At 44.1% G+C, this 70,210-nt stretch overlaps 3 protein-coding genes and 1 long non-coding RNA gene across 5 annotated transcripts; 3 read left to right on the top strand and 1 right to left on the bottom strand.

Moving 5' to 3' along the window:
* The first annotated feature begins 22,969 nt into the window (after nucleotides 1-22,969).
* FERMT1 (FERM domain containing kindlin 1) lies at nucleotides 22,970-42,265 on the top strand. Of its 2 annotated transcripts, XM_014254598.2 has the most exons (16): nucleotides 23,014-23,078; nucleotides 25,483-25,576; nucleotides 26,107-26,280; nucleotides 27,773-28,006; nucleotides 29,502-29,648; nucleotides 30,166-30,379; nucleotides 30,818-30,920; nucleotides 32,119-32,226; nucleotides 33,091-33,222; nucleotides 33,361-33,410; nucleotides 35,502-35,626; nucleotides 36,687-36,793; nucleotides 37,375-37,596; nucleotides 38,262-38,386; nucleotides 40,135-40,276; nucleotides 41,384-42,265. In XM_014254598.2, the coding sequence occupies exons 3-16, from the start codon at nucleotides 26,130-26,132 to the stop codon at nucleotides 41,555-41,557; spliced, it is 2,034 nt and encodes a 677-aa protein (XP_014110073.2). In that variant the 5' UTR covers nucleotides 23,014-23,078; nucleotides 25,483-25,576; nucleotides 26,107-26,129; the 3' UTR covers nucleotides 41,558-42,265. The 2 variants fall into 2 exon arrangements, with proteins under 2 accessions (XP_005525504.3, XP_014110073.2); XM_005525447.3 differs by lacking the exon at nucleotides 25,483-25,576 and having other exon boundaries at nucleotides 22,970-23,078; nucleotides 41,384-42,264.
* Nucleotides 42,266-47,082: 4,817 nt separating this feature from the next.
* Nucleotides 47,083-55,972, top strand: LRRN4 (leucine rich repeat neuronal 4). The gene is made up of 5 exons (XM_014254729.2): nucleotides 47,083-47,388; nucleotides 48,808-49,524; nucleotides 50,658-50,862; nucleotides 51,857-51,997; nucleotides 53,088-55,972. The coding sequence occupies exons 2-5, from the start codon at nucleotides 48,846-48,848 to the stop codon at nucleotides 54,634-54,636; spliced, it is 2,574 nt and encodes an 857-aa protein (XP_014110204.2). The 5' UTR covers nucleotides 47,083-47,388; nucleotides 48,808-48,845; the 3' UTR covers nucleotides 54,637-55,972.
* LOC148184559 (uncharacterized) lies at nucleotides 55,058-62,651 on the bottom strand. Its single transcript, XR_015772241.1, has 3 exons — nucleotides 62,276-62,651; nucleotides 57,447-58,280; nucleotides 55,058-55,189 (listed from the first exon to the last, which is right to left on the bottom strand). It is a non-coding gene; the product is annotated as an uncharacterized LOC148184559 (long non-coding RNA).
* A 437-nt stretch (nucleotides 62,652-63,088) lies between these two features.
* On the top strand, nucleotides 63,089-69,198 carry CCT4 (chaperonin containing TCP1 subunit 4). The gene is made up of 14 exons (XM_005525449.3): nucleotides 63,089-63,289; nucleotides 63,764-63,816; nucleotides 64,057-64,146; nucleotides 64,709-64,817; nucleotides 65,336-65,478; nucleotides 65,764-65,885; nucleotides 65,974-66,106; nucleotides 66,440-66,579; nucleotides 66,794-66,890; nucleotides 67,206-67,316; nucleotides 67,581-67,711; nucleotides 67,804-68,038; nucleotides 68,569-68,682; nucleotides 68,984-69,198. The coding sequence occupies exons 1-14, from the start codon at nucleotides 63,172-63,174 to the stop codon at nucleotides 68,999-69,001; spliced, it is 1,614 nt and encodes a 537-aa protein (XP_005525506.1). The 5' UTR covers nucleotides 63,089-63,171; the 3' UTR covers nucleotides 69,002-69,198.
* The last annotated feature ends 1,012 nt before the right edge of the window (nucleotides 69,199-70,210 follow it).

Raw genomic sequence — 70,210 nt, 5'->3', positions numbered from 1 at the left:
TAGCCAAATTTTCTACATCCTGTTTGATGCATTTCGAAAACATCTGTTTTGATTAACTTGAAATCAGCGCGGCACGTTAACATCTCAGAGGAAATTAGGTTCATTTAATTTGGATTTTAAGGCTGTGGTCCCCTCGCTCTGGCGATATCGGGAAGGGCTTTATGTGTGGAGGTTGTGCTTCTGCCATGCCCGGCGATGGTGGAAGCCAAGCACTCTGAGCATGGAGTAGGATACCTGGAGCCCAGCTGTGTTTCCACTGACTTCCCTGGGTGGTGGGGATTAATTCAGGGGAGGATTCGGCCAGATGACAATTAAATCTTATGGGATTCTAGATGGAATCCTAAGAGGTGCGTTTCCCCTTGTCTGATTTGCCCTGCAAAGACAGAAAACAGCAAGAGCTGTTTCCACAAGCTCATCTTGGTTTCAAGCACTGAATGCAAGGGGTGACACCAGACAATTCTGAGAGAAATGGAAACCAGTTGAAGCAATGTCCCACCATTCTTGTGGGTAAGAATCATTTCCAGAGTAAAATACCCTTCCACATGCATCTATTGGGGTACAGCAAGCTGAAAGATGGGCTTTCTCCACAGGAAAAGTCATTTTCTTCTGGATAAGGAAAAAAAGCCAAAGTCAGTAGTACACCCATTTGAAAAAGCCACTATCACAGGAGCTGTAATTCAGTTGCCTATTCACGTTCCTATGCTCCTGTATCTGCAGTCACCTCTGGTCTGATGAAAGTTCTCAACTGGAAAAGAAGAAAGGAAAAGAACAACACAGGCATCTTGGGAATCTTTAAGTGTCATTCAGTATGGACATCTGGTCAGGCAAACTTGCCCAGCAGACACACAGGGACACTGAAACAGTAAAATCAAAATAACACAGAAGTACCAGGACTGGAATCCATGGGAAATCTTCAGAAGGTGGTCACTGAAATATTTGAAATTACAGCATTAGGAGTACTGCAGGCATAGCTTGCAAGGGAGGACCCAAAGAAAATGCCTCAGGTCTGTGTGTACATAAAGTCCATTTTAATCCTACATTTTCTCAAGCACCCTCATTTTTAGATATCAAATGTTATCAGCTTTCTACAGCTAAGATTTTCAAAGCAGATTAAAAATACAAACGATTTTCAATAAATTTTGCACAACAAAGCTCTTGAAAAATCTCTTCTGTGCCCATTCAGCCTTCCAAGACAAGGACTGCTCCAATTGTTTATTTCTTCACATAGGATATGGCTCAATACTAGGAGGTTGCACATGTTGCTGTAGGAATAATGGCTGGTCTGAGTTCTCTGATGAGACTTAGCAGTTGGTGGAGTTTGCAGGCTTTGAGCTTCTTTCTGTGGCAATCAAAGAAAGGCAGTTTTGCAGACCTTCGTGTCATATTCCCTGCTCCTTTCAAAAAACCATCTAGTTTTCAACACAGCTCTAATGATAACTTCACAAAATTCTGTGGTTTTACTTTGTAGATCATTTAAGTATTTTCTCTCATGTTGCTCCACAGCTCTACTGTGTCAGCTCCAAATGAATCAAAGAAATCTCAGAGCAAAAGCTGCTTGAAACTGGTAATGTTCTTCTGGATTCTCAGAGGAACCACCAATTTTGCCTGATGAAGTTCACTCAAAAGCCTTCATTGACTTAAGCAAATCTTTCAACATGCATGGCAAGAGTTTAAAGTCTCTAATGAACCATGAAACCAGGCAAGTTTCTAGGGCTTTTTGAGAATGCTTTCCTTAATTCTAGCTCCACATCACAATTTTGCCACCAATCTCACAATGCACAAGACCCACGGGAGCATTGTACAAGCTGCTGAGGAAAGCTGTGACAACCAGATCAGAAGATCCAGCAGGCCCAGAGGACCAGGAGTTATTCCAGGACCAATTTGTAGGCCAGAGCTCCAAGGGCCAGTCAGAAGGCAAGGTAAGGGTTATCCTGAGCAACACAGATCTCCTGTAACAAATAGGGGCTAGTTTGGTTTTCTCTTTTTAAACAGGGGGTTTCATTGTAAAATGCTTCATCAATACTGACAATGATGCACTTGGATCCAGGATAAAACTTCTGGACACAGAGGGACTCTGATGCCAAGTATCCTCTGAAATGCTCCTGAGGCAGCTTTTAAGGTCACTGTCCAAAGAAAGATTAAAAGCTACAGAAAACGCTTGAGCTGCTGAAATCCAGGATCAGTCTTTTGCTCTGTAACAGTGTCCCTACACGAGTTAGAACACAGAGAAACTATCTCCCCATTTTCCAAGCAATTGAGACTTCCTACCTTGGGGAAGTCATAGCAAGACAGAAGCTTTAAAGACTTCCCAGTGCTCAGTTGTAGCAAGGACAGGAAACATGAATACTTTGTGTACCTTACCAAGAAGGGGTAAAATTCACAATGGTTCTCACCAGTGCTGTCCAAATCAGGCACTGGCCAGTGCAGGCACTTGGAGTGAAGGTGGAGGCTTGACCACTCTGAAGCCAGTTTTGGATCACGGCTGTGCTCCATCCTAGAGGGATGTTAAGCATAAGCACAGTTCATTTTGAAATCCAGAAAATGCACCAGCATTTGGCAGCTCTCTCTGAGCAATGAAAACAATCATTTTTATTTCTAATTGCACTGCAGAATTCACATGTAGATTCTCCACAGCAGAGCCTGGAGAGGCCTTTTTAGCAGCAGGCCTCCTAAAGGTCTGATATTCAGAGTGCAAATACAAATTTGCTGCAGCTCCAAACAGTAATTGCATTTATCCTCTTGGTTACAGAAGCAGCAGAACCACCAAATTCCAGTTCCTCTTCACTAGTCAGCACTGGACTGACCTTACACTCCTTTGCTTCAGTTTAAACGTTGTCATTTGCATTTTCTTGATTCTCAAAATCCTTCTGTATCTATATAAGATACACGAAAGGGAGAAGCCTTGTGTACTTTTTAACATGTTAACTTTGAGGACAAAGATCAGAAACCTCTTGGTGACACAGACTGGAGTTAATTAGACAAAATATTCTGTACATACTCTCCTCAAGGCAGCATCTGCAGCTCATGTGTAATGCAAACCATGTTAAGCAGCTCTGTCCAGCCTGATTTCTGTCCAGCTACCAAGGACTCTGACTGAATTTCACCAGACAGAAATGTGCAATTTTTCTGTCATTAGAGAGCACCCAGGGAAGTAGCACAACAAAATGCTTCCTGCTGCTGTAAAAGGCAGGAGGCTGTGATTTCAGCTCAGTCATCTGCTCTCACATTGAGTAATCCACGAATATTTGAGCTTTCTGGCAGCGTAACCCCCCCCAACACCACAGTAGCAGAATCTTTTCCTCTAAATGTTCCAAGACATTTCCATGTTTGCCTTCTCAGGCTACTGATAGTAAACTGCTTAATAGGAGGGGGCATCTGTGATGCTTTTCCTGATTATTGATAACATCTAGAAGGCTTAAACATGGCCTTTCCTGCTTCAGATTTTAAAGGAGGTTAATTGAGATCAGATACTTAAAGCTGAGCTTAATAGCAACACAGTAAGTGCACAGTCCAGACTATGGAAAGAAAACATGTTAAAAAATATTTGGAATAGTTAAATATATCCAGATCAGCCACACATGATAACTTCAGAGCACTTACAAAAAGAATGAAGGACATTGAGCCACTCCTGGCTATCTGCAGAGTGCTCCCTGGAAACACAGATGGAACTCCAAGAGACCAGAAAGTTGATTTTTAAGAGATAGGGAATAGTTTGGGAACATTTAGTTCAGTCTGTAGACCTGAGTATAACCTCTATGATACAAAAAAGAGAGTAAGAAATGGATACACGCAACAGAACAAACAAAAATTTCACCTTTACAAGATAACTGGCTTAAAAAAAAAAAATCTGAAGATTTAGAGAGTGGGAAAAGAAGGACACATGCTGCAGGATAGCAAACTGGGGGTCGGAGAGAAGTCAAATATTTGTTATCTTCCTCCCTCAAGGACAGGACAAGAGTGAAGGACTACATTATAGAAACAAAAGAAATTCAGCTGAGAGGTCAAAAAGTTGTTTAAAAGTTGAGTAATAGTTACTTGTAGAGACTTTGAAATCGCCTCTCACAGATTTCTAGACCCTGTCAGAGTGGTTCTGGCTAATTATGTACTTGATTTCAGTTATGCCTTCCAGCCCCCAGCATCCCCTCTTGCCCCTGATGTCCCATTTCATTCCTCCTTGCTCACAATCTCCTCCTAGCACCACTTCTTCCCCCAGCAATGGGGGAATTCTGCCTCAAGTGAGTGAGCATCACTAATGAGAATATTTTTCAGCCTTTATTAGACCAGTGGCTATGGTGACTTCTTGTGCTACAGGTATAGAGTTGTCTCCATTGCAGCACAGTCATGAACAACTTAAAAGCACAGCTCGAGATTTTCTAGGCATGAGGTAAAATTCCTAAGGACATCAATAGCTCCTGCATAGTGCAGCTTCCAAATTTTTTCCAGTTTGGAAAGCACATTGTGTCAGTGGAGAAATAAGCTGTGGTCCTCTAGTTAAAGCCTGTATGACAATAATGCATGTGCAGAAAGCATCAGAATTACGATGAACCGCTGGACTCCGGCATTTCTTTCCTCTGAGAGCTTCATAACTTCAATGTTGTATTACCATCAGCTCTTTCCCTGGGATCTATTTTACAAGGAACTTACAAATGGCATGTGTAACAAATGCTATCTATTGCATTTTATTATTCATCTTTTTCCACATATTGACATTTGAGATGTAACCAGGGACTCTCTACAGAATATGTCTGGCAGGAGTGGTGCGCACTGATTAATGTCCCCTCGGTGCTGATATGAAACACATGGGTTCTATTAGCAAAGCGATGGATGAAATGATCCATTGGAAATTACTTACCTATTCCATGAACATGACTTCCCAAAGCCAGGAATGTTCTAGAGATTAACTCTTACCAATGCATGGGAATCAACCACTTCTTTCTGGGAAAAGGGGAACATTTGCAACCCATAGGCTGCAAGGGGTCAGCCCTAAAACCTTTGGAAGATCTCTGACAGCATAGGAGCAAAGTTACATATTCAGACAATGAGTAAATTAAAACAAAGGGCTGTTATTACTCCTGTTCACTTTGACAATTTGAAGTTATTTCTCCTTCAAGTTCAGGCTACAATTGAAAAAAAAGAGTCCCAAAAGAAGTTCTTAGATTTGTGCTTAATACTATTAAAATCAACATCCCACTGAAAATGCTGAAGTTAAGCGTGTGCTTAAATATTTTTTCTGAATCTGACGAGTGGGTACTTACTTGCCAGGGTTTTATTTTCTTTATTGATACAACATTAACTCAAAAATGCTGTGGACACATAAATATTAGCCAAAACTATTAACTTTTTCTGGATTTCTTGGCCTTTTAAAAAAATCTGGTCCAGCTAGAAGGCTGCCTTATCATTAAACCAACGTATTAAATTTCTGACAGTAAAATCTATCTATAGACATACAGTAACAACAAATTAACCTCAATCTGACATGAATGAAAACAGTTTCTAAGTGGTTATAGTTCCTAAAACAGAATCTATATGCAATAAATATAATTATTTCACTGAAATTGTTAGCACATGTTTTTCTTTTGCAACAGACATGTTCGCTGTACCATCTTTGCTGTATTGATACGTTCTTTAGTAGCCCCTTCTGTGCCTTCATCCTTGATTTAAATTTATTGTGACACATTTTTAAACAATAGCAGGAAACCTCACTTATGACTTTAATTATAAAATGGTGTTATAAAATTATATCCACATTTTACTTTTGGCAGTTGGCAATCCTCATTTAACATAAATAACCCTTCTTGGCCTCAGCAGTTCTCTTTGGTTGATTTCAATGCTTACTGTATGTAATTGATATAAAAACACAAGATTTAGGAAGCAGTTATTGGAACTTGTTAAAAGAAGTAGTCAAGTTCATAAACGCACTCATTTTGCTATGCTACATGCCAAGAGAATTAATAATGGACTTTTGGGAATTGGGGAGAAACTCAGGCTTTTTAAAGAAAGACTGATGTAACTACAGTATTCCACTCCTATGTTAATTGTTTGGCTCACAGAGACCCACGGCTTTGTTTCTCATCCACCCACAGCTGCTTCCAATAATTTTCTAAAACCTGACACATGCATACACACACATCCACGTTAGACACAGACGTCCAGTTTGAACTCCACACATGCACCGATACCCAAACAATTCTGCTGTTCTACGTTAAAGGACAAGAGCAAATGCGTTAACCTGGTGGCATAAATAAAAGGAATAAACAATCACATCAGAAGAGGCTGCTCCAGAAGACTGGAACTTAGCAATACTAGAAATGAAGCTGCTTTGAGTCACTTCCCAAAGCAGTTCACACGAAGGGGCTGATTTTCATCTGAAGATCCCTGGGTTTGCACAAAGGCACCTTTGTCTGTCTTACCTTTGCACACTGACAGTGCAGGAACACGCTGAGTTTCTTGTCTGCATGAGCAGTTAACTCCAACACTGAATCCTCCAGGGCACAATGGTCACATAAGAGCAGGAAATGTCGCCTGTACTTAATGCAGAGATGGACCATCATCTGAAAAACTGAAGCAACACCTTCTTAACTTCTACCTGACCATCACACAGCATTACTAACAGGATTAAAGTTAAACATGGGCTTAGAAGTGCTGAATGAACTGGAAACTAAACCCAGCTCAATTCTCAGCAGTGCTGCTCCATAGCCTTCTCTGAGCTGATGGTGCTACTAATTGCCCTTCCCTTCTCAGAACAAATGACTTGGGTTAAGGCCCACTCAAAGTTTTTCCTTTTGCTGTTTTAAGGGCCCAACTTTAAAAATTCCCTCTTATTAAAGTTAATTTATGAGAAAGAATTAAAAAAACATTGAGAATGTTATTCTCAAACTTCCATTTGGCTGGCTTATCTCATACCTCAAATAAAAAAAGGAGACTTTGTTCTTCCTGCATCAGGATCCATCACCTCAGATCTTAAGGGAGGTGTCCTACAAGCCAAGTCACACAACTGGACAAAGCCATAGCACAGGTCTGCATTTGTGGATGGCTGGAGAGCTGTGATGCCATAAATTGCCACTAACAAATGCCAGATGTGGATGTTGGGAGCAGGGGCAGCTGGGGAATTAGTAGGAAAGCTGAGATGCATAAAATGTACACACAGTCTGCATGGAGATGGGAGGGCAGGACAGAGGGGCCAAATGTGAGTCTCACACAGACATAGACTAGGCATACCTGCAAAACAAAGCTACATAAAATTATTAAGCAAATGAATGTTTAAATGAGGGGTCAGTAGCTTGGGATAAAGCTTTAAAAACATGGAAGAGGCAAATACATTTCCTGCCTCCTCTGTCATACCCACCCCAGCTGGTTTTATACATCCAAAAGCTGATGTGGTTGGTATGTGCTCAGTCAAGGGCATAAGTGCCCATCAGTCATACATAAGCCAGTCTCTTAAGCACAACCGGGTACCAATGTGTGTCCTGTCCTTTCCCAGTGAACAAGGAGAACACACCAATTCCATCACAAAGGAAGGTCTCTTCTGGAACTTGCCACTTCCAATAGGTGCTGGAAGCAAGAGCCATTCTGTGCCTTTGGCCACTGATTAAACCACTCAGCAAGGAAAACTCAAGGACACTGGGATTTCAAAAACTCCTTGCATTCTCCTCTCTTCACCATGAAATGACCCAGTCTCTGTGACATAAGAAAGTCCATTAAGTAAACCAATCTTAGGGGTTTTAATTCTTCTCAATCACTGAACTATAACATCCACTTCAAACTCTCAAATCCTGTCCCTATCAGCTGAGACCTACAGACCTTAACCACGGCTCTGCCCAAGACAGAGGGGCCAGCCCAGCCCTGCTACCTGTCCCAACGAGGTCCCAAAACCAGTGCTTCCTCCCTAAAAGCAGCATGACAGCTGCCAACTCTTTGGTTTCAGTAGTCCCAACTGCATTTTTCTTCCTTAGCCATCACCAGGTCTGTGCAAGTGTTAAATCAAACCTGAAAAAACAGCGGTGCGGAAGACGTCGCTTTTTCCCTGAGGTTCAGCGGAGGAGGCCTCACAAACCAGCCTGGCTTTCTCTCTCCCACAGATGGTACAGTGTTGCTGAATAAATAGGAAGCTCACTACCCAGAAGTGGAAGAAATTACTTCAGAGGACGCTGAGACTCTTGGGACTTTCACATTTCCTAATATAAATTTGGAGTTTGCTATTTTTATTGAAAAGGGGGTGTTCAGCCAAGAGGGTAGTACTTCCTCCTCACACTTCCTATTACTGTATGCAATATTAATCCTTTAACCTTATAATTAGGGACAGTCATATTTTGTGGAACCTGAGGTTTTACGGCCATCTTGAACTTCTGCAGTAGAAAATGGGAAAAGGAAGATGCAAAGATGAAGTTCACCACATTTTTCCTTGTAAGCCTATCATTTTCTTTTCACCTGTGAAAGGAGATTCATATTTTTTCTTTTTAGCCATCATATTTTTCTGTTTAAAGACCCATCTCCAACACTTGGATTCCATGTAAACAAATGAAAAAAAAAAGCATCGCAGTGGAGAAACTTGGGGTTTTCTGACTCAACCAGCAACTGCAATCAGAACCCAAAGCCACATCCTCAGCGAATATAAATATGGTATAACTGAAGCTGATAGAGCAAGGCCTGTCCAACACACCCCTGTCCTTTCAAATAGAGCTGAGGCAGAATATCTTCCCTAACTCAGGAGGAAAGGAAACAGCATTGCTCTGTTTGCATGTCTAGGATAGGAGACCACAGTGAGGAGTTTGCAGTGGTATCAGGGCATTTTCATTCAAGTGTTCAGCAGAAACAGAGCCATGGCTGAAGGCAGGCATCAGAAGCACTGAAGGAGAAGCAGGACAAAAAGGATGTGCACCAGCTTGATACCAAAGAGGTGAATCCTCCCTGTTGGCTCAACAGACTAAGAAGCAAGAAAACATTTCAGCTGAAGTCAGTTTAAAACCTTCACTCCCACCTTCATTTTAAAACTTAACTGTGAATTAAAGGATTTTCTGCTACAGTGAAGATCAGAAGCATTTATAAAGCAGCAAATATTAGCTTTCACGTTATATGTATTCTGCAAATTATTTTGCAAAACTATGTGAAATTTCAGATGAAATAAGAAGTTGCTAAATATCTATTTTTACCCCCAAAGTGGGGGAGATGGGAGGATTTTGGGGGTTGGTTTTCAAACAAGATATTTGTGCCCTTCAAGAGTCCTCTAAATTTTGGGACTGACCTCCTAGAGAAGACACTTGACCAGATGTAAGCTCCCAGCTCCAAGTACAGCTATGGCACACAAGCAAGGACTCCTTTCCAGGTTCAGCACCACCTCGGAGCTCCTCCTCTCTTCTGCACATGGCTTGAGGCTGCCCTGTGTCTGTGGGAGCTCCCATTTCTCCTGTTGGCCCTTTATACTAACAGCTTGATTCCCCAGCTCCCACCTCCACACCTGATATCAGGAAACGGTTGAACAAACCCAATTTTTTCCACCAAACTTTCTGCAGCAGCATCAGCCTCCTTAATTTCAAATTCTGCACGATATTTTCTTATATTTCATGTGCAGGTAAAACTTTTACTAATAAGAGATACATAATGTACTCCTAGATTTCAATTCCTCCTGCTGATCACTTAACCAAAACACACAATCCTTGCACTGCTGGTGCCAATCAGCAGCACTTCGATGAGCAGTGCATTCTTGGCTGAAAACTGGCATAACAAAAAGCTCTCTCCTTCCAGGACCTGGGGGATAGTAAAGTTGCAATTTGTGTTCTAAAGTCTCAAAAGTTTTCAGTCCTCAACCAAAATAAGCTTTGTAAGTGTAACAAATAGTCCAAGTATATCAAAACCCTATAAAACATCAGGCTAAGGAGCCAAGAGGCTCTTGGAGAAATTTATTGAACAACAATGTCCTCTGCTGGCAGGAACCAGACTCACCTTGTACCGCTGAGCTGCAGCACCTTCCCGGGGATTCTGGTACATCATCCCCAGCAGGCATTGAACAGTCTGAACGGGAAACCAAGAACAGACCAAAATCAAGACTAACACAAAGTGCCATTTGGATGCTCTTGTCTGGTTTACCACCAATGAGGACAGAGGTCAGGGATATTTGATGCAAAAAACCTCTGACGACGAGAAATAAATTTGAATCCGATTCAAGACTGGCTTATGTGACTCCAAACCTGAGCAAACAGTGCAGCAGCTTGGAAAAGGGATCCAGATTGTCCTCCCAGTCTTACAGCTTCTCCTTAGGGTGTCTCCATGCAAATCAGGTCTCTTCCATCTATTTGGATTTTGAAAGCATCAGAACAGGGAAGGCATCATTTTCCCAACTAGGCCTTACCCTAAAAAAGGAGCTGAGATGGTTTAAAGAGCACACAAATGACACAGTAAACTGGGACTTATTTCCAAGTGTTACACATGTACTAAAGAGTAGATTTTCAGAGTATTCCTGTTGCAGGAAACTTGGGTGTCTCAGAAGCTCTGGTAACAACATAACTCCTGCTAATCCTCTTTAAACACCGTGGAGCTGGGTTCCTCCACGTCCCTAAGTGCTGATTCTGAAGAGCTTATGTTTCTGTGACACTTCCCAGAATACCTGCTTTAATTCTTTAAATAAAAATCAGTACTTGAAAGCCAAGTTTAAGTTTGCTGCCTGACCTTGAACACTTCCAGGGATGAGGAATCCAGTGCCTCACCACTCTCACATAAAAGAACCTTGTTAAAATATCGAGCTTAAACCTACTCTCAGTTTGAAGCCATTCCCCCTTGTCCTGTCACTAAATGTCCTTGTAAATGGTCTCTCTCCATGTTTCTTGTTGGCTCCGTTCAGTTATTGGAAGGCCACCACAGTGAGGTCACCCTCAAGCTTCTCTTCTCCAGGCTGAACAATCCCAATTATTCAAGGTGCTTCCATTAGGTAACATCCTTTAAGAACTGCAGCTACATCACCAGTACAACAAGAGTTCTCCCAGCTTTCTTTGGGAGTCGATAGAAGCCATGAGTGGAAGAAACCTCTAACACCTGCAAACCAACTGCATTGTTGCTTATGGAAGCAGGAGCTGGGCTCAGGAAATGAGGATTGGGAATCAGTGCAATGGCAGAGAACTGGCAGAATTTGAATGCCATGATGATGGTATTTTGACAATGGATAGAGAAAAATGCACTGTAAGGTTGAATAAGACAAGGTGACCCAAATAAGTGAGCAAATTTCATGATGGGAAAACAGTGGAACTATTTCTAATGATCCTTTAATTTAGTCACCAATTCTATTTATATGTTTTAAGGGACCGTGACTATTTTTATCAGCACTCAGGACACAAAGAAAGCTTTCCAGTTTCTGTATAAAGAAATCATTTTGGACAGATCAAAACAATAAAGGCACAGGACTCCTGGATGACAGATGCCAGGATGTTAGTAACCATAAATGGTTTTCAAATATGGCCCCATCACCATCCCCCACAGTAGCCCTTTCAAGTGGGAATTACAAATTGCTTACTTGGAGAGGAAATTTCAAACAGGCCACTTATCAAAAAGTGCCAAATAAACCTGTCATTGGGATAGAAGTTACAAACCATTCCTAAACTCTGCAGACATTTCCTGAGCCTGTGAACTCTGATCTTGGCTTCTAATAAACATGACATCAGCTCCCCAGCACTGCAGACACAAGACACATGACCCACCACTATGTTATCGCTTCCTCTGCAGTTTCTTCACGATCTGCTCTCAAGCACAACATCAATAGAAGACTTTCTGCTCATTTCAAAATTGGTTTTGGATCAGGTCCTTGAAGGGAGGGCAGAACAAGCACAGCATGGAATCAGCGTGTGAGCTGCAAATATTATTGCAGGTATCCACTTAAAAGCAATCCTGAATCTGAGACTTTGAGGAGTTTTCCACGTACTGAGTTAGTGAGTGGGTTAAGACAAGACTCCTGTTGCTGTCAAAGACTTATTAACTGCTCACCTCTCCTCTAAGAAATATAACAGAGCCTTTAGAGGCTCTGATTAAGCAGGTATATACTGGATGGCCATTGAATAACATCTGACAACAGGCAACAAGTGATTACAATACACCAGAAGATTCCAAACAGTGGAATGACAGTCACCTTAATTTCCAGAAAAATTCTAGGGGAGGATTAAAATAATTACAGCTCTAACATTTACATTTTCTGTGTAGGCACTTCCTTCTAAGTTTTTGTTTCTGAAATCAACCTTGGAAAAAATATATTTGAAATAATAGTTCCCATTTATCTCTGTACTGGAAACGTAACTGAGACCCTTGTCTGATATACCAAAAAAATAGGCCATCCACTCAATAAGTCAAAATTCCAATAAATACAGAACTGTGGCTCTTGCAAAAGTAACTTTAAAATATTTTATCAAAATACAACCTTTACAAATAAGATATTTGTAAAGATTGTGGGATATTCACCTAGAAATGGAGTGTCTACTCATATCTAAAGGACAGGCATTTCCTTCATACTTGGGTATTTCCAAAAATTCTCCAGCTCAAACATAAGTCAGAGCTGGCAGGGTACAACGCACAACATAAAAGAAAATTTTTGCTTACAAATCTTCATGATTAACACATGAAACTTCCTAGAAATGACATCTCCAAAAGCCACCAAGAATCCACACAGATGGTAAATTAGAGTAGATGCAGATCTCAAAAATTATCCAGGGCTCAGGAAGAATGACTGCCTATTTCTCCTTTCTGTGTTTTCCCTCTTTCATCCTCATCAGTTCAGAACCTGCAATTCCTAAAACTACAGAAGTCCTGCAGGTCTGCAGGGGTCAGAAAGGAGAGCTCCCTGCTCCACAGTATGACCTGACCATCAACACCTCTAGTCAAGTTTAGAGCCCTTGCCTATGAAGAACATTCTAGCACAGAACTGATACAATATCCTCAAGTCACTTTGGCCTTGGCATGTGGCTCATCTGCCTGCTACAATGCAAATGTTTCACTCCTGTCATGGCAGGGACATGAGGAGCAGCTCACTCCAGGTAATGGATGAACAAGGAGCCACATCTGTGACTACCATGGTATAGCAGGTCCTTAGGAACCTGCAAAGCTCAAAGCTCCTCTGGATGCTGCTGTAGGTAAGGGGAAACTTCTGCCAATTCCTGAAATGGACATGAAATATTTGAGTTTCAGGTTGGTGGATTTCACTCCAAGGAGTTACCTTAAGAAGGAGATAAAAAAAAATAACAGCACAAGATCCCTAAGATCCCTGGTCCTGCATGCACTGATAAACAAGAAATCATCCAGTTTATATTGTCTGATTATCTCACAGAATCACAGGATGGTTTGGGTTGGAAGGGACTCCAAAAATGATTTATTTCCAGCTCCATACATGGGCAGGGACACCTCGCACTAGGTGAGGTTGCATTTGCCCTTCTGGTTTTGGAGCTGTTGAAGTGCATGGATGGCCCCAGCACAAAGGAGGACCAGATACTCTGTGCCAGCACCAGGGATCTGCAGCACTTTAGCAGGAAAGCAAAGAGCACACGATGAGCCCTGACTGCCGGCGAGGGAGGGAGCTGGAGCTGGGTTAGTCAGAAGGCAAAAGCCGCGCTCCGACCAAGGGAGCCAAGTGATGTTTAATGACCAGGAAAAATTCAGTGCTTTGGGTTTAATGACTCATGGAGCATGCAGCACCTCCTACCAACGTGCTGTGGCACTCATACCCAGGAGGAAGTGTGTCAGCTACTGAGTCACGCATCTCCTCAGAACTGGCTGCCGCCAACCCAAATACAAACTATGCCCAGCCCTGTTCAGTCCTGACATTACCGTAGCCCAGGGTTAAGCTCATCTCCCAAGAGCTTTCTAAAATAAAAACCTTTCTGGTTAAAAGCAAAACATGATTTCCAAACCCAGGCTACCGGGACCATGCTTAGAAGCCCAGCGACTTCCCTGCACGCATGTTCAGCCTTCCAACATCAAAGTGCCTGCAATCCAACCTGCCAAAGCTAACCTGATTTCCCACTTGGGAGCAAACTTTAATATAGGAGTGGGACTTGGGTTTTTACACTACTGACCTACATTTGCAAATCCCTGGAGGTAATTTTGTCCAGCCCATAAAAAGGAGGGGCTACAAAGCCAGCTATATTGAGTTGTTATGCAGTAGGGAGCACAGCTGCACTGAACAAAACCAGCCCGTGACACGAGGAGAAAACAAAAGCCATGAAGTTCCACGTAGAAAAAACTAATACATTTCAGCCAACAAAAGAAGAGACTTTTAATTAACTTGTTCTCATTGAGTGCAGTGATAATTAAATTACAGAAACAACCACATTAGTGTAATCAGTTTAGAAGAAGCCACATAGAGAGACAAAGGATTTTTCAAGATCTATCTATGAAAAAAAGAGCTTCATTTAAACTGTGTTACTCTTCCTTTGTTAAACAGACTCATGTGCTTTCTTCTGGAGGAAAAAGATCCTCATTCAATCCAGTTTAATCAAATCCTTGAAAGACTACCACAACTCTTGATCCCATTCTCCAGATACTTTGTATTTTTATTTCTTCCTTTCTTCTATTCACATAGTCACTCATTAATGTTACCATCTATTTCAGCAAGGTGTATCTCCCTTCCTTTCAGCTGCACAGTAAAGACTGACAATACAACTTGATTGCATCAAAGTGCTTAAATTTCAAATACAAAACCAAAGTAGCAAGTAAAATAACAAAACTAGACAGAACAACTTTGCTAAAATATTGGGATGAAATTTAATTTTTAGAGCAGTGCAGCTCATGACTTGAGATCTTCAAAGCTTGTGAAGGAGGACTGACTGTTTCAAAAGGGAGTATATTTGTAAGGATGAGAGGGTATCTGTTCAAATTCTAATGGATCTGCACTGCTTGAACTACAGTATTGTTCAGCCAAAACAGCAATCCAGCTTTTCAATGTCAGCCAAGGTAAAAGTCACTCATGGTTTGATCCATGAATGTCCAGCAAGAGTCACAACAGGACCATTCATATCCAGAAGTGCTTTTTCAAAGTGATCCAGAATACACAATCTTACCCTTAGGAACAAGGGATCATGTTAAGAGGAATTCAGGTAGGAATGAAGAACCCACTGGTGGGGGGCCCCTTGAAGGCTGCCTGAACAGGTTACAGGTGCTCAGAGCAGGGCTCCTCCCACCAGAGCCCTGCACACACCTGTCTGATAGAGATGGTGAGATGTGACAGGAAGGGGGACACTTCCAGGTGAAGGAAAGGGGCTGGAATAGCACCAGCAGGCCATAAAAACTTGTAAAAGCCCAAAGACAGATTGATACCGCAGCCAACTTCTTTCGCTGTTAACAAATCCCACACAAAAGCTTAAATGACATAGACTTGCCACCACCACATCCTCAAACTCTCCTGACATCTGTACAGTACAGCTTCACCAGCTTGAATCCCAGAATGTTCTCCCAGCAATTTAAGGCCTCTGATGAGGGTGGGGTTTATATGAATAACAAGAAACACCTTTTAAATAGATAATGCTCCAGACAGACTTCAGTCAAGGGGGTTAAAAATATATTTTTCTATATATCTAGAAGTTAGAACTACAGAAGAAACTGCATAGCTGCTGCTATTTGCTTTCCCTGAAAAAAAACCCACAAAAACAACAACAAAAAAACTAATAAAAAAACCCAAAAAACTGTATGTATATAAAAAAATTATCATTACTTCATTTTTTTTATTAAGTAATATTTCAATGGAAGATCTTTTCTCCCGGATATCATCTCTATACTAAAGAAAGCAGATTGCCCACACCATTTTGTGAACATGCAATAGCCAGTGTTTATGAAATCCTGAATACGATGCCAAGCACACTGGTTGGGACAGAAACCTCCAGCACTTGCTGGGCCCAAAGCAGTAACCTGGGAGGAAATATTAATTGCACACCTTCATGCAGGGGCAGAAACACCACGATGGATCTCACTTTATCATAAGGCAAGAAACTCAGACAGGAAGAACAACCATTTCAGAGAGTCCTACATAGGAAGAGTGTCCCCTGCCCTAAGAGTTAATCACGCAGATGTGTCTGTAAGGGGGTTTTTCCCCCAAGTGTGCCCTTTACACCCCCTGTATCAGGAGGCATAGCACAAGCTCTCGTCAGCTCAGAGGACCGAGAAGGCCACCAGGTGTCCCCTGTGCCGCAGTTACAGCACTCAGGCCCCGCTCCCGGGGCTGCAGTGGCATCTGCTGGTCGCACACGGCCAGAATTGTTACCAGCCCCAAGTTTCTCACGCTTCTTGCACAACTGTTTGCACTCCGCTGCTGTTCCCGGTTGTTGTAATTTATTGTTGTTGCTGTTGCGTTGCTATGGAGATGTTACAGCAACAGAAGCTCCAGCTGCCTGTGACCCGTGGAGATGTAAAACCTCAGAACATGAAAGTATCGCTGCAGCCAGCCTGTGATCTGTCTGTATCCCAGCAGCAGCATGAGGATGCCTTTGGATGCCTGGCACAGCTGGGATGCTGGGAAGGCTCACGATGTCCATTATTTCCAGCCCCTGACCTGGGACATTCGGACCTCCCTTGGTATTTCAGATGACCACATCTTGCTAAGTTTGATTTCTTCAGTCCTCAGACAGATCTGCATGAGTGAGGGACAGGATGTGATTCAGTCACAGGTAGAGAAGAAAAAGCTGAACTCGATGAGGTTTGTGTACAGTGTGGCAGGACAAGGGAGAAGTTTGCCTTTAGGGAGTTTCTCTTTTATCAGTGCTCAGCTTTAACTGCAAAGCAATAATAAACATGGCCCAGCTTTGAAAAAAAGCAGTTAAAGGATCATATTAAAGTATCCAACTCTTGGTCTTACAAAGAAATCAGAGTTTTCTTCTGTCACAGCAAATAAAATAATGACTGGTCCTTCAGCAAGCACAGGCAAGAAACTCAACATTGGGTCAAGGCCAGAAAAGAAGAGATGAAATAACACCACTATTATAACAACTGCTGTTTTAGGCATCTTCAGAGACTGCTCCTTTTTAAAGAAATATTTAAAGCAGTACTTCAAGGATTGAAAACATCACCAGTTTTTAAGGCTCTCCACCCTGACAAGACTCTCTTCTTAAATTGGATTAGTTTTTTTAAATTAAATTAGTTTTTAAATAATCAATAAAACATTTGCTAATGGGTTTGGAACATACCTGAATCCATATTGTGAGGTTTTCCTCACTGTTCTCAAAGTCCAGCCTGGCTTTTAGAGAGGAAGCTCTAAGAAACATGAATTAACACAAGGGCAACAATAAAATTGTAAGAGTTGGTAATCCAGCCAGAGACTGAAAGGGGTGGGGGAGAGAAAAAGAAAAAACAGGGGGAAAAACCCTACCCTTAAGCACATGAATCTGCAACATGATTTTTCAGAGTGTTAATTACACTACAGCTTTCACAAGTCACATGCCTTAGGGGAACTCCAGGTGCTGCTCAGCCTCTGGAAAATGCTGATTTAGGTGCAGGAATAGACACAGGGAAGTCTTATTTAAAGATTCTATATTTAAAAGGCTGGATCTAGCATAAAAAAAAAAAATAAAAAAGTATATTTGCACATTTGGATGGAAACCCAAGTTTAGCAACAGAGCATTTGCGTTGCTTTCATCAGGCATTATTCATGCAAGAAAGTTGCACAACCCCCGTTCACAGCAGCATCCCAAGCTTGCTAATGCATTGCATAACTCAGACTCAGTGCTGCCTTCTCCTCCACACGAGTTGGTTGTAGGGAGCAGGGAAGAGCTCTTCCCTCGAAACCAAACCCAGCCCCACGTGTCTAATCCAGTCCCCAGGGCACGCTTGTGTGGCCCACGCAGAGGGAGAATTGTGGCAGCTCTTCTCTCTCCAGGGCTGTGGCCCAAAGGTCAGGAGATGGCAGGAGCAGGTCACAGAGCTCCTTGGGAGGCAGCACAGATCCCACCTGCACCAGAGCCCTGGAGATACTCTGGGCTGCATTCCCAAACTCTGCCCTGAGGCAGCAGTACTTGGTTCCCACCGGCCTGACCCAGGGCCGAGGGCTGGAGCAGGGGACACCTGTACAACTCTGTCCTTGCCACCTGCGACTCAGAAACAGCTGATGTACAACAGAGCCACGCTGCAATCTCCAGCCATTCTGCTGCTGCTGGGAATGGAGTGAGGCCACTTTTACATTGCACCCTGCCCCCCATTTCAGTTTCAGTCTCCTCGGGGCAAAACACTAGTTCATCTGCACAGACACAGAACTTCCAGTTTCGTTTAGATCATGTAAGTACAGCTGTTATATTTAAAGCATCTAAAAAGGATGAAGAATTACTTAGGGTACTATTAATATGAGCAATTTTTAACTGAAGAGGTCAAACAAAGGTGAGTCTATTTATCTTAAAAGCTCCTGTCCAAATAGCCTCAATCCAGCATGAGATAATCTCAGAGTGTCACTCCAACTGAGAAACAGTATCCTAAAGAAAATAGTTATAGTAACAGCATGTGATCAGACAATTATTTTGAACCCAGCCTCTCTCATTCCTGTTTTGCAAAGGATAGTACCTTGCCTTTGGGACTCTTTCCTCACTTGTTCCTACAGCTGAGATTACAATCACAAGACATCCCCATCAGACGTGACACAGAATCCACAAGAAACGCCCCACAACAGGAATGCAGACTCAACCCACTGGCCCCCATTCAATGCTGTCTCTCGTAGCCTTTAAGTTTTATGTACACAGCCAGGCATAACAACTTTTAACTCATAACTTTTACAGCCTCACAGCAGGTGCTTGGGTTCCAAGGGTGGAGAAGGAAAATGTATTTCCATTAATTACTCATGCAGATACATATTTAACAGGAAAATATTCTAAATTAGCTTGGTACCATCTCCCTGTAGCCCTGACTTACAGGAGCACAGAAAAGGTAACACCAAGAATTTCTGAGTCTTACACCACGTAACAGGTTTGACAACCATGCCACTTTTTTTAAAAGCCTAAAAGACGGTCTAAACCACTTTTTTTTTTTTCCCCCCTTTCTATTTTGTAACCACCAGATTGAAAGAAGGTAAAAAGGCTGAATAGTAGGATGAGTTCATCCTTGGTCATGAAAAAACAGCTATACTTGCAACCAGAGCTTTGGAAAGCTTCATTGCTTCAGCTGAAAGCAGCATGACAGAGGTCTGTATCACCAGTCAGCTGCCTGGGGAACATGCTCACTGTGATGGTCCTTTTTGGGCAGTTCCCTCCTGGCTTTGCCCTGATCCCTCCCTCTCACCCTTCTCAGTTCCTCCTAAGGAAGGGGGTTTTGGTAGCAATGTTAAGTGGCTCACCCTCTGCACCAGGCAGGGAAGTGTTTTGCTATGAGGTGCTTTTCAAGCATGAGCCAGCCAGAGACAGAAAGCAGACTTTAAGAACCCTCAGGAGTCCCAACACCCAGAGGGTGGGAACAGAGACACCCTCTGTGAGCCTGACTCATGATGGGTCAGTACTACCTGTGCTGTACCAAGTTGCAGCCCAGTGCATCAGCCTCAGACCCCAGTTCAGATCTACAAAAGCAGCTTCAACTCTCCTAAACCAAGAGATCAAGGGGTTTTTATTGCTCCTCTTAATCCAAGTACCACTTAAAAGACTTAGATTTTTCTCTTACAGGAACTGAATTTTTCCAGAGCTTCAGATATTCAGACCATGGCTGTTGGTGTCACCAACCAGCAGCACAGGCAAGGGATACCAGAAGATGAAGTACTGCCACCTCTCACTGTGGACATTTATCAGAGAGCAGATTTTCAACGTGAAGACCCTCTGTGGTACAGACCAGCTTTTCTCAACAGCTTTGTCAGTAGTGCCTGCTGCTCATGCTAGGGTTTGTACTGATTCATTTCTCTGTCAGTAATGGGGGGAAACAGAGACACACACTTTACTTCTTTGCCTACAGCAAGTGGAAAATACTTTTATTTAGCACAATAAAAATCATCTGTCTGCTGAGCATAGATTTCAGAAATTACATCACAAAATAACAAATTTTCCATGGGGAGAGAGAGCACCACTCTTTTACATCTCCCCTTTTTGGTTCTGATGCCATTATATGAAGAATGGTCTCCACAAACCAGCTGTAGGATATGAGAACATGATGCTGACATTCTCTCCTCAGCTTTAGTCTTCACCTGCAACCTAAGCCCAGACACTCAGCACAACAACAGTAGCTTCTTCAAGGCTTTAGTAAATTTACAAGTGCCAGGTGCTTGCAGGGGCATTTGAATATTTTACAAACTTCTTTACGTAACTCTTCCTACACTGAGAACTCACCAACTGCCCCCCAAACTCTTGGCACTCCCACAAGTAATTCCTTGGAAGAGCTGAAGTTAATGAGTGTCCAAAGAGATGTGGGGGAAATGCAGCACTTGCAACAAGTTGCTGCTGTTCCCCATCCCCCCGTGGCTCTGCTCTAGATCCGCTTTTGACACAGCCTGGCAAACCCCGAGTGGGAAATGCTGCTTTGGGAGAAGGAGGAACTATCACAGCAATTGCATGGAGAATGCAGAGAATCTAAGTAAGGCAAGTTGGAGTGGAATGGGAATTTGGAAAACGTGCATCTACAAACTGGGGTGAGCCCAAAAGCACCCAAAATTAAATACTGGACATTTTTTTTTCCTATAGTTAATGAAAGATCATGACAGAAATACAGAGGCCTATGAAAAAAGAGAAGACACTTCTCCAGACCTCATATTTGTTAACAAGAGCATTAACACAACAGAGCCAGTCTTACATGATTAAATTATCACTTGGTGATAATTTATAACACTGGCCTAAGAAAAGTACAGAGAAGCTACTAAAAGTATATTGGAATAAGAAATACACATTTTACCAAAATTTCAGTATTTATTATTCTGTCTTTGTCAAGTTACTTCCTCATGCTCCCAAAAACATACATTTGTCTACTAAGAGACTCTCAGCTATAGGTGTTTAATAGACCCTTTGGAAAAGGAATCAAAACTCTAAATAGATCACATTCAGCCTTAACTGAGTAACCCAAATAAATTAACACTACCTGTATCCAGTAAGCCTCCTTCCTGACCAAAGGAGGCTTTCAGCATATAAACTGTTAAGAAGCTGCAAATGGAGGTTTCATTTCCTGTCCTTTTCCATGGGAACTCTGGAAAAGTTGTTGCTCAATTACAGTTTTCCCAACTCACCTCTCAAAGGATAAGAGAATTACAGGTCTCCAAATCTGGTTTCCTCAGCCCCTTGAGAGATGACTGAAAACGAACACACTGCCTCCAAAACATTCCCTAATTTGCAACTCTTCAGATGTAAACCATCACTGCCTCAGATGCTGGGGGTATGATCAGTGTTGACTGAAAACCCACCTATTTTCTTGCAACACTTTATGCTAGATTCACAGAGAACTTACCCCAACCTCCTTATCTTCTGGCTTTTTTCCCAGATCTTTTTTTCTTCATCTAGCAAGTGCATTTCCCTCTCCAGGGGATCTGGCAGGTGGGTGACAGAGATTTTTCCAGCAGTCCCAGGACATTTGAGATGGAACATGAGCCCCAGCCCTCCTGGTACAGCAGGACAAGGCTGACATCAAACTCTACAGCCTCTTCTCTCAAGTTAGTTACTCACAGCAGCTGGGGTGGAAATAGTGCTTACACTTAGAAGAGGTCAGGATTTGGACCAGCCTGGAGATAAGAGGCAATTTTTATTGACTGGCCTGGCAACCATCTTAGTTTTTATTGATTTTTTCCCAAGTACTATTTTTTTTTCCAATTTGATCAAGAGCTTGTGATTTTGCTTTATTTGTTTAGAGAACAAAACCCAAGGATATGTTTCTGAGCTGAGCAGCAGGCTTGGCTGTTTAAAATTTTCCCTAGATCTCTGCTTAGGCTGAATGGAAGAAAACCTTCTTAGTTTGACATCCTAGCCCCATAAGTAAGGATGCAAAACTAGCCAGGTAAAAGTACAAGCTCACATAGCTGTGGAGCACACACCAGAATATTCTGGCCTAAGAACTTTTCAAATTCTTACAATTGCTTTCTCAACTATTTAAAGTAACTCAGACCTGAATTTTATATTACCCTATGGTCCATACAAAGCTATTTGCTCATCTATACAGGTACCTTTATTTAAATAACAATAAGCAGGTTACCAAACTGTCCTACAAAGCCTAAAAAGTCACTGAGCCAAGATAGTGCCAAGGAGCAGCAAAAGTAGAGTTACTCCACACGGCCTCAAGCAAGGACAAAATACCCACTGAGCCTGAGCTTAACTAGAATGCCTGAAACTGGTCCCAGCTGAGTCCAGCTGGAGAGATTAAAGGCCTCTGTGTGCCCTCAGGTGACAGAAAGCCCTGAAAGTCTTCATGAGTTCTCAAGTTCCTGTCTCCAAGGATACCTGATATGACAAGTGCACGCATAGACAATCTAAAGAGATGAGCATGATCAGAGCAGCTCAGGGAGCGAGCCTAGGGGAGCAAATATCCTGTGATACTATCTGTGGTTTGACAGCTTCACAGCTGCGTTGTTCTCACAAGAGTAACTGTTGCCCACGGTCCCTTAAAGATTCATACTTTATATCTCTGCAGTCTTTTTCCAGGATACGAGTTTAATCTGAAAGATTTTCTTCCTTTATTCTGTTTCTCTTTTCTGTCATTGGTTTGTTTTTTCTACTGTGCTTTACCTCATCCTTGTACCACCATGTAACTCAAAAGCTCAAGGCAAGAAAGACTTTCTGCGGAAATCTGGCTCACGGAGAAGCTTTTGCTCCTTTCCCGTCGGTTCAATCCACTTTTATGCTGTGCCTCTTCTAACACACCCCACCTCACAAACACACCCTTCTTTTCTTTGCCACTGCATCCCCGGAACTGATTTTCTCCGGGTAACCTCGAACTTCTAAAAGCAACACCTGAAGCTGCTCGATGGCCTGGGGTCATCGGTGAGGTGGTGGCTCTGGGGTGACCCCGATCACCCGGCGGGCGGACAGCGCTCCTCGCCGCCTTCTCCCACCGCGGGCGGAGGGAAGGGGAAGGGAGGAAGGGCCGCCTCCCCCGGGGGTGCCGCTCCTCCCCTCGCCGTCTCTCAGAGGCCAGGTGGCTGCGAAGGGCGCGGGAGGAGAGGGGAGCGCTGCCGGCGGGGACGGCAGGTGAGGAGCGCGGGGCGCCCGTCGGGAGCGCGGGGCGATGTCGGAGCGCCCCCGGCACGGGGCCCCCGCGGGCGGCTCTGCGCTGCCCGCGGCACCTGCGGCAGTGCCCGAGAGCCGGGCTCGCTTCTTTCCCAGCCCTTTTCGCTGCGCTTCGGCGCTCTCCGGGCCCCCGCGGGCGCCGCCTCCGCGGGGCCGCGGCCGCCCGGCACTTCCTCAAAGTGCAAGTGGCGCTGGCGTGGGCGCTGCAGGCCGGACCCCCGGGCACCCTCCGAGCTGTGCCAGGCACCGCCAGCCCCACAGACACTTCGGGTAACATCGCCTCACCCCTCTCGACCTTAACCCCGCGTCGTTAGCACGTTGCTCCAGCACGATTCACATCTTTCTCCGTTCCCACTCAGCGTTTGAAGTTTGGGGCTGTAAAGGGCTAAAATCTGCCGAGAGCTCGATCCGTAGAGCCATTGCTGCTTTTCTATAGCCGCGTTGGCCAAAATGCGCTGCAGAAATCCCGAATGGAGATAGCAGTAGCCCGAGGACACGTTTCTGGCCTGTTTGATCCACCCGTGCCAGGCCTTGCAGCTCCCACGTGGAGCCCAGGAGCTGGGGCGCGTTCCCGAGCAGATCCAGGCTTGACCTGAAGGCTGTAAGATGTGGAGCCCTGACAGTTTGGGTTCTTTTGGGGTTTAATACTGAGGGGTTCGTTGTCCTCGTTGCTTTGCTTGCCCCATTTTCGAGACCAGGCTTTGTTTGTGCTGCGTACTCCAGTAGATTTACAAGTGTTTGTGTTGCCTTATCTTCAAACCGAAACCTGCTGGTTGGGAGAGGAAGTGGCGAAGTGCGCGGCTTTAGGGAATGATGGAGTGCCAGGATTAGTGCTCTGAGGTCATGGTTTTCCAAGCCGGTGAAAGCAAGGGTTTCACCCACCCCTTGGGCTGCTCATTTTCATCCATGTCAGCACAGGCACTTGTGTGTAGAATTAGATTGGGGAGCGAAACCAAATTTAAAAAGACTCCCAAAAAATCCAGATCAGTTCCTAAATGGCCCAAGAGGGCAGATGAGACTACTGCTTTTCTGTAACAATAATGATTTACAGTGGAACAAGAGTGAGCAAAAGCAGAGTTCATCTGCCAGCCTGCACCCCTGTGTTTCTGAAATAAAATCCCATAGTTCTCATCCTTTGGCCGCGGATTACTTTTGAAGTTGTTTATTGATGCCTAGGAGCATGACTACGGGCATTTTGACTTTTCTAAAGTCAGGATTTTTGTTTTGCTGTGAATACATTGCAATGACAGCTGTCATGTGCACCTTGTACTGCACTTGTGCTGAAAGCCTCACCTGCCTGGGAGACCCTCTTGGGAGCTGGGTCTTGGATGCTTTAGGAGAGCCACAGCCCTTCCCCTCCACAGGTACCCCCTGGTCTAGGGCATGCCTAAGCTCATAAATCCATGTGGCACACAGCAGCACAAGTTCAAAATCCTTTATCCCAGAGGCAGGAGAGCCAGTGTTCCCAGTGTCCAATACAATGCCTTTATTTACCAAGGCAAGCCAAGCAAACTTCTTGGATAAGTGTCAAGCCTTGTTGGTTTAGTAACTGTTTGGTGTATAGGTGTAGGCTGGCACATGTAAGAACCCAATTAACAGCAGTGCTTGTTGCACAGTGTGAATTGGCCTCTCGGAGTCACACAGTTATGAAGCTGCAGTTTTCTGACTCAGGGCTCTCTATGTGTGTCTATCATTTTGGAACTTCAGGACAGACTCCCAGTCCCATCCCAGTGAAACTCACTGGGAAAGTGATTTCCCTCCAAAAGGATGGCTTTGAACTGGTTAGATTATTCATTTATAATGTTATTTGTTTAAGGGGAAATCCATCTAATCTTTAACATATACACTTTAATTGCCTTTATGTTTGGAATCACTTTCCATATTAGTCAACTTTGTCATTACCACCCTATCTGTATTATTATCCCTTTGATAACAATTTTTTTATCAATGGCATTGACATCAGGTTTTAAATTACAAAATACTTGTTTTTAAGAAGATCTGCAACAACCTGTAACGTTACATCCATGCTGGCTTAGTTATTTTCTACGTTAAAAGGAGTCTGTGTAGGGCCCCTTCGGCAAGAGTCCGTGACCTGGGTTCTTGTGTGTTGCTGAAAGTTTGCAATAAATGGATTTAATCCATTTTAGTGCCTATGCCTTAGCTACAAAGGTTTGTTTCAGGACTGAGAGGTCATGTGGTGCCTTCTCTCACTGGTTAAATATCACAAATCCTGCCTGCAGCATCAGTTACCTTACACCTACAAGCTCTTTCTTCAGCAGAACCCAGCTGATGATAACCAAAGCTTCTACTTGGAGCATCTTCTCTAGTTTGTCTTGGCATGATTACTGTTCACCTGTCCTGGCAGGAGCCTGATGGGATCTCAGACGATTCACCCTGCTGAGAAGGACACGTGCCTACATCCCGGTGCAAGTCAGCAGGAACTGCAGATCTGTGCCTGGGTAATGCTGGCAGAGAGCCACTAAAGCTGTCTCCCCTTGTATGTACCCAAATAGATAAAACTACTCTCTGGATTTGGTCCCATGGGATCAAGCTGGCAGAACTGCAAGTGTAAACTTTGATTTGCAGTGAAAATTACAGTCCTAAGTGTACAAGTCAGCAAAATGCCATGGTTCACTGGAGAGATCCCACCCACAACTGCAGGCTTTACAGTGTTCAGGCTGGCAGATTAGCACTGGATGGTGGGCAAACCCAGCTAAAACTGAGCTGTCTCTACCCAAATCGAGGCATCTGGGTTGGGGGTGTGGCAAAATCAGAATAAAACCAAAAAAATCCCACATTCCTATCTTGCAAGAGCAATCACAAGAGCAGAGTCTAGTTCAGAGGTAAGAAGATAACACTTCTGAAGTTCCATCCAAGGCCGCTGCAAAGTCCTGGCAGCATGGAATGATGTTGAGACTATGGAGAAATGCATTTGTTTCAGAGAGTGGAGGAAAAACATCCTGTTTGTTTGGCTGGTTTGCTTTTGCAGAGCTTACACAGACCTTTCCCAAGATGGTTTCCTCCACTGAATATGGGTCACACACCTGGGACCTCTTGCTGACAGTTGATCATCAACATGAAGATGTAGAAAAGGAGTTTTTACTACAGGTCACAGGGGACCTTCACGTTGGAGGACTGATGCTGAAATTAGTAGAACAAATCAGTGAGTAAAGACCTGTTTCATTTACACAGTGTTACTGAGCCATATGTGCAGCTCTCCCTCTATGAAGAAAGGCTTCTGTGTGTTTTGAAATGGTACTGCCTCACTTCTGTGTCACGGCACAGAGCGTGGAGGATCTCAGACTCAGGGTTTTTGTGGTCAGAACCCCTCCCTGTGTTCCACCCCCTGTGTTACCATAGTGCCAACAAAACTTTAGGTTTGCCTTTCAGTTAGACAAAAATAATTAAACCAGGCTAAAGATTTAACTCCCTCTCCAGGAGGATGTTACAGGTGTGTGCTTTGGGGGGCAGGAGAGGTGGGTGATACCCTGTTTGTCCATGGCAGTCAGAGAGGATGAGCTGTTAAAAGACACTTCAGAAATTCCTGTTTCCTGTGATATTGTGGCATTCCAGCCTAAGTCTGGGCTATGTTACCCATTGCATAGATACAGTAGGGAAGAGCTGGGAAAAGCCAAGACTGGCCAAGTCAAAGTTAGGAAATGAAAAGTAAAATCCCCTGTGTACAAGCACAGCAAGGGAGCACAGGAAGAGAATCTGAGGTCACTTCTGTCACCCTCTGTGCACACTCAGACACACAGTTCAGCCGGAAGCTGATGGTAGCCAGAGTTTCCACTGAGTCAGAAGAATAATTTTTCACAGTAATTTTTTTTAAATACTCATCTGGTGTGAAAAAATTATATTAATATTTAAAGCAAATCTGTAACTGACTTGTGTCAGCAGCTCTCTTGAGACACAGCTCTTACCAGGGGAGTCCAAAACAGGACAGGGCTCTGCTGTGTTATGGACATGCTGAGGAATAGCCTCTGCCTCATGGAGCTGATGAGGAACAAGGATTGATGGAAAGACTGAAACAGCTTGACCAAGATCACACAGAGGCTTTTTGATATTGATATTTTTGATATTTTGATATCTGGAAAGTCATCTAATTTTGGAATTCCCATGGAACTGAGAGCAGCTATACTTTATCTCTTTATGTGCTGCTACTTAGCTGCATGTAACCAAGACTTCTATGGACTCAGAGCTGGTTCTTAACACTCTGGAGATGAGCTGCTCAGTGCTGCTGCCAGGAGGCTGTGGAAGAGCTTGTGCCCATCTGGGTGTACAGGACATTTTGTAGGAGGATTTTCAGCTTGCACTGACAATTTCTGAACTGGACCCCTTTGTTAGCCCTTATCCCAGCACAATCCATTGTGCATTGCACCATATTTAGCACCAGATTCAGGAGATGTTCTTTCCCTGTGGATAGCCACAGGACAGAGGCAGTGCCACAGTCAGCACCTAGGTTAGATCTTCAGGGAAAACGAAGTTGATTCCTAGTGACTGCCACAAGAATTCAGCAAACAGAGTCTAGATTGGGACCTGTAGTTGCTGCTTTAGTCTAAATAAATATTCCTGTTTGCAGAGACCTGTTTCTGAACCAAGTGTTTTGTATATTTGCTCTGTAGTTTGTTAGTAACCATTTTGTATTTTCCTAGAAATAGCACAAGATTGGTCAGACTATGCTTTTTGGTGGGAGCAAAAAAAATGTTGGCTTCTGAAAACCCACTGGACACTGGATAAATGTGGGGTGCAAGCAGATGCAAAGCTGATCTTTACTACTCAGCACAAAATGCTGCGGCTTCGCTTGCCAAACATGAAGACTGTGAGACTGAAAGTCAGCTTCTCTTCCATGGTGTTCAGAGCTGTCAGTGACATCTGCAAAATGCTCAGTAAGTAACGACAAATCTCCTCTGGCAACTAAGCTGGAGCATTTTATTGGGTGACTTTGTTTTGATGTGAAGTCCTTCCTCTCAAAACTGTTGAGCTCAAAGAGAAATTTGAGACAGATTTGTGAGGGTTTCAGTATGCAGTGCATGTCAGTGGTTCTTAGTCTCTGATGGAATGTGTCCCATGAGCTGCAGGAGTACTGGATATCAAAGCTGGCTAATAACTGAATAGTCAGAACTTTCTATGAATCCTTGTCCTCTTGAAGCAGGACTTGTTCCTGATTATTCTGTAGCATTTTGACTGAGAGTTTGAGATTGTCCTACAACATGCCATCATCACCACAGTCAATTTTACCAATGTCCTACACCAATCAATGTCCTACACCAGCCATCACCTCAGGCAATTTTACTGGTGTCAACTGATTTATCACCTACTTTCACTAACATTCATGATATCCAACTCTGCCTGTTATATGTGTTCACTTCAGATGTAGCATGTTTTAAATGTTCAAAACTTCTGTATGCCCATATCTGTTCAGGTCAGGGTATACCTAACAACCCCACCCCAGCCCGTGAATGTCTCACAGCACTGAGTCCCCCAGTCTTGACTCTTTCCAATAATGGAGTATTTCCAAGTTCAGAGTTTGGAACATGCCAGATGTGTGCCTGTCATCAATAGGAATCAGTTGAATCCACAAGCAGTCTTCAAAATCCCTTTGGTTTAGGGTAAAATAGGGATTAAATTCCTCATCTTAATTTAGATCTTCAAAGCTTAATCCATTAACATGCTCATCTTCAGAAGGAATTTACTGCCTCATATTGATCTACTTTCAATTTCATCTCCTAGCAGTGGATTGTGAAAGGTGTAGTGTCTTTATTACACCTATCAGCTCTGATATAATGATGCCATAATTGTCCAACTGGCACTTGGCCAAATTAAATATTCCTATATTTTCCCTCCAGACTGAGTCAGTACAGAAACACTGTAACTTTGAATGAGTGAATACTGTCAAAAATGTCTTCACTTCCCCCAGGGTAAAAGTGTTTTTCAGAAATGAAGTGCCAGGTTTGTGACTGGCTGAATTAGTAGTGCATTAGAGAACGGTGAAAACCAAGACAGTATCTTGTATGAGAAATACGTTGAATAATAAAAGGCATGAACCTCAATTGCAGTGGTTCCTGCTTATTCACAATTTAGATATTTCACAGAGCTTATAGGTGACTGCAGAGCTGTTAGGGAGGAAGAGCTTTTTCCTGGCATTCTAAAATGCAGTTACACTTCCTACAAAAGTAGATTTAAATCCTGTCAACACTCACTCTTACGGCCCAAAGTCTTTGGCCTTGTTATAAAATTAGTGGATTTTCCACAGCTACTACTTTCAACCTGCTAAAAATAAAGTCCAGATTGCAACATGAAGCTTCCTGAAATGCTGTTACCAACCATGGGTGCTCTTTTGGATGTCATCATCTTGCTTCACTTCCCAAACTGCCCTTGTAGATATCAGGCGGTCAGAAGAACTCTCTTTGCTGAAGCAGTCAGAAGGCACACTCAAAAAGAAAAAGAAAAAAGACAAGAACAGCAAAGAACCAGCTACAGAAGATATCTTAAACCTGTGCAACTCTCCAGTGAGTTCTGGATTACCAGGTAATGAAAAATCAATATGATTTTATTGTTCTTACTGGAAGTTAAAAAGAGGAAGAAATTCTTTGTTATGCAAAGGAGGCCAGTTTCACGTAGGATGGTCTTGGAGACACAGTGGGCCTGAAATCAGTGGCTTCAGAAATCTCCAATATGTCAGTATTTCCCTGTTGTCTCTAGAAATGTTTTCCTTACATTTCCACACTAGAAAACAGGTTGTGGCCCTGCACACAGGGTGTGCTTCTGCCCTTTGAAAAATATTCATGAAATTTGGCAGCCTGCAAGTAAAATGAGGAATAAAGGCTTGAAACCATATGTTTCACATGTCCAACACAACTGAGATCTCACAGAGCAAGAAAGAGCATTTCTGTCCTTGAGGTCACCTCACCTGTGAAAGGACAAGGCCAGCTGAAAACAGGAGAGATAGGAGACTGTCTTGAAAGAAAAGAGTTTAGTTTTTATGATGGAAAGTAGTGGACAGGAGCATTTTTCATGGAAATAATGTTATACTCTTAACTTACAGCCAATCCAGGTTTATACAGTAAAACCATGACACCCATTTATGATCCTGTCAGTGGGTCACCAGCTTCTTCCACAATTACTTGGTTCAGTGATGGCTCCTTAACTGAGCAGAGCTGCAGCATCCTGGCCCTCAGTCATCCCACCTGTTCTCCGGAGATGCTGGCAGAGATGTACCAGCCACGGACTTTGGCTGACAAAGCCAAACTCAATGCAGGGTAAGGTGCCTCTCCTGACATCCTTTGGGTTTAAAATAAGGAATGATGTCATTGTGCAGGCTCCGGGCTAAAGTCTGTTGTTAGATGAAAGTAAATTCAGTTGAGCACAGTGGGCACAGCTAAAGGACAGTTTGGATGGCAAACTCCAAAGGCTCTAAGTAGACAGTGGAAAGAGACATGTGGATAAGTTCAATCATTTTGCATTAAAAATAGGTGACTGAGCTGTGCACAAGTAAACACTGCTTATTGTATATACATAGAAAATGGAAGTTGGAAGTCTATATGAATGCTCCACCTTTTTGAGTTACATGAATGTTCCCTAGATTTAGAGGAATTAGAGATGTTTGTTCCCACTTTTGTTTCACAATTGCACTGGAGCTCTGCAGGTGTGATGGTTTTTCCTGTGCAGATGAATCTGTGGGTTGTTTTCTTCCACAGCTGGCTGGATTCATCTCGATCACTTATGGAACAAGGCGTTCTGGAGGAAGATCAACTTCTTCTACGCTTCAAATATTACACTTTCTTTGATTTGAATCCTAAAGTAAGAGCCTTGTTATTATTGCTATTCATTGTTTGCCAGCTTTCATGTCAAGGAGTTATACAGTAATATAGAATATATATAGCTCTATGTAGAATTTTAGCTGGAATTTATAACAAGTCCTTCAGAGTGATCAAATTCAGCTTCTTCCCCTCAGCTACAGCTGCACTTTTACCCTCTGGACACTGAATCACTGTTTCTCATGTGAAATGAGATCTTAAATGTAAAGATGGGATCTGAAGAGCACCAGAAGCAGTATCCCTATTTCCAGAGGTGCTGATTTACTTTCTGAGTCTCTTTTAACAGGAAAAATTAAGGGGAAAACTCGACTAGCAGTATCCTCAGTGATGTAAGGAGTCCTGATTTTGGAATTGGCCTTAACAATGACATTCATATTGTGCTGCCCTCCTTGAATTTCACAGTTTTTTTGGGATGAAGCCCTCACAGGAAATCAGGGCATTTTTCAGTTTATCTGGCATGTTTTTGGGTGAAATAGCACTCCCACTAAAATCCAAGTACATGTCTCAACTTCAGAAGCCCAAACATTTCCCTTCTTTGCCCCAGCCAGCCCTGGAGCCATAGGATGAAATAACCCAAAAGAGCTTCATGCTACCTTACATCTTACCTCTGCTGGGAGAGGTCACACTCCAAGGTTTACCCTCTCATCACCTACATTTCACCAGCTCTGGGGCTTGAACATTTCTGTGAGTCACTTCAGCTTATTAACCAAGTACATAATAAGGAATAATCACTATCCAAAAACCAGATAGTGAATTAAAGCAGATCTGGCAAATCTTAAGCCAGTGCAAAGACAGAACCAGAACTGAAAAAGCCAAGAGAGGAAGAAAGGAAGTGAGGAACAAGAGAGTTCTGCAGGTCACATTCGAGTCAGCCGCGTCACGTGTGGTTTCACATCTTGGTTGCACCAGTCCAAGGCTTCCTGCCCCAAAAGAGGACGTTGAGCCTCACCATCTGCCTCAGCCAGGGACTCCTGGTTGTTTTTGTGTTGGCTCAGCAAGCCCTGGGATCGTGCACACAATCACATGAGCTGGTACCAGGCAAGGGGGGGAACACGGCAGAGGTGGGAGGAGGAAGGAAACAACCACGGCAGTTCAGCCCAGCGTTAGATCAGCTGCAGCTGATTGTGAGTTTGTGCCTTGGGGGTCACTGATGAGTGAGCAGTGTTTGCCCTTTCCTGCAGTACGACGCAGTGCGCATCAACCAAATATACGAGCAAGCCCGCTGGGCCATCCTGCTGGAGGAAATCGATTGCACGGAGGAAGAAATGCTCATCTTCGCTGCGCTACAGGCACGTACTTGAGCCACATTGCAAAACCTGTTCCCTCAAGAGGCAGACTCAGGTTAGGACAAGACTAGGACAGAGCCCAGGCCAGAAGCTCTGCTTGGATTGGGGGTCTGCTCTTGGGGTGAGAAATAAGCAGCAGCATCCATCAGCTAAAGAAACTAAACTCAGTAGCAGCACTAACACCATTATTTACACAATTATGGAAACATTTTACTAACATTACCTGCAACCAGAATGTAACTTTGATATCAGTATTAGTATGAGGTGTTCCTATACCAGCTACCATCCCTTCACCTCTTCTTCCTGAAGATTCCTACAATGTACCGTGTGTATGCCATGTGGACATTTCCCAACAGACAGGAAAAAAGCCACAGCACAATGTGAAGAGAGGGACGCCATGGAGTACTTGGAAATTTAACATGACTGAGCATGGCTTAGTCTCTGACCATAGGCAATAAAGCACAAACCTTCATTAATAATAGATTCCTTCCTTCTAAATATAAATGGAGCTGCCAAGAATTCCCAGTCTGTCACTGCAAAACACCAGAGAACCTTGCTTCCAAGTTTCTACCTTCTATGGATGGCAGGACTAGGGATCCAAATGTAGCACTGAGTGAGTCAGCCTCCCAGAACAGGGGCAATTCAGCAAAGGAATACAAACACTGATAATTAAAATAGGAAACCATTATCAGCCCTTGCACAAGAATCCCAGTGGGCATGGCTGTTTCCCTGGGAACACCCTCTGATTCCTGCAGAACTGCACACAGTTACCCAAGACCCAGGAGACCAAATGATCTGTTTTCAAACCCTGTGATTGTATGTTGATAATTCATGTGCTGACTATTGGATACTGATGTTTTATTTTAGTACCATGTAAGCAAGTTATCATTATCATCAGAGACACAAGATTCCACCTGTGAACCAGAAGTAGATGAAGTAGAAGCTGCCCTTTCCAATCTGGAAGTGACACTGGAAGGTGGAAATAAAAGTAACATTTTGGTATGTCCTTTGAGATCCCAGAATTCCTTTTACTGTGCCAAATGTGTTGACTCTCTTGAGCCTTCCTGATTCTTGATTTTTTTAACGGTTGATTACAGAGTGCATTGTACTAAAATTATTCCTAATTATTCCTGATAGGAGGACATCACAGACATCCCAAAACTTGCTGATAGTCTCAAGCTAGTTAGGTGAGTTGTTAAAATTAATAATAACACATACAAAACCAAAGGCTTAACCTTACAAGAGATCCCTTGAGTTTTTCATTCCAATGTAATAATCTTAATATAATAATCTGACAGTTATAAATTGACAAATACCCCAGATAGGTCTAACCAGCCTAATATTTTCTTCCAGTCTTTCTTTTCCTGCTTCTGACAATGTTCCTTGGCAAATCTTTCCCACTCCTGGGATGCTGGGTAGCAATATTTGTACTTATTAAAATACCCTGCTGTCTGTATTTCCTAGTGCACATCAGTCATCGTCTCTAAACAAAAGAGCCTAAGTTTTACTTTCAATCACGTTTCCTTTTTTTTTGCCAGTAAAAAAAAAAAAAAACAGAAGAAACTTGCAGTTCTTCCTGAAAATAATTTCTGAAAGTAACCCCAGGGAATGTATTTTTTAATCAAAAGAAACATCCAAATTACCCCTTTCTTACCAAACAGAGTCTGTTTTTTCTAATATCAAAATGAGTTTCTGTGATCCCATTATATACTATCTTGCTTTATGGGTGATTTAAATGACTATGGAGACCACAAGTCTGTAATGCCTTTTATCACAAAACAGTCTTTGTGTTTTAGAAAGATAAAGTGTTCCATTGTACAAATATTTATCAGATTCATCCGTTGACAGATGGTATTTTTAATCTGGGAACTGAAAACTGCACCTGAAAAATGTTAACTGTTGTTAACTGCTGACAATTGTTAATTATTAATTTCCAATTTGGAATTTTGACTATGAATGTGGCTTAAGATGAAAGGGAATTAAGGCTTTTAACAATAGGTTATTTGATTTTCCCCAGCAGTAGAGCAGTTTGCTTTTATAAGCATTCAGCAGTTATTTTTCATCATGAAAAAGTTCCTATATAAATGATAAATCACTTACCAAACCTAAAGTATTGTAGAATCCATGTAGGGTGTAAAACTTTATTCTTTAAACAATACTTCGTGGCTGTAATTATTTGATTAATTATAAACCTGAGTGCAAAGCTGTGCGTGTCCTATTGTTTACTGTTCCTATGGTGAGCTTTATTCCTATTTATTCACAGTGTGCACCACAGTAAATGCTGCCTTCACATGGGGACAGTATTGTGGAGAATTGCAAACTTTTTTTTCAAAAACAAGAAAAAGCTTTCTAAAATGTTTTCAGCAACTTTTTCAGGGATAGAAAAATAATTTTATCTGTCTAAAAAAAATATAGTCCCTTATTTTTGAAGAATGTAGCTACATTGGAAAACTAAAAGCCAAATTTATTTGGTAGTTTTGAAAATCTGAGTTTTTTTTAATTTAAACATAAAAAGTGCCATTTCTAGAAAGGATTCTAAACTCAGATTTTTAGAAAGGGTCTGGAGGTACATATAATAAGAGGATATATAGTACATCACTATTTTCCAGATAGTTCTATATTCTTCTATAATCTATTCATCTTCTTAGATTTAAAGGGAAATACTGGAATTTCTTTTTCTTTTTTCTTCTTTTTCACTTCATTGATGACCTTTGTCACTAGCTGTGAAGTATTTCTCTACTCAAATAGTGCTAATACCTCTGGTTTTCTCTCCTGGAGGGCTACAAAGCTTCTATAAATTTAGTGAAGGAATAGAATTTTATTGTGTAAGATAATATTCAGATTAAGCAAAAAAAAGCTGGTCTCGGGTTCCTTACAATGAATATGAGTTGGTTTTATGGGTGCAGATATTCAAGATAAGGAGCTATGAAAAACTGATGCCAATTCATGTTAATAAATCAGGGCTTACATTTCTGTTACTGAGTTCATGGGAAAAATTAGTCTGTTAGAAGGGAATGGCTTTGATTAGTAATGGAAGAAATAAATGAGAAAAATCATAGATGGGATTCAGGTAAAATCTGGAGTAAAAACCACATCCATACCTGGGATAACCTGGATTGGATCCAGGCATTTCCCACCTCCTCACTGACACAGGGGTGTCATATCCAATCAAAGCCATGGGTATGACCTTTAATTTCAGGGGCTCTGTAATATTTGTGAGGCACTTAGCAATTTGTATGTGTTAATATAAACAAATGGGATTTCTTTTTTAATGGTAGGCCCAAGAAGCTGGCACTCAAAGCTATCAAGACATATTGGTTTGTCTTCAGAGACACTTCAATATCTTATTTTAAAAACAAGGAATCTGCACAGGGAGAACCTATTGAGAAATTAAACCTAAAAGGTAGGAACTCTTTCTTTGTTTTTTCTGTTGCATCTGTGAATAAAACAAGAAATCCCTGCTAGACTCAGGAAGGCAAGCACAGCAGCATTTAGTCTGGGAGCTTTTTCAAGTCCTGAGACTCTTCAGGAGGCAGACTGCACCTGCAGAAGAGGCTTAAACAGAAGGGAGTCAATAGTTTAACCTGAGCTGAGATTATCAGAGCCTGATTTGTAAAATCCCCTGTACTACTGAATTCTTCAAGATGAGTCAGGTAGGGAATGTGACTTGTGGGATGCTTTATTTCCAAATACTTTCACTCAACATTCAGTGGGGGTGTTCCCCCATGTCCTTGGCCAACCACACTGGCAGCAGAGGATCAGGGATGACGCCATGGGCAGGAATGCCGGAGGTTGTCCCTGTATTCTGCTGTGCAGGGGACAGCTCCAGGACCTTCTCTGGGCCTTGCTTGTGTTGTGCATGGGGATTCCCATGGCTACAACTGGCTGCTCAAAGAGGAGCCCCAGGTATGCACGCAGACACCAGCACCGTGTATAGCCTCCATCTACATCTGCTCCTGCAGGAACAGCCTTTGTTCAGCATCAGGGAATCAGTGATGGCCAGGACTCATCCTAGAAGAAACCTTTGAAATAGAAGATTGACCCCTGTGAACAAATGGCTCTCCATCCCAGTCTGCATATCCTCAGTAGGTCAGAGAATGCATGGGACAAACAGCCAGGGTGGCTGGAACCTCACCAAGTAGCCTCTCCCACCGGCTCCTCTCCATTTTAAGTGCTGAGCACTTCCTAAGATCAGGCTGAGGTTTTGGGAGCACTCACATCACATCACTTCCACGTTGACTCACGTGCTCCCTGAGCTCAGAGCATTCACCACCCTGGCAAGCCAGACCAGGCAGTGAACTGGAACAAAACCCTTTCATTAGGGCCTAAGCTTCAAAAGTGTTGGCCCCTAGTCTCAAAGTAAAACAACCACGAAGTACTGTTCCTTAGTGTTAAAGCAGTAATTAAAGTTACTGATATAATAATGAAATAAATCAATTTCCTTCTGATTCCTTGTGATCCAGGATGTGAAGTTGTACCAGATGTAAATGTTGCAGCGAAGAAGTTTGGAATCAAATTACTAATTCCTGTTGCGGATGGCATGAATGAAGTATATATAAGATGTGATAACGTGAGTAAAAAGACAAGAGAAAATTTGGATTCGAGATTTATGGCAGATTGTCCTGTTCTAGAATTTGAATAGAAAAATGAGGATGCTGCAGAGAGTTTATTATCTAAATCTTTAGAAAATTTAAGAATGATGTGGTGGCCTAACAAATACATAATTGTTCTGGTGACATAAGGACAGTAAGTAATCTTGTGTTTATCATCAGTTGCCAAGTAAAACTGGTAGGAAAAAAGCCAGAACAAACTATCTAAAAAAAAAATAAAATAAAAAGGAGTTACAGTATTTTGTTCCAATGTTGTCAGAGAATTGAGGTTTGGAATTTGTTTTCTTTTTCTTAATTAGAACTCTCCCCATTCAGATGAGGAAAGCGTGATAAGGATTTCACATTAGTTTTCAGTTTATTGAAATGTATCAGATCAAATCCTGTAAGAGGTGTTCAATAAGTGAAAACCAGTCATGCAATTAATTTCCAAGAGAATCTATTTCAAGGTACTGGATTTCTTAGAAAATTTAAAACCTAGGTGTAATTGGAAGTAGTCCAATCAGGAAGGAAGAACAGTACCAAACAATTATCTTTGTTTCAGGAGGATCAGTACGCTCGGTGGATGGCTGCTTGTGTTTTAGCCTCCAAGGGCAGAACCATGGCCGACAGCTCCTACCAGCCCGAGGTCCAAAAGATCCTTTCCTTCCTCCAGATGAAGAACTGGACCATGTGTTCCCAGGCTGCCTCTGAGCCAGAGAATGTAGATATGAAACCTGAATGCTTCGTCTCACCACGCTATACCAAAAAATTCAAGTCCAAGCAGGTATCCTGAGTATGGCTCGATGGCTGGGCGTCGGTGATTCCGGGGGTTGCTTAGGGATGAAGCTAGAAGCAGCATTTGGAATCCATGCATTACAACACCCTGCAATAATCATTTGTTCCTTTACAAGAGGTCTTTTCGTCAAACTGAACACAGGGACAGGTGTTTTGGCACCCTCTCCAAGTATGTCTCCTGCATCCACACCCTGGCTTAAGTCACCCATGATGTTCTGCTCCTGGTAACACTGTTCCTGAAACTCTCTTCAGAGGAACAAAGGAAGGATTTTAATGACTGCAAGCTACTGTTTGCATGTGAATCAACAGGGCCTTCAGGTCCTCATGCCCTTCAAGTCTTTCCTTCCTCCCACCTAATTCCTTGTCCTGCTTTTGCTGTGCAAGAGCTCAGCCTGCCCATCCTGAGGAGGGTCCCCAGAGCAGTGTATGGAGCCAGGGCAGTGCTGCACAAACCCAGACCCGAGACCTTGCTGTCCATTCTGCCCTTTGCACTTGGGATGTGTCCCCAAGTGCCCTCTGTGCTGTATCTGCACAAACAGTGACAACAAAGTGTCTGAACACAACATCAGACCTCATGATTTCTGATTTAGTGAAAGCAACAGGATTTTTGTTATCCAGTCAGCTGAAAACTTTCTCTCTTCCTGTGTTTCCCAGCTGACTGCCCGTATTCTGGAAGCCCACCAAAATGTATCCCAGATGTCCCTGGTGGAGGCCAAGCTGCGTTTTATCCAAGCCTGGCAGTCTCTCCCTGAGTTTGGTTTATCCTACTACATTGTAAGGTAATTGCACTCTTAGTCACGTCAAGCTGCTGTAACGTGTTCATGCTCAGTGATTTGCAGGAAGTTCTTTGACACCCTGTTCCAAGAACATGTTCTATTCCCCCCCCCCCCGACTTTTTTTAATTTTAGTGATCTCCATACTGCTGGTTTTTTCTACAGGAGTAGCACCCAGTAGCTCCAATCCTGGACTCATAATCTGCATTATATCTGTACAGGCCTCTTGGGTTTAGTCTGAAGAAACCTCTCACTATCATTAAACCCTTATTGTCATAAACGCTACAAAATGTATAAAATGCATGTCTAATTGGTGTGCTCAGGCTTGCAGGATGTCTTCACTCTGACCTTTGTTCATTGCTGTATGATAGAATGGTGATTTCTTTTGTATTTAATTAAGAAAACAGCAAATTATCCCTTTTTAAGGTTAATCCGGAAGAGCAGTGAGCACAAGAAAGGTCCCATTGTGTTCACAGCAGCTTCCTTGGACACAGCAGTGATCTGGCCTGCAGCCTTTTCTCTTGACAAAACACCAAAAAGCTGGAAAGTACTGACACAATCACACTTGGAGGCACCTTCCTTAATTTGTGCTTAGCACCCCTTCCAGGGCTAGCTAGGAATCATCTGTGGTATAAACTGAACCAGCTGGGAACCTTGCTCTGGCACGGAGGCCAGCTGGCATAGAACAGCCCACATTGGCACTATTAAACTCTGACTTCCCAAAATCCAGTAGCCTTACATGAACTGTGAGATCCTTGGATATTCCAAGTTCCAAATTGTATCTGGGAGTCACTTGAGAGAGCACTACTTGTTTGGAGCCAGAATTCTCCCTGAATTCCATGCCCAAAAATGCTCCCTGATCCTGTTGAATTTACTAACACAGGTACAGATTTTTTGCCCCATCTGTCAGCATTAATCCTGTTAAAAACACAAATAAACCCAACACCTAAACTGCATTTTGTAGTGGTGAATTGCTACAAACTGCTGGGCAGTATCTCAGTGGATCATTATGCAAAGCACAAATTGTGTCCACAAATTTTTTCCTTAAGGTCCAGTTACAACTAAAGAGAGAAGGTTCATAAACTATCAGAAATCCTGAAAATATTCAAACTGGCAGATGAGATTTCTTCCAGCTTTCAGCATGAAGGTAGAGGAAGGTTGTTTCTTTACCAGAGTAATCTATTCCTAGCCTTTCCCAACTGAAAAAATTCTGTCCCTCAAAGATTCTGATGCTTTATTTATTTATTTATTCCTCTCTAATCAGAAAAAAGTTGAAATGTTAAAATGCCTCAGAAATTTTGTAATGTGATTTATACTCAGAAACATGTATATATCAGTTGTTTTGATTATATAATTTAGGTAAATATAGGTTAATATAACTAGAGGAACATGTTTCAACATTAAAGCAATGAAGCAATAAAAATTATTGTTGGCATTTTTTCCAGTAAAAATATAATCAAGTTCATGCATTTGGGAAGAACAGTATTTTTTTTTAGAAGGAAACAATGATTTGGAAAGATTTCAGCCAGATCTACCTTCCTGACTATTTTCCATCTTACACCATGGCTCACCAGCCTACACTTTTGCTTTATAATAAATCCTGTTCTAAAGATGGGTCTGAGCTCTCCTCAATCCCAGGCCGTTGTGACTTTTACCACATTTTCTGCACTTCCAGAGGAGAGCAGCTGAAATGTTTCTATGGCCAGAAATCATTGCAAAGCAGATCTGCTGAAAGGTTTTGGTTTTTTTTTCAGGTTTAAGGGAAGCAAGAAGGATGATGTGCTTGGGGTGTCCTATAACAGGCTGATACGGATAGACATGGCCACAGGAGATCCTATCACAACGTGGAGGTTCTCCAACATGAAGCAGTGGAATGTGAACTGGGAAATCCGCCAGGTAAACCTGGAACAGCTCTGTGTTCAGTCCTTGTATTTCACACACTCAAGGATGCTTTCAGAAAATATTTTCAAACCTCAGTGAAGAGATTTTGAACATGTTGTGACATGTGATTAAACAAGCTGTCTGCAGTTTTTCTTAGTGGAGTCTCTAGTCAAAAATCAGAAATTAAAAGATTGCCAGTTTTAAAGGTTCCTACCAAGCTTACTCTTTACAAGTTGTCTGTGATTTTAATGGGATGAAATAGAGACTCCAAGGTGAATTCCAACATATTTGTTTACTGCTCTGTCAGTAAAAATCTCATTTTAACTCTGATGCATCATCCTCTACATTGTGGTGGCTCAGTCTCTATTACAGACTATTACAATTTGTCTTTCAAATCCCAAACTGAGATTGCAAAGCCTGCAACTCTGTGTCAATGTGTGGTGCCTGATTTGGGATTTCAAAGCTTGAATCCAGCTCTATAAATTATAGATTTCTGGGGTGGAACCAGTGTGACCTGATATAAATTGGAGCAGCCTGGGAACTGTTGGTGCTTAAGGAGTTTTACACATCCATCGGCAGGAACCAGGAGAGATTGGATACACTCCCTACTGCTCTCCTGCAGTACTCCCTGCACCACAGCCTGTAATTCTGGGTCAGGTTGCTGGGTTTATATTAAATCCCTCTCAGAAAAGTCAAAATCCACAGTGATCAACTGACCACAGTTTGCTGCATTTTAGAACTAATGGTAGCTGGAAACCAAAACCGGGACCCCAAAGGCTGATTTAAGTCCAGCAATGGACAGATTAAACATTATTCCTTAGACAAAGAGTTGGGAGTATCATTCCTGCTTTTCCCAGTGTTCACTTTATATGCCATTGGAAAAAAGCTAAAATATTTCGTTGCTTGCTTGAACAAGCACAAAGATCTCACCACAAGAGGGCCCTGATGCAGCAGCAAATCCATAACCAAGCAGCCAAAACCCTGAGCATCCAGCAGACCCAGAACTCTTGGTTAGCAGGAGCAGGTAGTGCTTTGTCGTGGCATTTGTGATCCAGCTGTGCTCTCACACTTCTCCTTCTTCCCACCTTATCTCTGTCTCATTTTGCCACATGTTCTCCTTAGGTTGCCATCGAGTTTGACCAGAATGTATCCATCGCTTTCACGTGCCTGAGTGCAGACTGCAAAATCATCCATGAATATATTGGGGGCTACATCTTCTTGTCAACACGTTCCAAGGACCATAATGAAACCCTGGATGAAGAACTCTTCCACAAATTAACTGGAGGTCAGGAATGAGATGAAGTAAACTCTTTTACCACTGCCTGCTTCTTCTTATAGCTAAGACTACCAGAGATTAAACAAAAATATCTCTGATTGTTAATTGCTGGCTACTAATTATTGTACATGTCAATCTAGTACTATGACTGGGACTGTTGACAGTTTTTTTTAAATACTGAAGCTAAGGTCACTGGATGCAGTATGGCAACTCCATCATCAATACTTGAGAAAATTTAATTGTCTTTGTTTTCCTTTTGTACAGCTCAATGTTTTTAAATAAACAGCGTCTAGCTACTGGACATTTTTTTTAATCTAGTATTTTTAATTGCAGCAATCTGTTTAAGCATCCAGGGCATTTCACTTGAGGACATGGTACAGTGAATTTTCTTCTCTGTTACAGCCAGGCAACTTCCATTGTTAAACTGGCCATTGTTAAAGAGCCCAGCATGTATCAGAACTGAAGCTGAATAAATACCTATTTTAAAGCTACATGGCTTGTCTAACACTTGCCCTGAGAACACAAAACATTCCAAAGTCCTGCAGACTAAGCTATCGAAACTCCTGTAGAGATTACTTAGTTGCTCAAAAATGTAGTACCCATGTCTACCTTCATTTACTGAAGTGGAATCCTGAAAGCCAGACAAGCTGCAGAGCATTCATCTTGGCAAAACTGGATCCAAAAGGTTCAACTTTTGAGGAACATCATTACTTATCTGGTTGAAAAATATGCTTTAGGAACTACCTAAAACTATTAAAGAGGCCTCTGAGTGTGAGTGTTTCTATTTTCTGTCCCTGTTACTCTGTTTCACTGTGACATCTCACTGAACTAAGCTGTTCAGGTGAGGATCTGAAAAGCCTGTAGAAATGATCTGATGTGTGTAATGCAGAATGCAGAGAGTGATGCTCAAAGGGCCGGAGCCCCTCTGCTCTGGAGACAGGCTGAGAGAGATGGGGGTGCTCAGCCTGGAGAAGAGGCTCTGGGGGGACCTTGGAGCCCCTGGAAGGGCTACAAGAGACCTGGAGAGGGACTTTTGCCAAGGGCACACAGTGATAGGACAAGGGGGAATGGCTTCCCACTGACAGAGGGCAGGGCTGGGTTGGATATTGGGGAGGAATTCTTCCCTGTGAGTGAGGGTGGTAAGGCCCTGGCACAGGTTGTCCAGAGGAGCTGGGGATGTCTCTGAGGAACCAGATCTGAAGCCAGCAGCTCTGCCTGCTGGAAGGAGCCCCACACATCCACCAAACTGAATGAAATTTAGTACTACCCTGTAAAGCAAGGACACAGTAAAGCTGAGAGAATTCATGAAACTACTGGACAAACAAAACTGGTTTCACATATCTAAAGAAATACAATGGAAAGGTGTTGTCATATCATAAAGGGATGCTGCAGAAATCACTGCATAAATTCATAAACATTACTGGAAACTGAGAGCCCTGATTTTCATGCCATGTGCTCTGCTTTTCCCCAGCCTCTGTCAATGGGCTTCAGTGCAATCACTCTGTTTGTGCAGTTTAAACTACAGCTTTACATTTGCAAAAAGATAAAAATATGTCTGCCTCCCAGCCCTCTGTTCTTCTCTCTCCTCAGCACATTTTGCACAGGCTGAGGGACCATCCAGTTTTCCTTCAGTAGAGAACTCACTTGTCACCTGCTTGACACAAGCCAAGTATGTTCCTCATGTTGTGAGATCCACCCAAGTCCAAACACTGGCCATATTTAAAGCCTGCCTAAGGGTGCCATGGGAGAGCTAAATGCTCATATTAGTGCCAGCACCTCTTCCACAGACAGCAGCCTTCCAGATCAGGCTCCACTTAGGCTTTGCAGTGAGGATCTTGACCATGTCTGCATGGGAGCCCTCATTTGGCAGTGAGCAATGCCAGACTCTTGTGGATGTCTCCATGGGAAGCACAGCCCATGCCTGGGACTCTGGGAGCAGAGCTTGTCTCGGAGTGCTGCATGGAGGCCCTGTTGTTGCACTTGCCTACGTGACCTGAACACAGGAATGCAGAGACGGGAAATCTGAGCATAGCTCTCATTAGTATGAGCATGCGGCTCATTTCATTGCTAAATAAGCACGTTCACTTGCAGTTCAAACTGTCTCTACTGGGATTTCAGAAAAACTAGACAAATATTTCCATTTTCTTTCCTGCCCCTCCTTCAATCTTACCTCATGTGTCACTGCCTTTCGACTAAATCCTTCGCTGCTGCTTTGCAAGGAGGAGTTCTGCCAGCTCATCCCAGCTGGCTGTAAGCCCTATCCTTTGCCATTTTAGGTTTAAGAGAGTGATCCCCTGCTGATGCCCTCTCCGTATTTCCTGAGGTCATTCCAGGAAACTCTCTTCTCCTTGCCCCACTCACTTTGCAAGGCTTTTTCACAATAGGTAAGGAATAGGTAGGAAAGGAAACTGCTTTTATCCGGCGGCTTTGAGTGTTGCATGTGACTGTAGCTCCCCTTCCTACAAGCAGAGGAGGGGTTTCAGTAGGAAGGCTCCTTCTTGGAGAGGTAGGAGTGGGAAGGCATGACCCAGGGCATTCCTGCACTTCCATAATTCCAGGCTGGACATGGTGGGCAGCACCTGAGAGGAGGTCTGCCCCAGCCTGCTCTGCCTGACCCCTGCACCAGCCACAGCTTCGAGTCATCTTTCATCCCATGTCACCAAGCACGTCCCAGCCAGCTCCAGACATCCCCTTAATGCACGTGGGGTTCCACAGCCTCCCTTACCTGTGCAATAACCTGATCACACTTGGCTCTCCTGAGCTCATCACACCTATTTATGCACAGGGCTGAAGACCACGGGCTCAGTGGGCTGTAGAAACTATGTTATTAATTGCACAGTGCCAGATGTGGGAGAGGTTTCCCAGAATGAGTGAAAGCAGGACAGGGGCGTCTGCCCTGGAGTTTTGCAATACAGAGATTAAATCCTGGACAGGAATGTTGTTAGATGAAAACAAACCTTTAGGAAACTCATACTTCAGCTCAGCTGTTACCCTATTCTATACACGGTGCTTACTTAAACCCAAGCCAGGTCAAGGTAAAGCATTGCCGATGTCAGATGGATCCTGCTGCTCTTACATCAAATTCCATAGGGGATTTCACCATTGCCTTCATCCCGTGTAAGGAAACACATATCCCATAGTTTTCTCAAACCTCAGGCTAAATTATCCTGTTCTTCCATTCTCTCTCCTTTCTCTGTGGGAAAAAGTCTTGCTTGTGCTTGCTCTGTGGACAGACCTGTGAAACAGTTAATTTGTTGGCTTTAAAAGCCATTCTTCAGATTTTTTCAAGGTACTTTCATTGTTAACCATCACCTGGATCACGGCCAGTAAGAAACATTCACCTCTTAAATTTTACAGCCTGGTACCATCCTCACCTTTCTGCTCACCCCAGTTCTGCTTATCTTTGTGTCACTAAGGAATGCAGGGCTCAGCCTGAGAATTCCTGCGGGCAGAGGGGCTTTGTGCAGCCCTGAATCGCCCCCGGGGAGGGGGCGTCTGCTTCAGCTCTCTTTGCATCAGCGTGTGAAAAGGCTGACAGGAACGCCTGCCTTTGCTAACCGCTCCCTCAGGTTGTCACTGAAACTCTCAGAAAAGCGGAAAAAAGAATAAAAGGTGACATGAGAACAAGCCAAAGTGACTCACAAAGGGGAAATCTCTGCCTGCTGTTAGTAGGTATTGCAAAGAAACTTGTGAACTGAGGGCTACTGCCTGCCCTGGGAAACCTGCCAGTACCTGGGCAGCTGCCTGAGATGTAGAACCATAGCAGAAATATTTCAGATGATGGCAGTTTGCAGCTAAGTAAAGAGCTGGGAAGATACAATACCTGCCACAAAAAAAAAAAATTCCCATCCAAAAAACCAGAAACAACGATGGAAAATAAAAATAACAAAAGCTCATTTTCCAAGGGTGCTCTGCCTCTTGCAACAGGTTCTCTTTATCACTCAGAAATCAACGGCCTCTGAGCAAACAAAACCTCCACCTCCCTTCCACCTTCACCAAAACGAGCAGCCGCTCTCCCAGTCTGACAGTCTGCTCAACTGAGTCTCTAAAATGAAGTCAGTAAGGATGTACTCATTCAAATTAAGGCAGCTTTTGGCTCACCGAGTTTCCTGGAGTATTTTTGTAAGATATTAAAATCAGTAAGATAACCAATAACCCTAAAATAAGTAATAAAAATCCACTGCCTGTAAATACTGAGCTAAGGGCAGCAAACACAAGTATTTAATAGCCCAGGGCAAAGCCAGGCCACCTCCCTGCTCCTCGGCTTCCCAAAGAGGTGAGCCGCAGCTCTGCGAAGCCAGAGGGAAGGCAGGATTTTCACCGGCCTGTCTGGAGCTGAACTTTCCTCCTCTTATACCAAATTCTTCAGATTTTTGTAACCTGCTCCACTTCACCCTTTGAACCGCAGCGAGTGCAGAGGTCTGAAGGTACCTGCGGGTGCGCACGTGCCGGGCCCGGCCGCCCCTCCAGGGTCAGCGGTGGGATTAGCCCCTCATTGAGGAAACCATTTATCTTGCCCTGGAGCCATTCCATGGGGGAACAACATGTGCACCTCGCCCAGCCTCCGAGGGAACCGCAATGGCTCCAGAGAGTCCTACTGGGAGCCCCTATCTCTGCTCTGTGGATGTCCTGGTGTTTTTCAAGGCTCTCTCCCCACGCACATAGTAACCCACGCGGTCAATAGATAAGGTCTGCGTAAAGTTTACTTGCAGGCTCAAGGTTTTTGGGCAAGCAAGACCTTTATCTGCACTTTAGCACCAATGTTTACAGGACGTTGCTGCCTTCATGTCAGGGGTCTGTTGTTGCCCCGATAAAGGAAAAGCGCTGACTACTGTTCTCATTGGAAATTTGAACAATTACTTGTCCTACAATAGCAACAGGACAACCACCCTTTTGCTTTTACTTTGGAACAATCTCCATCAACTCATCCCTTTCTGGGATCATTTCTCTGACTTTATTCTCTGTTCTCGACCTAATTATTGTTTGAATTGTGGGAATGCTGAAAAACCCAGCTCAGGGCAGGTCTCTCAGTGGGAGATGGTTTATGTTGTCAGTTTTACTTATCCAGCAAAGGATGAGAGAAGTAGCAGGAAGGGAATTCTCCCAAGCCATGTGGTACACAGCTGCAGAACGGAGAGCACAACCCACGCACAGCGGGACCAAGAGCGGCCTCCCAAGACTGTCACACGGGGTATGTGTGACATCCACGCCCTCTCCATCGGCAGAGAATTCCTCTCTGCGGGAGCAGGTGAGAGTTTCACTTTTGACATATCCTAAGGGCCTCCTTAGAAAAGTAATTTGTCCTGCGTGAACTTTTGCAGGATTTACTCCCCAAGAGCAAGAGTCTTAGAAATTTAAACACTTGAAACCCCTCATTGGCGCCTAAAGAGAGAGACAAGCTCATGTCAGCAGGCAGAGCCCCAGCTTTACATCATCCTGACCTGCCAACAAAGGAGCACAATTCGTCTCCCTCCCCCCGTTAGTGGAAGACGTGAGAGTAGGGACTATTGACACTGATCTGTTCCCTTTACCCCCCTCTGCTTGGACAAAGACAGGCAGGAGCAGCCCTGCCTGAGTGTTGGGAAATAAGAGCCCTCCCACCCACCTCCTGCTAGGGCCAAGGGAGCGGGGAAAGCTGCCCGGAGCCGCCCCCTCTCAAAGCTGGATGCGGGGGAGTGAGCCTGGAACAAACCTCGCCTGAGTTTGTGGGCAGAGCCGGGAGCAGGGAAAGCTGGGAACAGAAAAGAGGCATTTCACGCCGTCGGCTGAGTCACACCAAGCGTATAAAATCAAGGCCAGGCAGTCGGAGCCACTCCGAGCAGAGGCACGAGGCACCAGGACTTTAGGACAGGTACGTGCAAGCGGATGCGGTTTAGATACAAGGATTAAGATTAAATCTAAGATTAGAATACGGCAGCCCAATTCCTCCCATCCTCTCCCTGCCAGTGTGCTGCGGAGCAGGGGATTCAGCGGTGACCGGGAAGCCCTGAGGCTGCTTGGCTCTTGCAAGGTTCCATCTGACGAAAACGACACGGGCAAACACAACACATTATTTTGGTGGTCTGGTCTATACTATTTTACTGGTCCCTACTTCAAACCTGGGATGGCAGCAAAGGGTAACAGTCTGGGCAAGACCTGGCATCATTCAGGGAACAGCAAGGAGCAATTAAACTTTGGAATAGGTCGGAGATATTTTATAATACGTGGGGCTTCGGTTATCACCCTACACTGTAATATATTTCTGGACTAGGAATGATCGTTTTGATGCCGGGAAGCACAAAAGACAGCTCAATAAGAAAAGCAAGGGTTTGGGGCTGGGGTTAATTCCTTCCTCTGACACCGAGTACCTGTGGGGACCTCGCACAGGTCATTAAGGACATTTTTTTTTTTACAAAGGCAAAAGCAGGGCTGGGAGGAGGAGGGAGCTGTAACACTAAATAACATGCTTCCTGGCGCTCAGGCCTTTGGGGCCCTGATCCAGGAACATACTCGATTTCTGACCACTTCCACTGACATGTGGTTCGGGAGCTGCATTTTCAGTGCATCCTTTCCCAGCAGCTGGGCTGTGCAGCCTGTCTGTAGCTCTCATCCACAGCAGGGCCCAGCCCTGCCGCTGCCTGGCTGACAGGCTATGGGGCACTGCCAGCTGCTCAGTATCCCCAAACCCCTGTGGGGTCCCCACTGTGACCATCCTCAGAATGGGGCAGAACTGCCCTGGCAGAGCCCACACAAGTCCCTGGTTTTGCTAATGAAAGTACTTCCAAAAACAGGAAAGGAACTTATAACTGCCCACTCCAACACAACTCAGCCCAGTTTGGGATCCTGTGCTTTAAAGTTTGGCAACTCTCCTCTGTCCTCAGATCCACTGATTTGCTTTGCACAATATCACAGGAAACAGTCCCTTGCCATAGGCACGTTGACCCCGTTGTTTGGGCATCACCCCACAGGAAAACTCTTCCCACTGGGCTGGCCAAACTGGACACTATGCAGGACAGCCTGCTGGCACTGAGGGTACTGGTGTGGGATACAACTCGGTTCATGCTTCCTGCATGACTGAGACTGCATGGTACTTCTGTCCCCAAGGATTCACGTGTGAAAAACATGTTTACTTAGGTTCAATTACAAAAGAGCTATTAATTATCACTTATCACTGTCCAAATATAATAGGAAAGGGCTTATAACTGTTTTTCTTTTAAATAGTTTGTAGATACCTGGAAGAATTTTAATCTAAATGTTGATGTTTTGTTTTCCCCTTCCTGAAACAAAAAAGGAAACAGATCTTGCAAACTGCAGGCACCTCGGAGAAGGATGTTGTCACCCTTGCTCATCCTCCCTCTGCTGCTGGGGACCACGGCACAAGGCCCCGTGAGCAGAGCAGCATCTAGGGATGTCACCACCTTTTTCCAGCTGGCTCAGGAAGACACTTGGAAGAATGTTAATCTTACTAGCATGTCCTGTGAGGATCGGAAGAACAAGACCTGGATCACTCTGCAGCTGACCAGCAGCAACCTGACAGCTTTTCCTGTCTGCCTTCCAGAGGCCCTGGAGACCTTGGATCTCAGCAATAACCTCCTGGAAGAGGTGAACGGCACAGAGATAGCAAACCTCCGACAACTGCATGTCCTCTCGCTGAGGCACAACCACCTCTGGTCTGTGAGGTGGGGACCTGAAGCCCTCAGCAGTCTCCTCAAGCTGGACTTGAGCTTTAATAAGCTGTCATCTGTGCCATCCTGCCACGACTCTGCCCTGCCTAACCTGAGGTGGTTGTCCTTGGCTGGAAATCCACTGATGGAAATCCAACCACTGGCTTTTTCCTGCTACCCTCAGCTGCAGGTCTTGAACCTCTCTGCAACACTGCTCGGGCAGGATGACAGCAGAGGAATTAGGGACTCTGCTTTTGCCATCAGCACAGATCCCAACGAGGCCATGAACAGGCCTGGAAACTCCATCAGCGTGCTTGATCTGAGCAGGACCTTTTTTGAGAAAAGTAAGTTTCTGGGTTTCCCACTGTAGGCATGGGGCTTGGTCAGGCTAGGGGAGCACAAGCCTTGCTGGGACGATGGCTCCAATCTGGCTGAGCCTGGAGTGCAGGGGGAACACCCCACACTGAAAGCTGCAAACAGCTGGTCCAAGCGTGCAAGGCACTCTCATGCAAACCAGCCTCCCAAAGGAAGGGCAGAGACCAAACACCATGAGACAGGACGATTTGTCCCAGTGTAGTCACCCACTTTCATCCTAATCCCACTGTCTGCTACTGACAGTCATCCCCCTGTCAGCCCCGGGATTAGTTTTGGGAAGCACAGGAGGAAATTAGTTTCTCTTTCCAAACAGGCTGTTGAAATCTTTCTTTGTCCCCACAGCTACACTCAGCTTTTAGTGCTGCATTGAAATAGCACAGAGAGAGGCTTTTTGTGCCATCCACAGCCTGGATACTTCCGTTGAGGGGGGAGACAATCCCTGCCCCAAGGGAGGATTTTTCCCTTTTGCCGGCCTCCCCTGCCAGCCTCAGTTTACACCTGAGGTGCTGAGACACACAGATGTGAGATGCCTTGCCCAGCTGCTCAGCCTGGTGCAGGGCCAGGGCCTTAGGGGCTCCTCAAGCCAGAGGCTTCACCTCAACTCACATTAAACCTGCACCACCAAATTTCCTCCATGAATTTGCCTAATCCCTCTTGTGGTGGTGAATTATCCTATTGAGTCATGGGATGGAAAGGCCCTTTTGTACAAGACCTACTCTTTCTGTTTCATGCCTCTTGGCTCTACTTCCTGTGCTAGGAGAAATAAGTGATTTGCCTTTCTTGCACCAGACAGGACCTTGCAGAGTAGAGAAATCCTCATTCATTTAATCTCACCCAACGAGAAATCTATTCCATATCTCTTATCAGCTTTGTTGTCCTTTTTTCACCTCTTTTCCTCTGCCCTATGACAGCCTGACTTGCACGGACTATTACAAAAATGCAGCTGCATGAGTGTTTATACACTGGTGTATTGACTTTTGTTCTATTCCTTTCCCAAAGAGAATAGCTGCAGAAAGTGACAGATACATTATATCTTTTTCTAGGCAGAAATCCACAGGAATGCTCTGTTTAGGCATTAGGTTTAAGTATTTTTCTGTTTCAGTTCAGCCAGAGTGGGTCAGAGACTTGGCCAACCTCAGATCACTTCACCTGACAAACATGCCACGGTTAAGAAGCCTCGATAGTGACGTCTTCAAGTCTCTGCCTGCTCTCCAAGAGCTGCACTGTCAGTACTCCCGTTCCCTGGGTTTCGTGCAGATGGAGATGTTTGCCAGTGCTCCTCACCTGAGTCATCTCTCGTTTGAGAAGTGAGTTGTTTTTTTTTTGTCCTCCCTCACATAATGCTGCCTTTGCCTCACAGTGCTGTGATGCCCGGGCACTAACTCAAACAGTTTGTTATCAGATTTAGGAAGGAGGTGTGGACTTGCTGTCTTTGCCATGTAAAACCTGTGATCTGGCCTGATAGAGCTGATACAGCTCAAAGAGCAGCATGGGACTCATAGCACAATTAATTGTTTGCTTGTATCCATTGTGTTCCCTCTCCTCTGCCTTATCTCCCTGTCCTGTGGATGAATTCACCCAGCACTGTTTAGATCAGCACAGATCCACTGAATCCCACCTGTGATACAGACTGGGCTTCCAGCACCTACAGTGGCAATATCCCATCAGAGGAGAAGCAGCTCACTGAGAGTCCCCTGCTCAGCAAGGATGAATACAATGTTTTAGTCCTCATTCTAGGGGTAGCACCTCTTGGTATGTTACATACCTGAAATACTAAGAGGAACAAAAGTCCAAAAGTGATTTATCAAAAGATAAAGAGCAGGTGAAATGCGTACAAAGGAAAAAATCTGGAGAGCACTTTGAAACATTTTTATAATACCAATCCAGATATAAGCATATCAGAAAACAAACACTAGAGCACTGGCTGTGCCTAGAAACCAGTTTCAGGAACATAAACCCATACAAAACAAAAACCCTATGGGACCAATCCCCCCTTGACTGCCCTATGGGGTTTACACAGCACTTTCCAACACTTGCAGGAATACCAGTCCAAAGTATCATGCCCATACCCCTAAAAATCATGCCCAAACTTAAAGAAATTGCTGTTAAAATCCTAGAAAAAAGAGAGCATCTTCTGAGCCTGCAGAGTGCAGGATGGTGGGTTTAATAACTGGTTACTGCCAAGGGAACTGAGAATATTGCTTTGTGCCTTACACACACTAAGGATAAGGGATACTAAGCACACTCCAGCTGTTTAAGGTAGCTCAGCATTTTTTAATTATTGCATTTGTCTTCTTGTAGCTGTAACCTGAGTTCCTTTAATCCTTGGAACACCAATTCATCGGATGGCATCACCACCATCAACTTGTATGGGAATCCTCTGCTGTGCAACTGCCAGCTCTCCTGGCTGCTGTCCAAGCCCAAGAAAGTCGTTCTGCAAAAGTAAGTGAGCTCAAGGAGATCAAGTAATGCTCTTCAGACACAACTTCAATGTGCAGAGTTGTTAGGGGGGCAGACATTCACCACCATTCACTAAGTGATTCAAATTCCTTGTGTGTTCTTCCCTTCCACAAGAGGCAGAAGTGCAAAATAATGTCCCTTTCAGGGACAAAGCATTAAGTGTTATTAGCTGTGGATTCTACGTTGAGGGGAGAATATTTTCTGTTTTGGACCATATTTCACTATTAGCTGAAGACAGAAAATGAGCTGTCTTGATGTACCAGCTCTGGGAGCAGTAACTGGAAAACTTTAGAAGATCTTTAACGAATTATTTTCTTCTAACCCTGCTATTCCCAACGCTTACATCACCACCAGCAGTCAACAAAACCCCTTGCAAATAGCACCATTTCTCACCTATTGTTTTCATGCTCCCCTACAGTTTTACAGACTAATTACAATAAGCTGCAGTTAAAAGAAATATTTGCATATAAATGGTCTTTCTTCCTTTTGAAAGGCCACCGAGAAGATTTGTCATCAAATCTCTCAGAGAGCAGGGAAGTAGATTGTTTAGATTGTTGAAAGTAGTTTTTCACCGGGATGAGTTTAGCAGTTGCATTCTTTACCAAAAATTCAGTGTCTGAGTAAATTAAGAATTCGATCTTAGTCATTGAGAAGTCCCACCTCCCACTGCCTAAACCAGATGGATTAAGAATCCTTGGAATCCTGTTACATCTCCCTGCATGTGTTCCCCTGTTACTGTGGCATTAAAGTCTGACCCTTTACGACAAGTTGCCTTGAATCCCGATGCCCTTTGCTAAAGTTCACAGCCATTGTTGTACCAAAGGACACTTCCCCTCGGGCAAAAGATATCCCTGCACCTTACAAAACCAAAAAGCCAGTTCCAGTTAAATTTCACAGTCAGTGCTGTGGAAATCTGCCCAGACTGTTGTAAAGACAATCTAGTTTTGATCTAGGTTTCACATTCTCACTAACGCAGACTGTTTTGACAGCAGGTCATCAATTCCAGTCCAAGCAGCCTACAGACACCTGTGATGTTCTTCTGGATCTTGACTATTCTGGTTTCCCCCTGCAGGGCTCGGGAGACTTTTTGCACATCCCAGGAAGATTCTGGCAGACCTCCAACATCTTTTTCGCTGCTGGAGCTCTACGATAAATGCCATTCAGAGAGCAATGTTACACTGCCCGATTCAAACACAGCCCTTCCCAATCATGATGCTTTCAGCTTCACCGGTGATGATGCCTCTGCTACAGTAACAACAGACTCAGCTCTGTTGACCAAAGATTTGACTCACACCAGCTCCCTTATCCAGAGGAATGTAAGGAGCACAGCAACACCCAACCCAACACTAACCAAAGACACCTATACCAGCTCCCTAATCCAGAGGGATCTGATGAGCACTGCAGCATCCAACCCAATGCTAACCAAAGACACCTATACCAGCTCCTTAATCCAGAAGGATGTGATGAGCACTGCAGCATCCAACCCAGTGCTAACCAAAGACACCTATACCAGCTCCCTAATCCAGAGGGATGTGATGAGCACTGCAGCATCCAACACAACGGAGCTGATCCTAACAAAAGCCAACAGTTCCTCCCACGAGGAGGAGGCAGTTTCTGAATCCACAAGCAATCCCCCTTCCTTGGCATCTGTAACCTCCTTCCCAGTTTTTCTCCAAGAGCTCTTTGCTCAGTCCCCAGATCACAGCTCCACAAGTCCAGCTGGAACAGAACAGCTACAGAGAGGGCTCAGAACAACTGACACGACATTCCCTCGGGAAGAGCAATTCAACCAGACCACCAGTGATTATTCCACTGGAGGAACAGGAGTTCCCCACACCACCAACCACCACGTTCACTCCTTTGGCACCCATGCCAAGGAAGATGCCCCACAAACGAGCCCCCCACAGCTGAACTCCACAGGGAGCAGTGCCCACTCAGAGCCACCCACCACACCATCACCACATTACATTGATGACTATGACTATGAAGAAGCAGCAAAGGAAACCCCGGTGCAAGGCCCACAAGTGCACATCGCCTGTGACTACAATCCTTGCAGGCACCTGCAGAAGCCATGCAGGGAACTCCAGAACATATCCCAGTGTTCATGTCCCGGCACGTCGAGGGAAGATGAGATTCCAGACCCACCCAGGCTCAGAGAGGCGATTGAAATCACTGACAGCTCTGCACAGGTACGCTGGTGTGCCCCTTATTCAGTTGTTCACAGCTATGAGCTGATGCTTCGTGCCCAGGACAGCGAGGACAGGCAGCTTGTCATGGACAACATCTACCCCACGGCCAGGCAGTACACTCTGTATAACCTGCTACCATTCACCACTTACCAAATCTGTGTGACTGCCTCCAACAAAGCAGGGTCAAGCCAGACGACAGGCCAGGAAATTCCAGGTAATTCATGCACCAGCTTTAAAACAAAACCCAGCTACAAGTATGTTTTTGCTGGTCTGTCTGCAGCAAGTGGACTCTTTCTCATTACCACAATTATTTTGTCTGTGTGCCTGTGTAAGGCATGTAAAAAGCCTCAGAGTGAGCAGTATGGTACACACTTAGTCTCCTACAAGAACCCAGCATTTGATTATCCCTTAAAATTACAAGCCACTAATTAGCTCTGAGTGATTGTTCTATGCATTCAAAGTTCACTATCTCCATCACCTTGGCATGTTTTTGTGAGACTCTGAAAATGTCCTTCAGCAAAACTATGAACCATCAAATTCCATAACCCTGATGTTTCTAAGGGAGAGAAAAGCACCAAAAAAAAAAGAAAAACTAATAATGAAGGTAGTCAACCAGAAAAAAGGCTTTGGACTCCTGTTCCTGTGCTAAGCAGCAGCAAGCCTGGACACTAACCTTGAAAAGCTGTTTTTGTAATCACCTACAAATAGAGTAGCATAAATTTGACACAGTGAGAGGCTGCCTGGCCAGCTGTCTGCCTCCAGTATCTCTCATGAGCACAGTCTGTGTGATGAGAGCTGTAATCCAAGGTGCATTAAGCTGAGCAAGACACACTGCTTTTATTCACAGAGCAAAGCTGGGGGTTCAATTTTTTAAAGGTATTCTCCATGAAGAGAGTACAGCTGAAAGGAGTCAGTGGGCTCAGTGACAAGGTGCTGCACAGCTCTGACTTCCTCCAAGGAAATGCAGTGGATCCAGATCATCAACCTAACCAGTTCAGGAAAAAGAAACATGAAATTTAATTGTAGTCACAGGTTGTGCAGGATCCTTAGGACAGAGGCAATTGTTTTGTTCTGACTTTTTTATGAATTTGTCCACAACTGAGACTCCCAAGTGCTTCCCCAAAGCAAGGTGACAGGCAGTGGGGGGTTTGCAGTACAGCAGTGACCCACAGAATGGGGGAGGGGAGCATATTAACATTTGTTTCCCAGTGGATTTTAAGCAGAGAGGATGTTCTGTCCCAAGATTTACCTCATACAGAGGCAAAGAGCCAAGTAATGAAGCAATTTAATGCATGTGCTGCTGAGACCTGAAAAACCCTAGTTTTTTGTTGCACTAGCAGCAGTTCTGCAGACACCTTTCAAATGAACTCTTGGGTTCCAATTTCTGTACAATAATAAGAGATGCTGACAATCCCAACTTTGAGATGCCATTAGAATCCAAGGAGGTGTCCCAATCTGATGTTTCCTCATAGGTTTCAGTTCCAGGAGCTGCCTGTTCCAGCTGCTGTACAGTGCTGTACAAACACAGTGCATAAAACCCCCTGGACTCTGAGGGGAAGGTGCTGTACTGTGTAAAAGTTCCATTCTTTTGGGGTTTTTAATTATTTCAGTATTACAGAAATAAAAGCTACAGAGCTATGTTTTGGTTTTTTAAAGACATGGATCTTGGTGTTGTCTTTACCATCGACAATGTTTAGCCTGAAAAATTAACTCCTTTTGTTGTTTTAGAATGAACTTTCAACATATAGTAAAGAAATGCTTTTTATTACGGTAGTTGTGTTCTCTGATGTCCCAAGTGCTTTCTTTTTGTATGTGGCAGCAGGAGGCTTGTGCCTTTTCACCACTATGGACTTGCAAACCTTTCCTGGAAATTTGTCCTCTCCCCAGCCCTGGTCTGGGAATGACTGTGACTGGACAGATACAAATTCCTGCCATGTCTGTCCTGAGCCCCATGACTCAAACTCTCAATGGAAGTGAAATGCAAATGAAGAAGACAGGATGGTGTCACCTTTTCAGTTTGAAAATCTCTTATTTTCTCATTCTGGTAGTTTGGACCTTCCTCTGTTTGGACCTAGGTTTTTACACTTATTTCTGGCCTGGTTTTTCCTGCATTTTCTGGAGGGTTTAATAAACAGGTACAGATGATTGTCATTTGAAGAGAGCAAATTGGCCAAAGACTCATATGCCAAACTGGGACAGAGATCATATATTCCCCTGTGTTTGCACAGCATAGCTCTAGGAGACCTTGGTTGGGGTGTTTGGTTTTACCAGAAACAAAGCAAAATAAGAGATTTGTGAAGAGCAATTTATATTGTCTCAAAGATTAGCTCCAGAGAAGGGCAGGAAAAAAAGATACTGGAACTGAAAATAAAGATTGCTCCCACTTAAATATGAGTTAGTCCAAAGCAAGAGGACATCATTTAAAATGAGATATTAAGAGGACATATCTCACTACACTTTACCACACTGCAGCTGATAATCACTGAACTAGGAAGTCCATCACAATTGATTTCTCTAACCAGTTCTCCATCCAGCCCCTCCTGAATTTCACAGCCAAGGGAACACATCAGAGCCTCCCATTCCTTTAAAGTGCCCTTTCTGGGAGCCACACAAATATACAAGTCCTGCTCCCACAATCCCCACTTGTTCCAGCTTAAAGTGACCTTCAGCAGCCCAATTCCATCTGAGCTGATGAACCATCCTGAAGCACAGATGCCCCAGCCAGGGGCAGTGCCCCTCTCTTGCCTAGTAACCCTCAACCCTTCCACAGGTGGAAAGTGGAATGTATGGGATGTAGCAGCAGGGTTAAAAACATGGGATTTGTATTTATCAACATCTATGAGAAGTATCAGTGCTTCAAATGCAGATTTATTTTTTTTTCCTACTACCACTTCGTATTTTCACCAGGATTCATTTTAGTAGTGACCAACTAAACTTTTTCCAGTGGAGGGAGCTCTCAGAGCTCTTCTCAGGACTGGGGCAGTGAGGGGAACAAAGTAACCCAGGGGCTGCACGGAAACTTTCCCAATAAAGCCATGTTAGGAAGCTGCCCTGCTTTGCTCCACCTGCTTGTTTCTCCCCCTTTTTCCTGATTGCACCCAACAGCAAATCCCATGTGTACCTCCAGTTTCAAAGACATAGACCTTTGGCAGCGTGACTGGAATACCCAAACATCTCTGAAACAATTTTTAAGAGCTATAAAAAGCCAAAATATAAAAATATATAACTAATACTTCACTTACTGCTGTGCAGTTCCACTTGTTCTCTGAGAGGAAGATCACTTGGGGGAAGTGCAGAGAGCATTGAAATACAGTTTTTGAACAGTTTGTGTAGGTTTTTCTATGTCCTTTCTTGGAAGACAATCTTATCAAGATCCTTCTCCATTCACTTGTGTTTGTCCTCTTTCCAAAGAAGCAAGTCCAAGCAAGGAGTCCACAGCAGCCAAGGGTGCCTGTGGGTGCATCCCTGGTTGTCACGGCAGAAGTGCACAATGCTCTGTCTCTAACAGCACTTGAAAATCAGTCACTGAGTCTCACAGAGTCTCCCAGTAGAAACACTCTGGGAAATGGAGCTGATCCCCTCCATACAGTTAAAAAAAAGACTCTTCAGGGGCCAGAACTGTTGCTGGCAGTGCGGGAGCAGGGAGGGACACCTTGCTTTTGGTGCAAGAAATGCCATTAGAGAAGCAGTCCCTGAGAGCAGGCATGCCTGTAAGCAGGCATGTGGGAAAGCCCAGAGGAACAGGACAAGGTGATTCAGCCTGATCTATCTCAGCACCAGAAGGGATCCCACTTTCCAGTCATGCAGGCCAGAGGGGTGACAGACACTAAATGGGCCAGCTGGGAGATGACACGGCCCAAGGCAGGGAGCTCACACCACATCCCAGGCCCCATCAGCCTCTTCATGGAAGGATGCACAAGTTTAACCACGATGCTCCCTCAGCAAGCACTGCCCTGGAACGGCCGTACTCCTCCACAGGGATCTCTGGAACAACACCTTTTTGTGGAGATACAAACGAGGATGCCTCTGAGGGCTCAGGATGGTGCTTGCCAAGAAGCCTGTGATTCGTTCTTTACCTGTGAAATAGAGAGAGATGTATCACAGGTGAGAACATGTTTTGTATTTGCGGAAACAGATATTCATAAAAACATGTTTAAACTCCAGGTGCTTCTTCTTTTCATCAGCTCTCCAAAGGATGCAAAGTTTGTTCTGAACAGGACAATCCGTTAATCCCAGCCTCTAAAAAGTGATCAAGCAGCATTACAAATTAACACTCTTCTGAAATACATCCAGGAGGCAACGCCTCACAGCAAGGTTAGTGCTCTGCTGGCATCTAGAGGGAGAGGGGGGAATCATCTCCCCAGGTATTCCCACAAAGAAATACTCATTCTTTCACCAGACAGCTTCCACCTGCATCCTGCAGACCAAGGGTCACTGACTTACACTACCAGTGTGCTCCTGTGTGTCCTCACCTCCTCCTGTGTGAAGGGAAAAGTGCTGAGAATTAGCAGCAACAGTCCCAGTCCCACAAACTCACTCAGCAGCTCGTCTGTCCCTGCCTCTAATTCTTTTTGTAGCCTTACGACCAGGAACTTTTCTGCCAACTTGACACTGATAAGGAAAAAATTTGGTTTTTTGTTTTTTTGGTTTTTTTTGGTAAGAGCAAGGAGGGAATTACTGCCTGGAAAAACTGGAAAGTCAGTCCACAAGTGCAGTATTTTTTTAAAAAAACTATTGTAGATTTAGAAGCAGAGATCTGATGGCATTCATTGCATTTAGAGAAAATTAAACAGCAATGTTTACAGTGATATCTTAGCAGAAAAAAATCACTATGGGTAAAGCGTAAAGCGTTTTCCTTCCCTCCCAGACCAGAGGGCAGCCCTGTATGTTGTGCTGCTGCAGAGCCCTCACCCTTCTGTGCTGGCTGACATTACCTACAAGTACACATAATAAGGTAATACTTGTATGGCACTGCATGCATTTCCTCCCACAAAATGTGTCCTCATTTTTCCTAGATCCTTTGCTGAAAAGGATATGTGAGCAACCTTTCCATCTATGGATGTCAAATTGGATTTTTTCAAGGAACATAAGGGAGAAAAACCCCTCAGAAAATATTAACAAGTAATGGAGGAGGATGAAAGGGACAAAAACTCTGCTATACATAGTCCAGAGCAGGAACGAAACAAAGAAAATCAGAAGAAATCACGTAAAAGAATTCTGAGAAAATCCATAAAAAGCAAAATCCCTTATTCAGTGTCTGCTCCAGAAGGTGGAAGCAGCCATGCAGCCATCCCATGCAGGCAGGGCTGGCAGCTCCTTCAGGGCTCAGCCTCGGGCACCACGAGCCAAAACTTTTGGCATGAAAACTCCAGATAGAAGAAAAAAATATTCTCTAGGTAGAGACTTTCTTCTTCTCTTAAAAACTAAAATTTACTCATGTAAAACTTCATGCTGGGAAGACTTGAGTATTGCATTTATTAAATGTTCAAAAGCCACTCACTCTTATCAGAGCATGGTTAAGGAATGGTACTTAATGACTTATCTAAGGCCATGGGGTGAAATGATGTCACCCTATTTGTGGCAATCATTCCTTCTGCTGTCATCACTGCTGCCTTGAGGATTCTTGGTGAGTCATCTCCCAGGGAAAAGCAAAAAAGACCCCCTGGAAGATTATCCTCCATTTCAGGAACATTGTGCCAGCAACAAACATCCCCAAAGCACTGAGCTATGTCCTCAGTGCAGCTCTAACTAAAAATCTCACCTCTTCCTGCAGCTGCCTAGTCACACAAAGCCAGAAAATGCAGGGTTTCTACCACATTTACTCAAAATAAGGTCCAAATTCTATTTGAAGGACAGAGTACTAAGCACACAAACCATTATTTTTCAAGAAACTAAGCTAAAAAACTCCGTTACAACTCCAGGATCTTGCATGGGGGTGTTTATTGTGGGACTTGTTATTGTCTCCTTGCTTCTTGGAGATGCTGGAAAAGGTCAGAACAGCCAGAAATTATGATAAGAGGGCAAGGATATATAACAATATAAAGTGCAGGCAACTCCAAGTCTAAACTTGGCTCTTAAGACAAATCCAAAAGGCTTCAGGGAGTGCTGGCTTTAAACGTGACCTAATGACACATTTGGTCCTTGGGTTTCAGCCCTGGCTGAAAGTTCAGCCTCCATCCTGACATGACAAGTCCTAAACCACAGAGCCTGCTCTGGGTCAGTCCCCATCTGATGCCACCTTCACACCTGCAAGGGCCTCAGATGAAACCAAGCCATGGCCAGGGAGCTCATACTGGACACAGAACAAGGCAGATGAGAGTGAAAGGGGATAACAAAAGCGGATAACAAAACCCCCTAAGTTAGCCAGGCAACTCATCTCAAATCCAGTACATCATTGACAGCTGACAAAACCCTTCAGGGAAGGAATCCAGCCAGACCAAAATTGTTAGCAAGGAACCCACTGACCACAGCAGCTCTAAACTTAGCTCAGCAGCTCGCTACCCACCAACTCAGAATGCAGGCTCCACCCAGCAACGGCACGAACTGACTCCAAATGATTCTCAGCACTGGAGGAGCTGCTTTTGCCAAGCACAGTCATGTGTAGCTGGGACAGCACCAGCTCTAACCTTTATTTCCTTCAAAATCCTGGAAAATTCTTGCTCCCAGCCCTGGGGCACCTCTGAGCAGCACAACTGCTGGTAACAGCACACAGTCTCTCTGTGTTTTCCTCTCAGGTCCTTTGTGGCATGCTGTGGCAAAACCAAACCCAAAGCTCAGCTCAGCACCAGAGAAATGACATCTGCCACCACCCAAATTTACACAATATCCTCGGATTTACCTATGCCACTGATTATACACACCCAGGAGAAACCAGGAACTTCCTGGGATACTACAACAAACTCGAAATGATCCCTAACCTGGGGGAACAAGGAGGTGGCCAACCACAACCTGTCTTCCCCAACAGCTTCTTTAAAAGCTTGGCTCTTTATTGATTCCAGCTATAACATTGCATTAGTGCTAAATATCCAGGATTTGGTACTGCTGCCATCCTTGCTTGGTGGAATTTAAGAGCAGGGTCAGGGTTCACAGTGATTTTTTGCCATTTAGGGTGTGTTTGGATCATTTTAGAGCTGATATAAATCCAGACATATCCAGACTATTACTAGGTAGACTTTTTCCCTGTATATGACCTAGGTGTGCATTTCTCTGCCTTTATACAAAAATTGGTTTCCTCTCTGCCTGCTAAAAATGGAATATAAAAAGCCAAAGATCGCCCATTTCCAAATCCTCTTCTCAGCTAACAGTTTTAAAGGTGCATAAATCCAGCAAAAAAATAGAATCAAAAGCAACTGCTAAAAACAGTTGAAAGATGTTAAAACATGACTGATAGAGTCATGTTTTCCCTATTTATTTGTTTTGACAACTGTCCAAATGCTGGATTTTGATGTCTGACCATACAAAGCTGTTGCTGGCACTGGAACACTGCTCACCATGAGGATGTGTTTCACTTGCAATGAGCTCCTGGTACAGCTACAGGAACTTGAAAATGGAAAAGAGCCTCGAGAGGTCCCATTCTCTGCCTGGTTTTTACACCTTGCTGGTGAAAGGGAACATTTCTTGGATAATTTTCTTTACACAGGAGCACTTGAAACCCTGACTTTTCATACCCAGCCGAAGATATACCATTAACATTATAGGGTTTATGTACTATGTGGGCACTTTCCTTTCAGTCAGAGCTTTTTTTGAGCTGCTGTGTTTTACTGTGAACACAATACAAAATTAATTCACTTTGTGGGTTCAAGTATGTGCTTTGCATCTGAACTGCATTACATTTGTACTCTGTTTAGGGTGAAGAAAATAACTTAAAGAGCCATTCAGAAATGGAAAATAAAAAAGAAAAAAACAAGACCTTCTTATAGCAACACAGTAATTAAGCTCAACCCAATAGGTATAAGCTATTTTTCAACTCTAGCCTTATTTTTAGTGATGGTAAAGCCTACAGTTCTACAGTGGAGATACAAGCTGAGCCTCTCAGACACATGGGAAATTCAGGCTGTTACAAAAAAATTACCTTGTATTTGTTATTTTCCTGTAATTCACTCTTGTCTAAGTTCACACGTGACAAAGGTGCTGCTTAAACCCCTTTTTGGTAAAGGGTTCTGAAAAAAACTGGTGTTCAAAACCTACCCAGGACAGGTGGGAGGCACAGTAAGTCCTGGACTTAACAGGGAAAAGCTACAAGGTGACACACCGAGATTTATAAAAATGAAACGCCGGGGCCGCCTGGCGTTGAGTCAAACCATCCCTCCCTCAGTTCCCGGCTCCCTCAGGGCTGAGGGCGGAATCCCGGGGTCCGTGAGCCCCATCCCGCACCACCCCTCCCTCAGTTCCTGTCTCCCTCAGGGCCGAGGGCGGAATCCCGGTGTCTGTGAGCCCCATCCCGCACCATCCCTCCCTCAGTTCCTGTCTCCCTCAGGACTGAGGGCGGAATCCCGCGGGCTGTGAGCCCCATCCCGCACCACCCCTCCCTCAGTTCCCGGCTCCCTCAGGGCCGAGGGCGGAATCCCGGTGTCTGTGAGCCCCATCCCGCACCACCCCTCCCTCAGTTCCTGTCTCCCTCAGGGCCGAGGGCGGAATCCCGGGGTCCGTGAGCCCCATCCCGCACCACCCCTCCCTCAGAGCGGGAACCCGCGGCCGCGCCCTGGCGCCCCCCAGCGGCCACGAGCGCAGCGCGAGACAAGCCCGGCCCTGCCAGGCGGGAAAACCTCCCCGAAGCCCCCAAGGGAGCGCGCGGCTCTTTTATAGGCGTCCTCGTCATTCGCCGGCAGGCAGCTGGAAGGGGGCGTTTCGCTGGTCGGTTGAGCAGCGCGCAGGCGCGGATCGGGCAGCCCGGCGTGACGCGAGGCCGGAAGGCCCCGTTCTGGAAGCATCCCGGGCCCATCCCGGTCTGTCCCGCTCGGCCCGGCCATGCCCGAGAGCGCGCCCGGCAGAGCCCCCGGCGGGGCCGGCGGCAGGGCCAAGGGCGCCTACCAGGACCGCGACAAACCCTCCCAGATCCGCTTCAGCAACATCGCCGCCGGCAAAGGTGCGGCGGCCGCGGGGGAAGCCGGGCCGGGCCGGGCCCCGCGTGGGCCGCGGTTGGGGCGGGGGGCGATGGATCCCCCGGTGCTGGGCCCCGGCCGGGCCGTGCCCCAGGGATACGAGCAGGAATTCCAGGGGTTTGACGGCTGGGAGCTGCCCGCGATGGGCCGGCGCGTGTAGGGAATGCGATGCTGTCACTGACAGGAGCCCCGGCCGCACTGCGAGCTGTGTTCTGTTCCTTTGTGATTCCCCAGATTTAAAATGGCTGCAATCAAGTGCTCAGATGCTGATTGCTTGAAAAAAATAAAGAACTGTGGAAATCAGGCCTGATTTTACATCATTCCACTATTTGGGATCCTTTAGTCTGTCTGGGATTTGCTGAAAAGAGGGAGGAATTTTCTTTTTAGAAAACACGTTTAAATGATGGAGTGTTTGTAGTTCTTTAGATCAGCTTGCAAATGTTTTCTTCTCTTCCCAGCTGTTGCTGATGCAATTAGAACCAGCCTTGGACCAAAGGGAATGGACAAAATGGTAAACTTTGTGGTTTAAATTCTCAAAATATCAAGCTTACGGGAAATGCTGTACGTTCAATGTGTCTTATAGAGGATGCCACCTTTTGCCTTAATTCTTTCCCATACTTCATGCATTTAAGGGAAAGTGGGAACTAAATGGACATCTTGATTTTGAAAATTATGTTAAAAAATATTTTGAGGCTCAAATGAAAGATTTGCAGCTGCTGATTAGAACTGTTTTCCTGCCCTTTATTCCCAGATTCAGGATGCTAAGGGAGATGTGACAATCACTAACGATGGTGCCACTATCCTGAAACAAATGCAGGTTCTGCACCCTGCAGCCAAAATGGTGAGTGGTTTCTTTTCCATTTTTATCTGGATTTGAGGAGCATTATTCAGCACAGTGACAGAGCAGGAAATTTTGTGCATTGTGCTCCAGGAACATTTATTTTGATTGTGGCACGTGCTTAAAAGTTACCAACCGTTATTTATTGCCCAGTGTTCCTTATGCACAATCTCTCTGGACATGTTTTAAGACATAAGAAAATGTAGGGCAAACCTCCATTCTGTCATTTGAGCAGGAAAAACTCATGCCCCAAACCATTAGGAGAGAAGGGAATGAGTGAAAATAGGGCCAGGTGGTCTGAGGATACAGTAGCTGGTCGTTTGAGATGTTCAATGTTCTTGGATTTGGTTGTGATCAGAGATGGAAATGAGCTTCCTGTGACCCTCCTCCAGGGAAGGAAGAGGTAAACCTGTTAGATAGGTGTGTTCAGTTCTAAATACAGGAAAGAAAGCTTTGCTTCTGGAAGTGACTTATTGTACCATAGCTGTGCTCTGGCCAAAGAAGTGTCTGGGTGTGGGTAAACAGCACTCTATGTATTTATTTTCTGTAATAATTTCTCCTTTAGTTAGTAGAGCTGTCAAAAGCACAAGATATTGAAGCTGGTGATGGCACGACCTCTGTTGTTGTCATTGCTGGAGCTCTTTTGGATGCCTGTTCCAGACTCCTTCAGAAAGGTAAATCTATTCATTTAACATTCATTGAACACTGTAGGTACTGAAGGCTTTTTGTCCTCTTGCATGTGTGGGATGAAGCTTAAAGTAGCTGTAATCATTTGGAAGGATAAAGGGTGTATCCCACGCTCCAGGGAAATTGGGGAGTTTTATACAGGACTGTGAGAAAACAGTTTTTGGAAATCTGAAATTGAATTAGTGTCAGCCTCCTCCTGGGCATCAGCAGCTTTAGGAATGCCAAGAGAACTTGGAGAAAGAGTTTCAGGGATCATAGGGAGATGTGCAGGTCTTGTCTGTGAGGATAAATCCCTTGGAATGTTACAGCTTTTTCCCTCAATTTTAATAGCAGAAAATAAGAATGGAGGTCATACATCAGTGAAGAACATTCTGCTGAAATGCCTTAAATTTGCTCTGACCTGAGTACCTTGAGTTTTAAAATGGGAAGAGTTGGTGAAGAAAAAAAAAAAAAGTATGTTTGCAAGCGTGACTCTTCTGACAGGCATTTTTTATGCTCTGCACAGGAATTCACCCCACCATCATTTCAGAGTCATTCCAGAAGGCTCTGGATAAAGGTATCGAGGTGCTGACCAACATGGCCCAGCCCGTGGAGCTCAGTGACAGGGAGACTCTGCTGAACAGTGCAACAACTTCCCTTAACTCCAAGGTACAGCTGCACTTGCACTGGCAGCTCCAGCCCAGCCAGGCCTTTCAGCTTGTCAAGTCTAAGGAGCAGTTCCATTTTCTGTACATCTCTGAGTGTGGGTTTTCACCCCAGCATCTCTGCTCTGTCCTTGCCCTGGAGCAGCCATTAAGAAGATGCCTTGTTAAGACATCTTTGCTTCAGGGTTCTGATGTCAGACACTGAAACACAATGACAAGATTGTTGTGAAACTGCTGTTCATCAGTGTGAAGTCTCTCACCGTGTTTTCTTTACTGTTAAATCCCTTAGGTTGTGTGTCAGTATTCCAGTTTACTTTCTCCAATGAGCGTGGATGCAGTGATGAAGGTGATTGACCCAACTACAGCCAATAGTGTGGACCTCAGAGATATTAAAATTGTTAAGAAGTTGGGGTAAGGAACAATTTGTAATTAGACAGATATTGTCTGTGTGAACTCAGTTTCCCAGAGTGCTCCAGTAATGGGTTGTGTTTGTTTACAGAGGCACAATTGATGATTGTGAACTGGTTGAGGGACTCGTCCTGACTCAGAAGGTGGCAAATACCGGCGTAACCAGAGTGGAAAAAGCCAAAATTGGCCTCATTCAGTTCTGCTTGTCTGCTCCAAAGACAGATGTAAGTCAGACTGTGGCTAGAGCAAAGCCTCATGCTCTAGGACATGGGACAAACAAATGGAGTAACAGATGTTTTTGTAAGATACTGTGGGGTCAACTCTGTGCCACAGCTAGAGCAAAGGGCTGCTGGGTCCTAAAAAAAATTACAGTCAGTTTAAAAAGAATTGTTTAAATTATAAATTATGTTTAAAAATGTTTATGTTTAATTCAGTGTTACCTGAACTGTCTCTAACAGCGTTTTGCTGTTAAGCTTCTTTGTTTAGAATGACAGCATCGTACGTTGAAGAACATGGCACATTTTGACACTTGCTTTTCTCTTTTTTATTTGAAATAGATGGACAACCAGATCGTTGTTTCTGATTATGCTCAAATGGACAGAGTGCTGCGTGAGGAGAGAGCCTACATCCTGAACCTGGTGAAGCAGATCAAGAAGGCTGGGTGCAATGTGCTGCTCATTCAGAAGTCCATCCTGCGGTACGTTGATACCCAGGCACTGGCTCTCTGTGGGTGCTCGGGGACACAGTTGGAATTGTTTGGAAAACTGAAGCCAAACACAGTCACACTTGGCAGAGTAACAGCACCTTTGGAAAGCACCAGTACTGGCTGTATTTTGAGTTTGATGACATCCTTACTTTGTACTCTGTAGAATGTGAGCACTGGGACCTGACTCCTTCCCTTTCATTTTCAGGGATGCTCTCAGTGACCTGGCCCTCCATTTTCTGAACAAAGTTAAGATCATGGTGGTTAAAGACATTGAAAGAGAGGACATTGAGTTTATATGTAAGGTAAGGTGGGTCATGTAAATGAGCAGCAGTACTTAAAATCTACCCCAAAACTATCTGTCCAGCCAGGGCCAGTTTATTATGACATTTTCACAGGTTTCATGTTTTGACTATAATGCAAGAGCAGGCAGACATTCCCCTAAAAAACATTCCTGCTCTGCTCTGAGCAGTCACACTTCTATAGAAAGATTCAGGACAAATGTAAAAGCTACAGTCCCTTGTGCATTTTACTGTCCCTTGCAAAAGAACAACATGCAGTGTACTTGCTGACTCTGCAGTCAGCCTCTGGATTAATTTCTTTTCCCATTATCTTTTCAGACAATTGGAACTAAGCCTGTGGCTCACATTGACCAGTTCACCCCTGACATGCTGGGCTCTGCTGAACTGGCAGAGGAGGTCAATTTGAACGGTTCTGGGAAACTAATAAAGGTGAGTGAGGGAAACAATGTTAATACCTACTCAACATCTGTCTCTTATTTTAATAAGTGGTACCTTTGATGTTTTTTACTATGGAATTTACTACATTTCAGTACCTATTTCTAAGCTCTGAGTAGCCACTGGCTTTGGCAGTGCAGTGGTTTTGCTTGGCCAGGCATCAGTGCTGTTACAGAATTCCAAAGTGCCAGTGGCAGTGTCTTTTTGTCCCAAACTTTGATTTGTTCCCCAGTGTTGGTATTTGGTTTTATGTTTTAGATTACAGGCTGCACAAACCCTGGGAAAACTGTGAGCATCGTGGTCCGTGGATCCAACAAACTCGTCCTGGAAGAAGCCGAGCGCTCCATTCACGATGCCCTGTGTGTCATAAGGTGCTTAGTGAAGAAAAGGTAATGTCTCAGTTGGGTTAATTAGCACCACACAAAGCCTGATTGTGTATGCACTTCTAGGTGAGGTTTGATGTTCGTTTCTGTGCTCTCAGGGCTTTGATTGCTGGCGGTGGAGCCCCGGAGATCGAGCTGGCGCTGCGGCTGAACGAGTACGCCCGGACGCTGAAGGGGATGGAGTCCTACTGTGTCCGTGCCTACGGCGATGCGCTTGAGGTCATTCCCTCCACCCTGGCTGAGAACGCGGGGCTCAATCCCATCTCCACGGTTACAGAGCTCAGAAACAGACATGCCCAAGGAGAGAAAACAGCTGGCATTAACGTCAGAAAGGTAATGAGGGGTTAGAGTACCTGGGAAATGCTTAACCTAGGACTAGGGAAGAGGGCAAGGTGGTGTCTCACAGTGGTAGCCTCCCTAACATTAGGGGAAATTTAGGGAAATCCCCTCCTTAAAAGAGGGAAATTACAGCTTGTTCTCACAAGAGCTCACCCTGAGCATTGATAGTACCAGATACTAAATGCTGTATCCACAGGACAAGAAACATCTCATGTCTTTACAGAAGTGTTTCAGCTACAACAATAGATCCATCGGTAGGATCTGCAGTGTAATGTGGTCATAAATCAGAAGTAGCACCACAGCTTTTTCTCAATTGGCACTGTTGACCTTTCCTGTTGGCTCATTTTGACTGGATATGTCAAATGCTTGGGGAGAGAAGATGAGTGTTGTAATGGCCCCCTCTTGCAGGTGAAAGCCCTGTGATAGTCTAGGAGTTGACTTTCCTCAGGATTCTGCTGAAAGAAAACATGCTAAATGTGACTGTAGTCTGTCTTGCACGAAGTGAAGGCTCCTTGTTCCCCTAGGGTGGCATTTCCAACATCCTGGAGGAGCTGGTGGTGCAGCCTCTGCTGGTGTCTTTGAGTGCACTGACCCTGGCGACAGAAACCGTGCGCAGCATTCTCAAGATTGACGATGTGGTGAGTGGTGCTGGCATCGTGGTTTGGGTTATCCTTCCTTCACAAGCACCAGGATATTGTCATTCATTTGCTGTGCTTCAGAATGCAGTTACTGTGCATTCTCAGTTTGTGTGCTACTTGAGACCATTCAGCCTTTTAATAACGGCAGCTAAAATTAAACACAGTATGAATACTTGTCCCTAAACCATGACAAATACAGCACCATAAAGCAAGGAATTAGTGTCACTAAAAGCCTTAAACAAAGAAGGAATTGTGATGTATCCTGTGATTTCTTGTGCCTGACTGTGTGTCCTCCCTGCAGGTGAACACTCGAGGATAAGCTGAGCAGAGAGGTGGGGACCATGGCCTCGAGCTCCTGCCCTGTAGCTGGAATATGGATTCCTCACCAAAAGCACCTGTGTGAATGTCTTAAGCTCCACCAAGACTGATGTACTTTGATCAGGTTTAACTTTAAAAACAGTTTGTTTTCAAAAAGAAAATGCTGTTTTATCAATAAACATGCAGTAGTCTACCTGACTCTTTGCTGTATAATTTTGTTTGAATTTGTTACATTTTGGTTCATTGGCTTTTCTCCACTCCATGGCTAAAAAGTTTAAGGCAACCAATCATCTGTGATTCATTCCGAAAACACCCTTGGAGCTGCTTCTCCCAAAGCTTTCCCTGAGGGAGTGGTGTTGCTGTCCTCAGTGCTGCCAGGGGAGAGGTAAGGAGGATCTTTGCAGTGGGAGCACATCACGTTCCTTGCTTTCCTGATGTCTGCAGGGATTCCTGATGCCATCACATGATCCGGAGCCCTACAAAGGGTGTTCACGGTTTCTTCCCCCTGCTCCCAGAATAAATGGGTTTTCCCAAAGCTGGCTGAGAAGTCAAAAGTAATTTAATAATGCAAATTAGCTTCCCAACTTCTAATGCTTAGCCTGACATTTTTAATTAACCCTTTCATCTCTGTTCTTGCTATACTGAAACAACCTCATTCCTCTTAAAGTTTAAAGGAGTGTTTCTTCCATTTCTTCTCACATTTCCATTCACGATTGGTTGGAGCTGGAGCTTTTGAGTAAATTTCCACCATGCTGCTGTTGTTGTAACTTGCTAAGCAGAACAAACAGAATAACTCAACTACTAATTAATAAATTAGACAATTGATTTAGGCACTAATTCTCTGCATGAATTATTCACTGATTGTTTGAAATTGCAAATGGTGCCTTACCCCCACAGGGTCACATCCAACAATGATCTCTTAGTTTAGGTACTATGATTAAATCTTTCATCCCCCATTATTACTGAGGTACAATTCTTGACAAAAATGACAACTATCCTGTGTGATTTCATCACAAAAAGAATTTGTAACTACAGTAAATAGTTACAGCATTAATGCATCTTTGTAGAAGCAGAACGTTCCTGCTTATCCTGGTTTGGGATAGAATATTCCTAGGACAGAATGTTCCTACTTATCCCGGTTTAGCCTTGCCCTGCAACTGCTTACCTAAAGTACAAGCTTCAGGATGGCAGAAACTTTTAATAACTTGAG

This window comes from Pseudopodoces humilis, chromosome 3, assembly GCF_049639895.1.
Source record: "Pseudopodoces humilis isolate 2021_Gansu_Grassland_sample_001 chromosome 3, ASM4963989v1, whole genome shotgun sequence".
NCBI classification, from domain to species: Eukaryota; Metazoa; Chordata; class Aves; order Passeriformes; family Paridae; genus Pseudopodoces; species Pseudopodoces humilis.
Note: the sequence above shows the minus strand (reverse complement) of the source record. Positions and strands in the feature narration are given on the sequence as shown.

Coding starts and splice junctions, on each gene's coding strand:
- FERMT1 (XM_014254598.2), top strand. CDS start 26,130: ATGGTTTCCTCCACTGAATATGGGTCACACACCTGGGACCTCTTGCTG. Junction 30,921..32,118: donor TCTTTGATTTGAATCCTAAA/GTAAGAGCCTTG, acceptor CCTTTCCTGCAG/TACGACGCAGTGCGCATCAA. Junction 40,277..41,383: donor TGAACTGGGAAATCCGCCAG/GTAAACCTGGAA, acceptor TGTTCTCCTTAG/GTTGCCATCGAGTTTGACCA.
- LRRN4 (XM_014254729.2), top strand. CDS start 48,846: ATGTTGTCACCCTTGCTCATCCTCCCTCTGCTGCTGGGGACCACGGCA. Junction 50,863..51,856: donor AGTCATCTCTCGTTTGAGAA/GTGAGTTGTTTT, acceptor GTCTTCTTGTAG/CTGTAACCTGAGTTCCTTTA. Junction 51,998..53,087: donor AAGAAAGTCGTTCTGCAAAA/GTAAGTGAGCTC, acceptor TTCCCCCTGCAG/GGCTCGGGAGACTTTTTGCA.
- CCT4 (XM_005525449.3), top strand. CDS start 63,172: ATGCCCGAGAGCGCGCCCGGCAGAGCCCCCGGCGGGGCCGGCGGCAGG. Junction 65,479..65,763: donor CAACTTCCCTTAACTCCAAG/GTACAGCTGCAC, acceptor TAAATCCCTTAG/GTTGTGTGTCAGTATTCCAG. Junction 66,107..66,439: donor TGTCTGCTCCAAAGACAGAT/GTAAGTCAGACT, acceptor TATTTGAAATAG/ATGGACAACCAGATCGTTGT.